Source organism: Gymnoscopelus braueri (genome assembly GCF_963280865.1).
Source record: "Gymnoscopelus braueri genome assembly, chromosome: 7".
Classification (NCBI taxonomy): domain Eukaryota; kingdom Metazoa; phylum Chordata; class Actinopteri; order Myctophiformes; family Myctophidae; genus Gymnoscopelus; species Gymnoscopelus braueri.
In genome coordinates, this window is record NC_137608.1 from 13586455 (window position 1) to 13653434 (window position 66980).

The 66980-nt window shown below is 41.0% G+C and overlaps 3 protein-coding genes across 3 annotated transcripts in view; 2 read left to right on the forward strand and 1 right to left on the reverse strand.

The window, feature by feature from the left end:
• Positions 1 to 6461, forward strand: part of entr1 (endosome associated trafficking regulator 1) — a 7191-nt gene extending 730 nt beyond the window's left edge. Inside the window, exons 2-10 of the mRNA XM_080433412.1 lie at positions 25 to 113; positions 934 to 1005; positions 1775 to 1857; positions 2247 to 2361; positions 2450 to 2523; positions 2863 to 2974; positions 3122 to 3184; positions 3905 to 4044; positions 4458 to 6461. Of these exons, the coding sequence (XP_080289538.1) occupies positions 25 to 113; positions 934 to 1005; positions 1775 to 1857; positions 2247 to 2361; positions 2450 to 2523; positions 2863 to 2974; positions 3122 to 3184; positions 3905 to 4044; positions 4458 to 4545 (836 nt within the window). The 3' untranslated portion in view covers positions 4546 to 6461. The remainder of the gene's footprint in view (positions 1 to 24; positions 114 to 933; positions 1006 to 1774; positions 1858 to 2246; positions 2362 to 2449; positions 2524 to 2862; positions 2975 to 3121; positions 3185 to 3904; positions 4045 to 4457) is intronic.
• A 17244-nt stretch (positions 6462 to 23705) lies between these two features.
• Positions 23706 to 48570, reverse strand: ccdc180 (coiled-coil domain containing 180; the record flags this gene model as incomplete). Its single annotated transcript, XM_080433479.1, has 33 exons — positions 23706 to 23840; positions 24068 to 24275; positions 24460 to 24529; positions 25412 to 25577; positions 26011 to 26148; positions 27389 to 27549; positions 28063 to 28183; positions 28410 to 28476; positions 29115 to 29195; positions 29420 to 29465; positions 30290 to 30363; positions 30481 to 30650; positions 30854 to 30937; positions 31109 to 31186; positions 31447 to 31563; positions 31936 to 32080; positions 32223 to 32369; positions 33097 to 33277; positions 33568 to 33707; positions 34447 to 34628; positions 34856 to 34974; positions 35090 to 35132; positions 35541 to 35667; positions 35854 to 35969; positions 36382 to 36555; positions 36667 to 36786; positions 38394 to 38496; positions 38958 to 39121; positions 43026 to 43136; positions 43516 to 43644; positions 44186 to 44285; positions 46332 to 46456; positions 48511 to 48570. 33 exons carry the CDS (start codon positions 48568 to 48570, stop codon positions 23706 to 23708), a joined length of 4002 nt encoding a protein of 1333 aa, XP_080289605.1.
• Positions 48571 to 51177: 2607 nt separating this feature from the next.
• Positions 51178 to 52713, forward strand: LOC308088897 (T-complex protein 11-like protein 2; the record flags this gene model as incomplete). The annotated part of the gene is made up of 1 exon (XM_080433480.1): positions 51178 to 52713. One exon carries the CDS (start codon positions 51178 to 51180, stop codon positions 52711 to 52713), a length of 1536 nt encoding a protein of 511 aa, XP_080289606.1.
• Between the last annotated feature and the right edge of the window lie 14267 nt (positions 52714 to 66980).

Genomic DNA, 66980 nt, shown 5'->3' on the forward strand with positions numbered 1-66980 from the left:
CATTTTCTGTTTTTTTGCCTGTAGATGAGGAGGCTGAGGGAGATGACCTGAATCCATTTTCCTTCAAGGAGTTCCTGCGATGTAAGACACAGACAGACACACAGGAAGACATGGTACTGAGGACTGGACACAGGACTGACACCACACACACACACACACACACACACACACACACACACACACACACACACACACACACACACACACACACACACACACACACACACACACACACACACACACACACACACACACACACACACGCACGCACACTCTAATAGTGGTGTGCTGGCTGACAGGTTCATGCGTCTTTGTTAGGTATATCTGCGTGACATTCACACACTGAAACACTGATGAGGATAGAAGGCTGAAGTGTTTAGTCTTGACATGGTTTTATATTAAAGAAATACAGTTGATGATTATTTCTAACGTGTGCCTAGATTACGATTAATACACGATTACTTAAATAAATTATAAATTGTGAAAATAGCAGATCTACAAGCTGGTGAGCTTGTAGATTGGTTATTTTGCTGTGTTTGTATGCAAAGTATAACAGAGTTAAGTGGTTAGACTTATTGATTTAGTGGATTATAAAAAATCGATTCAAATTTTTATATTTTTTTATATCATTGATATATAAGAAAAAGAAGGAAAAACAACCTGCTTCCTGGTTAATCAATCAATCTACATGAGCAAGATGTAGATATAAATTATATTCGGTTAATTGCCCTGCCCTACTGTGTAAATTAATGCTCAAGGAAGGACCATGCACCACAAAGAAAGCCAAATGTGGTAGAAGAACACTGTATGAAATCTGATGTTAAGATTATTATACCCACCTGTCTGTCTCGCTGCTTGTCTATCACTCTTGTCTCTTCAGCTACTGTATATACCTGTCTCTCTCTCTCTCTGTCTCTACCCATCTGTTTGCAGAGAGCCAGCAGTCCGAACTTTGACTCTGAGGTCAAAAGCAGTTTCTTTGCTGACCCCTCCCTCCTGCCACAGGTACAGTGATAAAGTGTTGTAAGGTTTAGTTTTGTGTTTAATCATTTGAACACCTCAGGCATCTCATGATGACTAGACTGCCCCAACGCTCCTGATTTCGTGTATAGAGGGGCGGGTGTAAAGAGCCGGCGAGAGACTGCGGCTGATCCCATTGGTTCACCGATCTGTCCGTCAACCCCCGCCCCGTTAACACAACATTACGAGCGACGCCCACTGCACTCTGGTTGGTTGGGAAGTGAAACACTTCCTTATACCGAGTACACCGATGCGCTGGGCCAGGCTTTTATTTTTTAGTAACACTAAACAATAAAAGCCTGGAGATCGAGGCTACATGATGACAGTCGGTCGCTCTGTCAGTTCAAATGGCTTTGGTCCGGTTGGGTGTAAGGAGCAGCCTATTGTGTGTTGTCTTCAATTCATGTTTGCATTATATTATGGGTACAACTTTGGGACAAAGTGATATTGTCCTTTTGTTTTAACATTTGTTTAAAGCAATGTTTAACTTTGGTAGTAGCCTAGTAGTCTTGTATAGGGTTGTATAGCTATCTGGCCATGATATTGTCCAAATATTGTCAATCACCTTTATGTTGCTTGCGTGCATTGTCATCGACAATGCACGCAAGCAACAGATGTTGTTTGTTTTGATTTGTAAAGCAATTTCTGGGTGTCTTGAAAAGCGCTATATAAATGTCATGTATTATTATTGTTATTATTATTATTTATTATTATGATGGATGAATGAGTAATGAGGTCAGCCTACTGTGTTCAGGAGGAGTGGGGGCAGAGCTACCAGCAGGAAGAGGACAGCAGCGCCTCCCTGTGGCTAGAAGATGAAGAGGAGGAGGTGACCAGGTAGGTGAGGTTCCCCCGTGGCTGAGGGAGATAAATTAGGCTTTTGGTCTTCAGTCAGAGGCTCTGAGCCACTCTGACAAACTGACCAGAGAATGTCTTACGTTGTATATATGTTAATAACATCGTTGCTGTGGGGCAGAAACCTCCCAACTCCATATTCTAACTTTTGTTTTTGTAAATGAATGCCCTATTTCACCATACTACAGTGTCACACAAAAGCATCAAAAGTAGCAGATCCGCCGCGTCTTGAGCTTGTAGATCTGCTACTTTTGCTCGTTTTGAATTTGAAAAGTAACACGGGACATATGAGGTTTCCACCCGACAGAGACAATATGAAATAGAAACCAAAAATGTATTTTATACCAACTTTGTTTGATCTGGACAAACAGGTTCTCCTCTGGGATCAGTAAGATCAGTCTGAACGGAGAGCACTATGAGGGAGATGATGAGACATCCATTGAGTCTCCTGACACCTCCTCTATGAGCAACAACCAGCTACAGCAGGTACACACACACACACACACACACACACACACATCTGTAAGGACCACAGTCTTGACACTTGGTGTGTGTGTGTGTGTGTGTGTTCCAGTTGAAGGAGGAGAACGTGTGTTTGAAAATAACTCTCAAAGACCTCCAGAAGAAATACGACAGCGGCCAACACAGGTGAGCCAATCAGACAACAGCATTTACACAGGTACGTAGCTCCTCAGCCGAGAATGGCAGGTGAGTTTTAACCGTGTTTGATATGGAGAGTTCCGTAACCTGATCTAGCTGAGCTCCACAGATGGAGCTTAGTTCAGCCCGCCTTGCCACTTCAGCTCTGCCGATTGGTCAGTTCCTGTATAACCTCTAGGGATAGATATGACTTTTTAGGTTGGGTTAACCATTATACAGCAGTTGGCCAATCAACATACAGCTTATCATCACCCTCTCTGTCTCTGTGAAAATAAGACTGGGCTTGTGAAAATGATTATTTATAACTATTATACGTATGGTTACCAGGATCCATCAGCTGTCTGAGGAGTTACTCCAGAGGACGTTGCAGGAGGAGAAGGAGGCACAAGCTCTGGAGAGCATGGTCCAGTCTGTGGAACAGAACCTCCAACTGATGACGGTATGTCTCCTAAACCTTTAGCCACATTGTGGGTAGAAAGCTAAATTGTAGTTGTAATAGTTCTTAATTTACTGATGATGTAGAACTCAACTGTCTGTGTACCTTACCTAATATGCACCTATATGCACCTAAATGTCCATCTTTTAGAAGCGAGCAGTGAAGGCAGAGAACAGTGTATCCAGACTCAAACAGGACCTACAGCAACTACAGGTACAACCATTTAATTGTTTACATCATTATTATGATTATGATTAGTGATGTGTTTACCGGTGGCAGTGTTAATTCTGTCGACTAAAAGACTTTTTAAAAAAGGTTTTGATATTTAGTCGACTAAGACTAGACTAAACAATTTCAGAAGACTAAAATAGGACTAAAACTAAATGGTGTGTTATTCAAAAGACTAAGACTAAATACAAATTTGCTGTCAAAATGAACACTAATTAAGGTGGTAGTAATGGGTTTACAGTGATAACAAAAACATCTCAATATTATCGTGGGCCCGTGATAGCATCTACGATGGGTATTCAGGCCGAAGATTGTATCGTGGAGTAATGAGAATGAAACGGCCTGGCTCGCGATGCTAGTAGCAACAGAGGGAGCTTTAAAAACATCCCTCCTGTAAGAAATATTAGCAGAAGATCAGTGAAACAAAATGTCTACATAGTAGATGATACCTGTGAACACAGGCTAGACTAGAGACTGAGACGTGCTGTCGTACGGTAAGACGCTAGTCTGTTGACTTAAAAGTATCACATTGTTGACGGTTAATGTGTAATCATATCATAATTTAAATTATGTATGTGTGTGTGTGTGTGTGTGTGTGTGTGTGTGTGTGTGTGTGTGTGTGTGTGTGTGTGTGTGTGTGTGTGTGTGTGTGTGTGTGTGTGTGTGTGTGTGTGTGTGTGTGTGTGTGTGTGTGTGTGTGTGTAGGTCCAGTGTGAGATGTTGAGGTCAGAGAATGCTGCAATGAAGACGGAGGAGTCAGAGACAGTTTCCAACATGAGACACAACGCTCAGCTGGCTTCAGAACAGCTAAACCAGGCTGTTTTCAATGCACACAAATCAATCAAGTAAGTATTTCTATCAATAACTACTAATGAATGACACAAGTTACGGTAAATATTAAAAATAAGTAACTGAAATAATTTATAAATAGGCCTGTTATTGTTATTGACCAGGTTTTCTTTAGTTTTTGAGCACTTCAGGAAGTAGGAGGATCAGCATCGATAAGCCACGACTGCTGTGGGCTCATTTTAAAACTGTGTCCTTTCACAGAATGAAAGTGTGTTTTACAATAGAAGTACGATTATAAATGTTTTAACCGAATACTATTTATTTCCACGTCGACTAGCAGGAACAGCACTATTTAATAGACTAGTTGACCAGCTGCCCTAGTAACTGTGTACCTCTAAACATATTGTTTTACTTTTTTAATCTAGTGCCTTGTTTGTTTGTCTGTCTGTCTTTCTCTCTATGTGTACAGACAGCTGTTGGGTGAATCAGACAGACTGCGTTTGACCTCCCAGATGCTTCAGTCCATCGATAAGATCTCTATCCACACAGATCCCTGACCTCAGCTACTCTGGCCTGAACAGTTTTTTCCCAGAGTTCATTGTTTTTTCAATATACATACACATACATACACACTTTTTCCCCCCTGTTTTTTTGTCTTCTGGGACCGCATGAGAGCCAGACATTATGAGAGGGATCAAGAAAGAATATATATTACTTGAGAAAGATTTTTCTAAAATGAAGGAAAAAAACTAAAAACGTTTGTGTAATATACTGTATAACTCATATACAGTGTGTTTTGGGGGATCTGCTGGAATTAAAACATTCTTTTCAGAATTGAAAGTATATTGTTAGTAGATTTTTTTTATTTGATCTAGTATGGTTCCATGCTAATAGAGAAGGTAACCAGTGAAACAGTTTATCAATCATTTTTCAGTATATTTTATTTATATACAGTACTATTATTTCAGCTACAGTGACATCGTGCATTGCCTATCAATCATCTGCCATCTTGTGTGTGCAAACTGGTGCATAGAATCATGGCAAACGGGTGCTTCTTTCTTGGATATTTTGTGCTTTTCTTGATTTATATTCGTTTTTTATTTCAGCCGACTGCATTTGTATGCTCCAGCCAAGTGCACTCGCGCATTATAAGCAATAATTGACACTTTGTGGACTGAAAGAACAACCATATTGTCTGGACTAATATTCCTCAAGAGGGGCCATCGGATAAGTTCAAGAACTTATGTTTACCTTCAATTTACCCCAGTGGCGATATTTGCACCTATGAGGTAATGGCAGATTTGGCCATAACCCCAAATAACTATGTATGTCTCAAAGAATAATACCAGGGCCAGTGTGCGTTCATGTAAAGTGCCTTGAGTGAATAATAATGTAGCCTGAAGTTATAGTTTTTTACACCGCTGCCATGTTGTTGAAACAGCCTTCCGTTAAACATTGCATTTTTAAATATGACAGGGGGCTTATAGAAGTCAGGTTAGGACCTTTTTATGGAACAAGGTAACACTTATAATGAAATCTGTTCAGCTGTCCTTGTTTTTAATGTGGGACCTGTATATATTATGTTCAATGTCTTAAACTGTGTTATTATTTGTGTTTAGTTTTATGTTGAATGTCTTGTGATTCTTTGTTTTTAATTGTCCTTTAACATCTTTGGGACCATGTTGGAAATAAGTGTTTTCACTTAACATGTTAAACGCCTTTGGATATTTGTGTTTATTTCTGTGCCTGATGGTCCACAAATAAAACCAATCAATCAATCGTTACAAGGTAACCATGTAGTCTATAATAGTCAATATAGGTAATTTAATGACCGAGTCCCCATTCTTGAAACACACGTGCAACTATCACATGGATTAATGTTATCAGTCGCCACAAATTTTGAGCCTGCATGTCTTCTATGAAAGCATGGCACGCACCGAAAATAGATGAAAGAGTATCTGAAAGTCAAACTAGCGATAGAAAACATCCTTTCACGCTGTTTCACAAATCACAGATTGGGACTTGTTTCAGTCATGAGATTCTATGTTGCTTCATCCCATGCTATCACTCCCTCTGTGTGCTGCAAACCCCCAGTGACGTGACACTGTCCTATTTCCTCGTTATTTAATATATTTGGACTAGATAAGTTCATTAAATCAAACTGGTCCACCAAGTAACCGGACACGAAGTTGCCAAGCTTTTATAACAAAACAGACAGGACTAATCCAATGAGCTCATTTGGTGTCATTTTATGTCAGTAAAATATCCCTCAACTCATGATTTATTTACATCACACACTTTAAAAAACGGTTTGGTGATAGCTGATGTGTAAAATAAATAATGACTTATAAGATTAAAAAAGGTAATAACTTAACAAATTTGTTTCAGATGTTGATGCACATTTTAATACTTATGGAGTCTATTTTTAATAAGAACATTATTAAGACCAGCAGATATACTGTAGTGTACAATGATAACCATCAATAAAATGTTGAATGACCCGTTTCATGTGTGGTGTGTGTGTGTGTGTGTGTGTGTACTTCAGTTGTGTCAGCGTATGTATCTGTTGTGTCCAGTGTTTGTCCATCTCTGCAGTTCAGTCTGACGTCCGTCTGTCTCTCTGAGAACACAGCAACTCAGACCTGTACACCTCAAACAACACACACACACACTACAATACTTTGATGTTTAATATATTTTCTCATTGTGAATTTCTCTGATATTGATATGTCTTTTTAATCAGTGATAATGGTTCAACCCTAAGAGGGGTCAGATGTCAATACAAGTCTGACACAAACCAATCCCTGCTTGTGCGTGCGTGCGCGTGCGTATGGGGAGAAATGTGGCACTATTATAGTTTTTTTAACAATTTTGACTTGTGCTAAAGATTGACATTATTTTTAAAAATAAAGGTGGTTAAACATCTCTCTGTGTGTGTGTGTGTGTGTGTGTGTGTGTGTGTGTGTGTGTGTGTGTCTTCTTATGATAACTCCTACTTCTCAGCTGGAATATAAACAACACCTGCTTCCGTATGTGCTTCCATTATCAGACCTGTCTGTCAGAGACACAGAGATGTCTTCATCACTGCTGCTTACCGTCTGGCTTGGCTTGTTCATGGGACAAATCACAACCGGTAGGTGATGTATAGGCTAGATGCCATTCACATAATTGCATTATACCTGTGTTGTATTTAATGTTCGTATCCCGATAATTTTGTGCGTGTTTTTGTCCGTGTAATACAAAATGAGAAAATATAAGTATAAGCCTATACATTGAGCACAGTGTTCCAGTGGGATACTATGGTACAAAAAGCTTTTTAAGATATGATGATGCATGCCTGACCATTTAGGGCTTTATACTGTAGGTGAGAAGAATGATTTAAATCATATTCTGGTTTTACAGGGAGGCAATGCAGAAAAGCTAATATTGAAGACATATTTGGTAGTTCTTTCTTAGTCAGTACACCAGGATTATTAAAGTTAACTCAAACTAAAACTAAAAGGGAAAAACATGTTTTGTTAACAAAAAATTAAAGTAAAAAACTAAGAAACAAAATAAAAGCTAGACTGAACAATGCACAACCAGCAAAAACTAAATAGAATTGCATGTCAAATCATCTCAGTTTTAGTTTTCCCTCTCAGCTTGCATTGTGGTTGCTACACCTGGTGAAATTGACTGGCTTAATAATGACACATTTGTAAATCATATCTTATGTCATGCATTCTATAAATCAAGGCTTTCCTCAGAATACCTGAAAAACTAAAACTACTAAAAACTAATGAATATTTAAAAACTATAATAACTCACTAAACTAAAGTACACAGCAATATTCTGGATCAGTAGGAGAGTCTTCAAATACTTGTTAGAGTAGCTTGATAATAAGTTATTGCAATAATCCAGCCTCGAGGCAGCAAAGTGCATGGACAAGTTTTTCTGCATTTCTTTGAGACAGGATGTGCCTAATGTTCTTGGGGTGCGTAGGTGCGTAGGTTAGGGATTCTTGATTCTAAGCCAATAGAATCAGCTTACAGCTTACAGTTTACAGCCTTTCTCTTCCTGGAAAGTTTGGCATGCTGAATTAGAAGCCATAGAGTACCGAAGTCCTGACATCACTCGGTTATCCCCTGAATCAAGGAAGTAATTTTTGTATTGAAAATACCATAGGGTGAGAGGGCACGGTAGAGCAGTCGGTAGTGCTGTCGCCTCACAGCTAGAAGGTCCTGGGTTAGATTCCTGCCGGGGACGCTGTGGGCGCTGGGGCCGTGTTCTCTCCTCAGCGTCATCAGTGCCCATTCCCTAGGTTGGTGAAAGGGTCTTTCTGTGTTGCATGTTGTCCCCGTGTCCCCTAGGCAGGGGCGGATTAACCCTTCGTGGTGCCCGGTGCTTGGTGCTTGGTGCTTGGGGGGGTGCTTTATATGCTGCGATGCTATTGAGACCCTATGGTATTTTCAATGGAAAAAATACTCTCCAGGGGGATAGCGGCCTCTAGTGGCAGTGATGTCAGACTTTGGTTCTCTATTGTTCTAGCATTAATACAATATTAAATTATGTGTTAAATGACCAAACCTGTCTACTGTGTGAATGGTAGACAGGGTTTCTGAATTGTCCACAGCCCTCCTCTCAGAGACAGAGCCATGTCAATCAGAATATAACTGTATCCCATATAATGTAATTTAGAATAAGGTATAACCAAGGCCCCGTCATTTATTTCTTCAATTGCTCGTGCCTGTCAGATCTCTCCTATAATGAAAATGATAACATCTTATAAAGTAACTGTATTTAATCCTCAGTTTAATTACACCCACATGTCTTTACGACTGTTCAAACACAACCTACTAAAAACTATTTCTACCCCTTGTGCATCACCAGAATCGGTAGTATCTGTACTTCAAATATATCAAACTGCAGCCTTACATGAATTCTTAAACTTAATTCATCAGTAATTAATACAATAGTAACATTAAAACAACTGAACCATTAGTTAAAAGAACTTTACCACTAATCACTTTCAATATTTCACTACTCAGTTCAGCTATACTAATTCAAAATAACTGCAACTGTTTCTACCCATTGTGCAGCTACAACACCTGCACCACCAGCAGAGCCAAAGGTCGCGTTGGAATTTAAAATACAGCAAACCTTCACACCAGCACTTGCAAACACATCCTCACCCGCATTCCAGAGCTTAGCAACCCAAGTAGCTTCAGCGGTAAGTCCATTATGATGATGCAAAAAACATACTCAATATTTAGTGGTATAGTGATTCCCCCTGTCATGCATTTTACTATAATATTGATCTCTGGCAAATGTATACACATTTTGTTTAAAAAGAAACATACCGTATGGAAATATTTTGCTTTCATTGTACAATTACCAAATAACAAAACAACTTAAAATGATTGAAGTTTATAGATTTTAACAAACCTCTTCATCCAGCTATCAACATGAGAAGGAATATTTATTAATTTAATGTAAATCTATTAATCATGAACCATGAAATGAACTTGTTGGATTAATAATGATTCTTTTAATTATTTTCTGATTTCAATTAATGATTTTTTGTTTACAGTTGGACAACCTCTATAAGACAAAGTTTTCTAATTTCAATCGCACTGTTGTAACCGGTTTCAGGTATGCACCAATGGTTTATAGTTATACTGTATTAAATATATTTGTTTTAAATGAATTGATTAATAATTGATTTGTACCTTTAATGTAGTCATAAATAACAAGAATGTTGATGTGTAATAAATACAAATATATAATAATAATGATAATAATAATAATAATAATAATAATAATAATAATAATAATAATAATAATAATAATAATAATTAAAAACAACTTTCGACATCAATTTCACAGCTCAGGCTCAGTAAAGGTGCAGGCTGAATTAATATTCCACCAAGAGGCAAATTCCACAGCACCAAATGTCACTTCTGTGACTGATACTCTCGTGGAGGCTGCATCCAGCTCTAATTTCTCCCTTCCTGTGAACACGTCATCTATTGTTGCCACTGGTAAGAATTGTTGACTCAACCGATTATAGCTCACAATGTGCCTTTTTAATGACATGTTTAATGACATTACATTTTTTCTTGTTATTAATTATTGCCTGCACAAGTATTGATATGAATGTTTTATTTTTACAGTGGTTTTGCCACCAACTCAAACACCAGCACCTTTAACAACAATCACCACGAATACACCAGCAGGTACGATTTCATCAAACAAAATTGCAACGGTTCAGGAAAGGGTTGACAGTCTCGCGATACTCTGGCTGTTCAGAAACATACTTTGTGCTCTTTAGATACCTCTATAAAATTATACAGTGTACACATCGAAAAGCAACACAGCAGAAAACTATGTGTGATATGTCTTCTTTTATTTTCCTGAGCCGAGTATTTTATAAAGGTCTCAATCGTTCAGAAATAGTGTTTGTCCATGAGCTGTCCAGCCGGCTCTCAAAGACTCCAATGTTATTTCACCGACTTCCGGTGTGAGTCTGCCACCCAGTGCGACGAATCCATAGATATATATAAAGGTTAGATGACTCACCCGCGCTGCTGGCCAATGGAGTACGACGTTGCCACATGGCGGCCATCAAACACCAAAGATGTATTTATGATACTGCATACTTAATGTTTTTTTTCTTCTTTTTAAACATGATTATAATTATAAGTATGCAGTATCATAACTACATCTTTGGTGTTTACAAAACACCAAACCGTTTGAAAATCGGATGAAAATTGAGCACGCAATGGTTATTTCAAAGTACATGCACCATAGACATAATGTTATGAATGACTGCTGCAAGATGGCCGCGGTTGAGCTACGCTTGCAACGGCCCCTTGAGCCATCTAGCCTTTATATATATCTATGGACGAATCTGCCAGCTGGAATTGCATGATAGAGGAAATGACGTCGGCTTCCCTTCCTTTCAAAAGCTTCCTTGGGGGCTTGGGGGTGGAAGAGATTGAACATCAGTTCAATCTCTTCATCACAGTTTCAAGTACAACACCTGGATTACCAAGTACGTTTTGTTGAATTCTTTATTCATCTCAAATTTGTTTTTTAAACATCACTCATTGTGATGATGATGATTATTTATATTTTTGTGGTGGAACACACCAACTGTAATAGTTTTGTTGAGCGCAGCATTTAGTAGTGATATTTTTGGTCCAGTTTCACTTGAAACTAAAAAAAAACCAAGGTGGCAGAATATAGATCATCTATTTTTGAAATAGTCTACTACAGTGTGTGTGTATATATATATATATATATATATATATATATATATATATATATATACACATATATATATATATATATCATCATATACACACACACACACACACACACATACACACACACACACACACACACACACACACACACACACACACACACACACACACACACACACACACACACACACACACACACACACACACACACACACACACACACACACACACACACACTCATGTCACCATGACTAAGCCATAACCATATAAGGTGTTCCCAATGCAGCTATGCCCAATGTTGAGCTCATAGGACTAGCTAGTACAATCCCTTAGATTAATCAGCACTTGGTATTGAGGGGGGTCGGGGTAGAGGTCATTATTTCTGAACGATTGCGACCTTTGTCATATAATCGGTTCAGGAATATAAAAGAAGACATATCACAGGTTGTTTTCTTATCACTTGCTTTCGATGTGCACAGTACATCATTTTATTGAGGCATCTAAACAGCAGCAGGTATCGTTTCTGTCTCGGAGGTATCGCGAGATTTGGTTGCCAGACAGGAAATGGTTGACAGTCTCACGATACTTTGGCTGTTCAGAAACATACTTTGTGCTCTTTAGATACCTCTATAAAATTATACAGTGTACACATCGAAAAGCAACACAGCAGAAAACAATGTTTGATATGTCCTCTTTTATTTTCCTGAGCCGAGTATTTTATAAAGGTCTCAATCGTTCAGAAATAGTGTTTGTTCATAAGCTGTCCAGCCGGCTCTCATAGACTCCAATGTTATTTCACCGACTTCCGGTGTGAGTCTGCCACCCAGTGCCGGCTGGAATTGCATGATAGAGAAAATGACGTCGGCTTCCCTTCCTCTCAAAAGCTTTATTGGGGGATGGGGGTGGAACCTTATTCGGTGAAACCGCCCCTATAAGTGAGATTTGGAAAAATGTACAAATATCTTGGGCAGTGAAACCGGCCCTAAAAGTTTGTACAATTATCCTGCGCTGTGATTGGCCAATCACAATCTATTCAGGACTGTGATTGGCCAGTGTCACATGACACATGTGCATAGCCCTATGTGATTGGCCAGTGTCACATGACACATGTGCATAGCCCTATATAAGCAACCATAACTTAAAAAAAACCAAACTATTGTTTTTTTTAAGTTATGGTTTTGTCCATCATAAAGTGTGTTTTACAAAAGATAAATGTATTTATCTTTTGTACATGATTGATCGACTCCATTCAGTATTGTGATTAGCTAGCAAGACACATGCTGACACTAAGTGGCTCTTTCAGATCAAAGCATATATATTGGTTGACTCCATTCAGTATTGTGGTTAGCTAGGAAGACACCGCCCACTTCACACAGGGTGTGATTTTTTAACTATGGGTTTAACTTTCAAACCATGAACATGCACCTCCTATATTCCCAGATATCAGTTGTGTCACTTTGTATAGATAATAACATCAGTTCAATAGAGACACACGGGGACTACAAATTTCACGCCCACTTTTGAGACAGCGCCGCTACTCGAGGTCCGTTAGAACGATGAACTGCAGCTGCCAATGCATTCCCTATGAGAGGATATGAAAGTTAGCCTACTTTTAAAATTATCCTGCATTAACTGAAGACGATATTGATTTAAATAAAAATATGTTTCCAAATGTATGGAGTGTCTTTGTCAACATATCTTCTTGTTTTCTTAATAGTTGATGTGTTTCACATTTAATTTGCCACTTTAACGAGTTACCCATAATGCTAACACAGCAGAGGGTAGACAGCAGACAGGCATTTCAGTGACATCACTGTCTTTACGAGCGCCGAGCGCCGACCGACAGCGTACCCACTGTAGAGGCGGTCGCCTGCCCAACTAAGATCTCGCCTCCCCTAAAAAAAATAATAACCCGAAAATGTGTCATTGCGTGCTTAATGTCCTCAAAGTCACGCATCCAACAAGCTTTGAACTGAGCAGATTGGACCTTCTGTTCCAGAGATAATGACCAAAACCTATTGAAAACGGCCACTTTCGCCAGTTTTCTGGGTATTGAAAACCTCAAGGGATGCGTCCGTGATGCGACCACTTAAAGTCTGGATCTCCGTTGCTAGCGGTTTTGACATACTGATGGAGTATATTATAGTATATTGTGGGTAGTATATCGAGATGAAAGATATGGGACATTAAAAAGGACAAATTAAACAAATGGGACAGATTATTAGAACACAAAAAAAATCGCTACAGCCTCAGTAGTTAACCAGTGAAATGACGGTATTTTACAATGCCTCTCATAGAGATTGCATTGAGAGCTGCAGTTCATCGTTCTAACGGACCCCGAGTGTCAAAAGTGGGCGTGGATTTGTAGGCCTTCCGCTTCCGGCCGTGTGTCTCTATCTTTTCATCACAGCTTCAAGTACAACACCTGGAAGTAAGTTTAGTTGAATTCTTTGTCCATCTCAAATTAGTTTTTTAAACATCACTCATTGTGGTGATGATAATGATGATGATGATGATGATGATTATTATTTATGTATTTTTGTAGTGGAACACACCAATTGTAATAGTTTTTTTGATCGCAGAATTTAGTACTGATATTTTTGGTCCAGTTTCACTTCAAACAAAAAAACAAGCTGGCAGAATATAGACCATCTATTTTTTAAATAGTCTACTATATATATATATATATATATATATATATATGTATATGTATATGTATATGTATATGTATATGTATATGTATATACTTATGTATATATATATATATATATATATATATATATATATATATATATATATATATATATATATATATATATATATATATATATTGTAGCAATCCCAGGAAAAACATTATATATATATATATATATATATATATATATATATATATATATATATATATATATATATATATATATATATATATATAATCATTCAGCATACATGGTGTAAAGTGTCATGTCAAATCTTTATTATGAGGACACTCCTGCATGTAAGCTTTCTTTCAGGCTGATCATTGTCATGTTTTAATGTTTTTCTTCTCATTCAGATTATTCAGTGAGGCTGGTCGGTGGTTTAAACTCCTGTTCAGGCAGAGTGGAGGTGTACTACCATGACAGATGGGGTACGGTGTGTGATGATAATTGGGATCTGGTGGATGCCCAGGTTGTGTGTAGACAGTTAGGCTGTGGAACAGCTCAGGCAGCACCAGGAGGAGCCTACTTCGGACAGGGTGATGGAAACATCTTGTTGCATGATGTCATGTGTTCAGGCAGTGATTCACAGCTTTCACAGTGCAGCCATACCGGGATTGGAATCCACAACTGTGGTCACCATGAAGATGCTGGTGTTGTTTGTTCAGGTAAATATGAATTTTATTGCAATTAATAATGATGTTTGTATGTGTTGTCATCCTATCCTATTTTAAAATTGGCTAAGGGGAGGACGGGCCGGCGGTCTGGTCGGCTAGCCGGTGGGCGGACCTCTGACGGCACGCTCATGTCCCCATGACTCAGTCATAACCAAATAAGGAGTTCCCAATGCAGCTATGCCCAATTTTGAGCTCATAGGACTTGATAGTACAATCCCTTAGATTAATCAGCACTTGGTATCGAGTGGGGTAGGGGTCATTATTTCTGAACGATTGCGATCTTTGTCATATAATCGGTTCAGGAATATAAAATAAGACATATCACAGGTTGTTTGCTTATCACTTGTTTTTCGATGTGCACAGTACATCATTTTATTGAGGCATCTAAACAGCAGCAGGTATCGTTTCTGTCTATGAGGTATCGCGAGATTTCGTTGCCAGACAGGAAATGGTTGAAAGTCTCGCTATACTTTGGTTGTTCAGAAACATACTTTGTGCTCTTTAGATACCTCTATAAAATTATACAGTGTACACAACGAAAAGCAACACAGCAGAAAACAATGTGTGATAGGTCTTCTTTTATTTTCCTGAGCCGAGTATTTTATAAAGGTCTCAATCGTTCAGAAATAGTGTTTGTTCATAAGCTGTCCAGCTGGCTCACATATACTCCAATGTTATTTCACCAACTTCCGGTGTGAGTCTGCCACCCAGTGCGACGAATCTGCCGGCTGGAATTGCATGATAGAGAAAATGTCGTCGGCTTCCCATACTTTCAAAAGCTTTCTTGGGGGCTTGGGGGTGGAACCTTATTTTTTAACTATGGGTTTAACTTTCAAACCATGAACATGCACCTCCTATATTCTCAGACATCAGTTGTGTCACTTTGTATAGATATTAACATCAGTTCAATCTCTTCATCACAGTTTCAAGTACAACACCTGGATTACCAAGTAAGTTTAGTTGAATTCTTTATCCATCTCAAATTAGTTTTTTAAACATCACTCATTGTGATGATGATGATGATGATGATGATGATTTTTTTATGCATTTTTGTGGTGGAACACACCAGCATTTAGTGGTGATATTTTATATATACTGTATATATAGATATATACATACACACACACACACACACACACACACACACACAGGGCCGGATACAGAAATTATTAACTGGGGGGGCATTAATAGATGCTGGGGGGGGGCGGCTTCCTTCGCGCGGCGCCGAAAAACCTTTTGCATTTTTTTCCCAGTTTCTTCGGCTGTTTGTGTATTACTGCTTCCTATTGTTCTTTTGGGCTTGTTTTCCTAGGCTTCTTTCTCTCGCAATATCTGGCAACACTGCCCATGGAAAATCAGGGCAGAGGATTATTTGAATTGTGCAATGATACATGATGGAATATGATTAAGGTAAGCTCACATTTCATATCATGACATGAATGTAACTTTTAATTTTTTTAAAGATTTTTTTTGGGGGGGCAGTCAGGGCATTTCGGGGGGCATTGCCTAGATCCGGCCCTGCACACACACACACACACACACACACACACACACACACACACACACACACACGTCATTCAGCATACATGGTGTACAAAGTGTCATGTCAAATCTTTATTATGAGGACACTCCTGCATGTAAGCTTTCTTTCAGGCTGATCATTGTCATGTTTTAATGTCTTTCTTCTCATTCAGATTATTCAGTGAGGCTGGTCGGTGGTTCAAACTCCTGTTCAGGCAGAGTGGAGGTGTACTACCATGACAGATGGGGGACGGTGTGTGATGATAATTGGGATCTGGTGGATGCCCAGGTTGTGTGTAGACAGTTAGGCTGTGGAACAGCTCAGGCAGCACCAGGGGGAGCCTACTTCGGACAGGGTGATGGAAACATCTTGATGCATGATGTCATGTGTTCAGGCAGTGATTCACATTTTTCACAGTGCAACCATACCGGGATTGGAATCCACAACTGTATTCACGGTGAAGATGCTGGTGTTGTTTGTTCTGGTAAATATGAATGTTATTGCAATTAATAATGATGTTTGTATGTGTGTTGTCATCCTAGCCTATATCAAAATTGGCTAAAGGGAGGACGGGCCGGCGGCCTGGCTGGCCAGCCGATGGGCGGACCTCTGACGTCACGCTCATGCCATAACCATATAAGGAGTTCCCAATGCAGCTATGCCCAATGTTGAGCTCATAGGACTAGATAGTACAATACCTTAGATCAATCAGCACTTGGTATTAAGTGGGGTAGGGGTAAACGCTTCACTGGGGTCTTCAGGTGGGCACCCTCCTTCATTGGTGTTTCGCCCATGACACCTCCGCAGGGCTCAATGGCGACACCTGGCGTCCCAGGTTTTTATCATCATCAGCCAATATTTAAGTTCTACTGGCTGCTGGAATCAGAGAGTCAATTTGTCTTTTTGTTTGGCTTCAGTTCAAATGTGGTCACTGCCTCTCTCTCTGGCATAATTCGATGAATGCATATTGTTCAGTCCATTGCCAATTTTCAGTGTCCACCTTTCTTTTACTGACGAACTTTGAACATGCTATTTTCATTCACATTGGGAATCCAGGCTTCTACCGTTGCTAAAACTGCTGCAAAAAAACAGAAAAGTAGGCTACTGGTTCTAACCACTAGCACACTGGTCAAAAGCGAAAGTAAAAGTGGACACTCTGAAGTCTCAATGACCCCAAACAACAACCTGCCGACTCCTCAACGAGCTGTTGTCACAGAGGATGACAACCCATTGAGCCATAATACAAGTGTAGGACTACACAGAGAAGCAGTCTCATGTAAACAGAGATGAGTCTTTTCAACTCTTTTGAGTTTGCGCCGGAAGGGGAGATATGTGTGTGTGTGTGTGGCTACTGTAGCGCACCTCTGTAGACCCGCCCCCTTTGCACGCTGCGCTGCACATTCACGTTGAGAGGGAAGGGAGGGGCACGGCACGGGAGATCTGCGGGCATTGTTAAAGGGTCTACACCATGCATTAAAAAAATATATATATTTAATATTGTTTATGTCCCTCAAACGTTTTTCAAAAGGTTTGAGACTAAATCAAGCCTCAGATATACTCGTTCCAACCAACTTCTCTCTGGCTTATAAAGCACTTTCACCTGCAATACCACATTGTCCTTATTTGGCACGTGGCGCTATTGAGCCAGTTTGTATGCATGTTATCTCCTGGTTCTGTGTGGAAAAAGTAAAAAAAAAAATTGAAGGGAAAGGGAAAGTAGGTATCACATGTGACGTCACAAACGGGCGAAAATCAGTTGGCCTGTTTTGAGACCAATTTACACAAAACCCCAGATATGCTGTGAAAGCCTGAGTGCTCAAACTGGGGTATTTTTGGGGATGGAAGAGAGGTAGGGGAGACCAAAAACACACAAAAAAGAAGGAAAGTTAAAATTCATGGTGTAGTCCCTTTAATATATTAGAAGCTTTTAATCCAGAATTGATCGATGTCACCATGGGCCATATACTGTAGGCGACACTGTAAAAAACAAAACAAAATTAACAAACACTGTAAAAAAAAGAACTTTCAAAAGGGCACTTGCTTGTCCAGAGGGCAAGACGGCAGGTGCTCTAGCACCACCTAGAGTGTATCTGTGCAGGTCCTTAGGTACTATACAAAAAACTCTTTAAGATATGATGATGCATGCCTGACCGTTTAGGGCTTTATACTTTAGGTGAGGAGAATGATTTAAAGGGACACTTCACCCAAAAAATCTTTGTTTCAATGGATTAGTCACCCCATGGAGACTTGAATTCATGGATATTTTTTTAGTTTTTTGTCTCATTCCTAAGACAATAATTTGATGACCGGCAGCAGTTCCGGTAGGAGACACTACGACTCGTTGTGTCTCCTACCGGAACCGCTGCCTACCGGTCCGCTGGTCATCAAATTATTGTCTTAGGAATGAGACAAAAACTAAAAAATATCCATGAATTCAAGTCTCCATTGAAGAATCCATTGAAACAAAGTTTTTTTTGGGTGAAGTGTCCCTTTAAATTATATTCTGGTTTTACAGGGAGGCAATGCAGAGAAGCTAATATTGAAGAAATATTTGGTAGTTCTTTCCTAGTCAGTACAGTAGCCTACTTAATTAACCAGTCATTAATACAAGTAGTAACATGATAGATAGATAGATAGATAGATAGATAGATAGATAGATAGATAGATAGATAGATAGATAGATAGATAGATAGATAGATAGATAGATAGATTCAGTAAAACAACTGAACCATTAGTTAAAAGAACTTTACCACTAATCACTTTCAATATACAGTCAGTTCAGCTAAACTCATTCAATATAACTGCAACTGTTTCTACCCATTGTGCATCACGTGCAGCTACAACACCTGCACAACCAGCAGAGCCAAAGGTCGTGTTGGAATTTAAAATACAGCAAACCTTCACACCAGCACTTGCAAACACATCCTCAACCGCATTCAAGACCTTAGCAACCCAAGTAGCTTCAGCGGTAAGTCCATTATGATGATGCACAGCCTGTCAAAACATAGCCAATATTTTCAGTGATTCCTCCTGTCACACAATTTACTATAATATTGATCTCTGGCAAATGTATAATAATTTTGTTTAAAAAGAAACATACTGTATGGAAACGTTTTGCTTTCATTGTACAATTACCAAATAACAAAACAACTTAAATGATTGTTTTACAGATTTCCTCCAGCTTTCAACATGAGAGAAACATTCTTATTAATTAATTAATATTAATCATGAACCATGAAATGAACTTGGTGGAATAATAATGATTCTTTTACGTTTCCTCCTCCTTTAAGACAAAGTATTCTAATTTCAATCGCACTGTTGTAACCGGCTTCAGGTATGCACCAATGGTTTTTAGTATTAAATATATCTATTTTTTATTAATCGATTAACATATAATTGATGTGTACCTTTAATGTAGTCATAAATAACAAGAATGTTGATGCAGTAAAATGTATAATAATAATAATAATGAAAAGCAACTTCAAATCAATTTCACAGCTCAGGATCAGTAAAGGTGCAGGCTGAATTAATATAGCCTCGTGGAGGCTGTATCCAACCCAAATTTCTCCTTTCCTTTGGACACATCATCTATTGTTGCCTATGGTAAGAATTGTTGACTCAACCGATTATAGCTCACAATGTGCCTTTTTAATGACATGTTTAATGACATTAAAATGTTCTTGTTATTAATTATTGCCTGGACAAGTATTGATATGAATGTTTTATTTTTACAGTGGTTTTGCCGCCAACTCAAGCACCCACCACAGCAGCACCTTTAACAACAATCACCACGAATACACCAGCAGGTACGATTTCATCAAACATAATTGAAACTGTACTTCAAATGTATAAAACTGCAGTCTTACATGAATTCTTAAACTTAACTAATCAGTTTATACATAGATAGATTACAGGTAAAATTCCTCTCACAAATATGGCACCAGTCATTGTAACCACAGCATAAGTAAATACAACTACACTACATCCCCACCCCAGTCAATGCAGCTACACCCATGAATGCGACCAATTCAACTACAGCAACAGTCATTGTAACCGATGCAACAGTGAACAGAACAGCACCACCAGTCAATTCAGCCTTTATTAATTATAATAACTCCAGAAATATAAGAAACACAAGTAGCCATAACTTTACAATGTAATGTAACCTTTCCATCAGGTAATGCAACTTCGCCACCAGTCATTGCAACTTCCCCACCAGTCATTCCAACTTCCCCACCAGTCATTGCAACTTCACCAGTCATTGCAACTTCGCCACCAGTCATTGCAACTTCGCCACCAGTCATTCCAACTTCCCCACCAGTCATTCCAACTTCACCATCAGTCAATGCAACTTCCCCACCAGTCATTCCAACTTCCCCACCAGTCATTGCAACTTCGCCACCAGTCATTGCAACTTCGCCACCAGTCATTGCAACTTCGCCACCAGTATATGATATTAATCCTACAGAGTTTGTCCAAACATCATGCAAATCAGTACACATTATCTCTATATCTATAGTCATGTAATCAAGACGTATCTGTCCGTTTTTTCTTTTCCATCCTGATTGACCAAGATTGCCATCTAAAGTTTGCAGGAGTGGCTCGTTCTGAACAAAATGCCTCGAATCATGAATGTAGTCTGATTGCCATAAACCTTTGTACATTCCCATTAGGCAGAGGAAGAAATGCCACACTCACCCAAAATGTTATTGTCAAATTTAGGTCCAGTGGTGGAAAGTCACTAGGTTCATTTACTCAAGTACTGTACTTAAGTTATTTTTTACTTTACTGGAGTACTTCCATTTCTCAATAATAATACTTCTACTCCACTACATCTCAAAGCCAAATATTGTACTTTTTACTCCACAATAATTATTTGAAAACTATAGTTACAAGTTACTTTTGATTTAGTGACTTTAGATTATTATTACAAAACCACTTCAGACCTAAATATATACTTTGTCAATTTGAAAATAGCCGATCTATAAGCTCACAACACGTCTCAAAGCGCCACGTTGTGAGCTTGTAGATCTGCTATTTTCAAAGGATTTTTATACATTTGAAAACTTGTGAAATGGGACCTTCTGCATAATGAGTACTTTTACTTTTGGTACTTTAAGTACATTTTGATGCCACTACTTTTGTACACTTACTAAAGTACATTTTGAATACCGAATTTGTGCTTGTAACAGACTATTTCTACAATAGGGTATAGATACTTTTACTTGAGTAAAAAAGAACTGCAACGATCGGCCTAGTTTGAGAGATTCACTGCAGACACACAGGGGTGAAAACAAGATCTCCTGCTGGAGATAAACATACTATTTGGTAAAAAAAAAAACTAAAGAAAAGAAATAGAACATCTGGTCCTAGACAGATTCTATACTGTCACTGATGGAGAAATGTTGACTTTTAAGGTTTTGTTGAAACCCAACCTCCACCAATTGTGACAACTTCACCAGGTCTGACTATTTGTATGCTTGCATGTGTGTGGTTTGTCAGTGTGTGACTATCAAGCCACGATATTGATCGTCTTGTTTAAATCATCCTCAGAGCTGACAACCTCTGCTCATGCACAAGTCAAGATCTCCAGCTATGGAGAGTTGACTGAAGATGAAATCGCATCTCATATTGAGGAGGTTTGCCCATTATCATCATTAAAGTATTAAAGTACATTCAGTTGATTGAATGCTGTGCCATATTGATCGTTCTATCACTTTATTCATAAGTTGATATCTGGTTTTGCTGTTCCCTTCTTTTTCAGTTTTTTAAACAGATCAGTGGGAATGGACCAATCAAGGTGACTGTGAAGCGTGTCATCAAGCAGAAGAAAACAGGAAGTTAATCACCAAACTTCAGCTTCACCTAAATGTAAATGTTTGGTTTTGTTCCATGATATAAAAGGGAAAGTTATGTTTTTGACTAATAGGTAAACCTATTACTACTGCTACTAATGACCTGTCTTGGGACTACCGAATGTGCCAAAACAGTTCTTTATGCGAATGATTCGACATCATATTACGCTGCACCATCATGCAATGTACTTAATGAAGTCTTGAGCAGAGAACTAAAAGTTGTGCATGACTGGGTGGTTAGTATGTAATAGACTTGTCCTTAAAGGGATATTTCACTTTCAAAAAAACTTTTGGTCATTTTATCATCTACTCAGGCCTTTGTGAACCCCCAGACAGTTTTTAAGTTGCTTGATTCATTATTTAGATATTTGATATTCATTTTATCAGACACGCCCCCTTCCTATACAAACCCATTGTAACTTCAAACTTCATTTTAACCATGTTAGATTCATCAAAAACACCCGTCCTTGGTTCTGCTGACTCACCCTGCCCTCCTAATGCGGTCATCTGCTGCCAGTGGTGACCTCAGGAAGCTCCAGGCTGTCCAGAACAGGGTTGCTCACTAAGGTCTAATGTGAGCCGTATGAATGCCTGCCTCTCCTGGCTTACGGTTGAGAATAGGTTGTCTTTTAATACACTTGTGCTGCTCAAGTCAATCATGAGCAGTAAAACTCCTGTTTTTCTTTCGATTATTTCTTTCGACATTTCTTTCGATTATTAAATAAATATTATTGTGAAATAATTCATTTCCATTCTGCATAATGAGTACTTTTACATTTGGCACAGTACATTTTGCTATCGGTCTCTACTGACAGTACCATGCCACTTATCACTCCCTTCTGCTTTGCTTCTATACTGCTCTGAGTGGATCTCTTTTTAGGACTATAGTTACTTACAGCACATCGGGCACATTATACAGGCGGGTGGGGTTTGATAAACAGGTTCAGGTATCACAGCACTATCAACATCACATATTTCAAAGCTGTCCATATCAGATTAAAAATGACAATGGTAACATCTCATCATATGAACGGATAGAAGTTGACCTCGCGGAACTAGAAAATGTGAGGGTAATGGAACAAGCCTTTATGAGTGTTGCACGTTCTATTTATGCTCCTAAAAAACACTGTTTAGTTTTGCTTAAATGTGGAGTCCCCCCCCCCCCCCCCCCGACGTCATCAATATGATGTCATCGACATGATGTCAGAAATCAATAGTAAAAGTAGTTAGATTAGTAGTTAGTTAAATAGTTAAAATAGTCAAATATAATAGTCAATATCGGTAATTTATTTACATTCTTGAAACACACGAGCAACTATCACATGGATTAAAGTTCTCAGTCGCCACAAATGATTTCAGTCATTTGGATTTGAGGACACCCAGTGATGTGACAGTGTCCTATTTCCTCGTTCTGCTTTCCCGACAAAATCAACATGTGAACGTGTGCATCTCCATTAGCGATGTGCAGGAAATATATTTTACTGGATAAGTTCTTTAAATAATAACCAACACGAAGTTGCCAAACTTTTATAACAAATAAAAACAGACAGGACTCTACAGAATGAAAATATTTATTTAATTAGTCCCTTTTCCCTCAACTCATGATTTATTTACATCACACACTTTATAAAACAGTTTGGTGATAGCTGAGGTGTAAAATAAATATTGACTTCTTAAAAAGATTAAAAAAACAGAAGAAATGTGTGTGTGTGTGTGTGTGTTACTCTGCGTTCAGTTGTGTCAGCGTATGTATCTGTTGTGTCCAGTGTTTAGTCCATCTCTGCAGTTCAGTCAAACGTCCGTCTCTGTCTCTCTGAGAACACAGCAACTCAGACCTGTACACCTCCTCAAACAACTAACACACACGCGTGCACGCACAAACACAAACACCCTCAATAAAGAGCCATGTCTACAGGAAGAGTGGTGGCATTTTAAATGGTGATACATTACTTTGATGTTTAATATATTTTATCTCATTGTGAATTTCTCTGATATGTCTTTGATCTCTTTGATCTGAACCTAGGTCAATACAAGTCTGACACTAACCAATCCCTGCTCCAGTGTGTGTGTGTGTGTGTGTACCTGTAGTTGTGCGTCTCTGTGTTCTATAACAGCCAGGTGTCCTAAGCTGCTCTTTGCTGTGGTGATGGAGGCTGTCGCCGTGGTTACCGGTGATGTTGTGATCGGCATGGTAACGGGGGATGCTGTTGTTGATGTATTTACAGGGGAAGGAGTGTGTCTTTCAGGGCTGTCAGCAGGGGGCGACAGGTAAGAGACACCTGGCCATGTCCTGATATACACGCGCGTGCGCGCACACGCAAGCACACGCACACGCACACACACACACACACACACACACACACACACACACACACACATCAATAAATGTGAACGAGAAACAAAGTTTTCCGAAACATAATTTCTAGTGCTTTGAACAGCTCAACCATAGTTCAGGATTCAAGGTCAAAGGTTACCTGCTGCCTCGCTGCTGTTCTTCTCTCCGAGGGACCTGATTGGTCACACTCTCTCTCCTGGGTTCTGTCTCTATGGCAACAAGAGATACAGTTAGGCCTTAATAACAGCGACAGTTAGATAGTTACAACTGAAGCATACTGTATGTGGAGTTAATATGGTGAATATTATTTATGATATATGTGAACCTTTATATCCACACATGCACGCTGTTGTTTAAAACATAGGCTGTGAGTGACAGGGCTACATTTGTGTTGCAAACTGGCAATTCAAGTAAAAAGTAAGTTATAGCTGAAATCTCAATAGAATTTTGACCTTCAGGCAGTACCACTTGTCACCCACAAGGGGTCATACATCTACCACAGGATATACATTTCTCAATACAAGAGCAGAGACACCAACTACAACCACCATGGTTGTGTTAGTTATATTGTACTAACCCATTAAGACCTGAAGCCGATTGTCAGTCTCCTAAATCCCAACAGTATTCTGAAAAACTTATGTTTCTATATCAGTGGTGCGCAAACCTTTTCATGTCAAGGACCCCCAAAATCATATGTATTTGGCCGCCGACCCCATCTTAAAACATTTCGTTGCAGGGACCCCCAGAAGCAAAGATTGGAGTTAAAAATGTTCGCTTTAAAACAATATATATTCAAAGATTTGCACACATTTTCACGATTTTTCAAAAATAGCAGATCTACAAGCTCAGTGCCACGCTATGAGCTTGTAGATGTGCTATTTTTGAATAGCCAAAGTGTAAAATAATGCTTTTTTAGCACAAATCAAAAAATGACACGTGCGTTCCAGGTCTCAATGGATTAATACTACCATACAGATTAGTCAAAGTCCAACAACTACTTACAGAGATAAACACATTTATTGAATGGGGATCAGTGGACTAATACTGTACATATCAAACCGGGGGTCCTTGCTATAATTTTTTTTTTTTACCTCCAGTGTTGAGCTGATCTCCAGTCAGTGAATTGTCCATCGGATCACCAGTCGGTAGGCTGTCCATCTGATCCACAGTCAGTAGGTTGTCCATCTGAAACAGCAGCTTCTCGGCCAGAGATGCCAGAGTCTTCACAAACTCCTCCCCACTGACACGCACACACACCTGAGAAAGACAAAATGTGCTCCTGGTGATTCTGGTGATTGTGCATTTTTTGACATATTTAAGGAATCCATGCTAAGTGCATAATGACATTCAAACATATGTAACGCCCGGGATTCGAACCCGCGTGGAAAGCCAACATCTTAACCACTAAGCCAAAGGGATATCTCTATTGCTCGGGGGAGATATTAGAGTTTCAGGCCATCAGGCTGAGGTAGTGAATCACTCTGTTACACATATACACATAACTCAACCATTCAGTAAGTGTGGTAACATTTTAATATGTGTACACATGGACATAATATACACAAATAGAAACAATTGGAAATGGTCTGTTTCTGTACGACCTGGGGGGGACCTCGGTCAACTACGTATAAAGGCTTTAAAGTGGTTATGACTAGTAAGCTTAACATGGCTGGACCATGGAGTGTCCTACCTGCAGTTCCTGGTACGTCCTGTTGATGGCGCCAGCCAGCTGTGTCTGTCTGTCGTCCTCTCGCCTCCTCAGAGCTGACAGCTCCTCCTCACAGGCTGGGTGACTGAGACGCACGCTCAGCTGACTGACATGGAGTCTCTACACAAACACAACAATGAGACACACGCTCAGCTGACTGACATGGAGTCTCTACACAAACACAACAATGAGACACACGCTCAGCTGACTGACATGGAGTCTCTACACAAACACAACAATGAGACACACGCTCAGCTGACTGACATGGAGTCTCTACACAAACACAACAATGAGACGCACGCTCAGCTGACTGACATGGAGTCTCTACACAAACACAATAATGTTTCATCACACTTATAGTCACATACAGACTACAAGTCCCTCACTCTAATAGGCTCTGTGCATAACTGTAATACTGCGTTTCCAGAAGGTGGCAAACCCGATTCAGTTTCCCAGAAACACATAGCGTTGCTGTCGGGCAGAAACCAACTATCTCCGTTTTTCACCTTTTTTATTTTCTTTAATAAATCAGTGCTATTGAACACCCTTTACATCTGTGAGTGGGTTTTACAAATATTGGAAGCAATGGAAATTATTAAAAAGCGCTTCTGACTAAACCTCCTAACTCCATTGGATCCTCAAACTGTCGGTCAAACTCCAACTCTGTTTTTTTCCCATCTGACTTTGTCATTCTAATCAATGATGGACAAAACAACTATATCCACATTAATGTTCAAAAATCTCCTAACTATACGAACACAATTGGCCTGTGTTTGGGGGAGGGAAGCCGGGCGGGGAGGGTGGTATTGGTCATTGCACATATTCCTACGGGCTGGGGGCAGCACCTGTCAGCGGGGAGTGTTGGACGGGAGGAGTAGGACGAGGGCTTTACGTCCTCCTTCTGGGGGCTCCTCACTGGCAGGTGAGTCAGTAGGATACGACAGCAGTGACAACACAGAAATGTGTGTGGGGAGGAATCAATTGGCATAATAAAAAACAAAAAAAAAACTCCTAACTCCACTTGATGATAATATAACGACACATTCAAGTATCTGACAATGTATAAAGTCACCATACCAACTTTGATGAGGCAGTATTGTGTTGTTTTAAAAACAAACGTTTTTTTTCCCCCTGAAAAGTTTATATTTTGGACATAGTTGGTTTCTGCCTGACAGCAGAGATACAGTATGACACCTTCATATGTGTTTCTGGTTCAAATCTGCTGCAGAGCCAATCAAACGAAGCTATGGGGATACTGAACAGGGTACGCCACTTTCTGGAAACCCGGGCTTACAGTTACGCACAGAGCCTAGTGAGGTACCTGGGTCTCCAGTCCATACTGGTTTTGATAAGACGGTACCTGGGTCTCTAAACTGGTTCTGATGGTGTGGTCCAGTTTCTGTCTGATAGCTTCTGTCTGCTCCAGCAACGCCGTCACATACTGTTGCGTGTGGTTGAGGAACAGAACCCTCGGCAACCCACACACACCCTCCTCCAGCACACACAGCTGCTCTCTGAACTCTGACAGACAGACAGGTAGGTAGATAGAGAGGCAGACAGACAGGTAGATAGAGAGGAAGTTTGGTAGCAGGTATCATTTCCCTGTCTCTACCCTGGCCAAAGCTCCAAGACTCTTCTCCCTCCTGGCACCAGAAATAGCTGATCTATAAGTCCCCAATGCATGGCATTGCGACACATTGAGAGCTTGTAGATTAGCTATTTTCGTCGGTGTGAGACCGGCACACAACTAAGTATATATCAGACTTTACTCACATCCTCAGACTGTATCTCACCCTCCTCAGTTCCTTGTGTTTGACGTGTATTTTTTGATAGATGTTTGTTATACTATGCAGATGTACGTTGGTTACTTCCACTTCATGCCACTTACTCCAATGTTACACATTGCAGGTTGCTCTGGATAAGAGCATCTGACAAATTGCCTAAATTGTACAGTATGTACCTAGTAGGGTGTTGTAGCACAGGTCAACTTGTTGTGTAGCGTGTATTGTCTAGTGTGCACCGTGTGTGTTGTACCTTGTAAGCTGATGTTGTAGTACAGGTTAACTTGCTGCTTGTATCCCAGCAGCCTGTTGTTGATTTGATCAGCGCACGCTTCAAAGCTGTCAGTCTGGTGAGTAGCCTGCTTATAGAAGTCCTGACACACACGCACGCACACACACACACACACACACACACACACACACACACACACACACACACACACACACACGTATTGTAATTTATATATATGTGTGTGTTCTTCTTTTTTTAATTAAACAAACGTTATATATTTGTACGAAACAAACCTGTACATACGTGTGTGTGTGTGTGTGTGTGTGTGTGTGTGTGTGTGTGTGTGTGTGTGTGTGTGTCACTGTTACCTCGGCAACCAGCAGGAGGACGTCATTTGCCTTCCACAGCAGATTGTTGACTATGGACTTAAAGCACCTGCAACCCACAAACACTAGTTATTACTGTCATATCATCTTAAAACACCTGCAACACACAAACACTAGTTATTACTGTCATATCATCTTAAAACACCTGCAACCCACAAACACTAGTTATTACTGTCATATCATCTTGAAACACCGGCAACACACAAACACTAGTTATTACTGTCATATCATCTTAAAACACCTGCAACACACAAACACTAGTTATTACTGTCATATCATCTTGAAACACCGGCAACACACAAACACTAGTTATTACTGTCATATCATCTTAAACACCTGCAACCAACAAACACTAGTTATTACTGTCATATCATCTTAAAACACCTGCAACACACAGTCATATCATCTTAAAACACCTGCAACACACAAACACTAGTTATTATAATGTCATATCATCTTAAAACACCTGCAACACATAGTCATATCTTAAAACACCTGCAACACACAGTGATATCATCTTAAAACACCTGCAACACACAAACACTTGTTATTATACTGTATCATCTTAAAACATCTGCAACACACAAATATTAGTCATTACTCTCATATGATATCATCTTGTCTCTCGACCTTTCCAACATGCCCACACAGAATAGAACATAGAATAGAATGCCGAGCAGAACTCACTGTGCAGTTTGTTCTGAAGGTTTGTTCCCGAACACAAGAAACCTCGGGTCCTTCCTGTTGGGCTTAGACAACCTCTTCATGCTAACAACACACAACACACACTGGTCTGTGAGTGAGTGTGTGTGTGTGTGTGTGTGTGTGTGTGTGTGTGTGTGTGTGTGTGTGTGTGTGTGTGTGTGTGTGTGTGTGTGTGTGTGTGTGTGTGTGCGTGTGTGCGTGTGTTTGTGGTGCAACAAATTCAGAAGCGATATGTATCGACACATTTTTCAACCAAAATACAGTATGTACTGTATGTTTGTGTGTACCTCTGTCCGCTGGCAGATTTCCGTCGGGAGGAGCTACTCTTCTGACCTACACACACACACACACACACACACACACACACACACACACACACACACACACACACACACACACACACACACACACACACACACACACACACACACACACACACACACACACACACACACACACACACACACACAATGTATGTTTGTACACACAACAGTTATTAGCGTCAGTATAGTACAGCTCACTTGGTTGAGACAAGTGAGATCGTCAATCAGTCAAAAGAAAAGCTATTGTATAGTTATAAAGTTATTCAGTGAGCTATTTGGTGAGTTCATGCAGTGGTTCTCAACCTTTTCAGACTGTGACCTCCCAAAATAATCCTATTTGAACTGGGGACCCCCAGCCTGATAAGAACTTCACTTTTGGTTGACTCTATTCCAGAGATAAATATTGTGAAAGTAGCAGATCTACAAGCTCAGAACGCTTCGCGGCTATTTTAAATTTTTTGCATCTTTCTTATTTTATTTGACAATTTGGCCAATGTTTGACCAGTTTTTATAATATAGTTGATTACTTTTGATGCAGTAATGTTTTTTTTTCTTTTTGAGGTATTAAAAAGGCATTAAAAGTCCTTAAATTGTCACTTCACTGTCATCTGGGGGCCCCGACAAAATCAAGTGGGGACCCCCCTGGGGATCCCGACCCACAGACTGAGAGAGCCACTGAGTTACACAAGAAATAAACGTTAATTTATGACCTGTGTGCGACCAGGCTCACGAGCCCCTCTGCAATCCCTCCAGAAGGGTGTACACGATATCATTATCCCCTCCAGGAGGTTGCAGATGACATCATCAAGAGACTGAGGTATTTAGTTTGTTCACCTGGAGATGTTGTTGCTGTTCTTCTAAGGTCATTCTCTGCAGGTTCTGATGGAATATCCTGGATTCTACACATCCTGACACACACACACACACACACACACACACGATGAACATATCGAACTGAGGGCTTAACTAGTGTAACTGAAGATAAAAGTAAATTAAAGTCATATCAGTATTAATGTGTTGTTCACCTGTTGAGGTGTTTGACCACGCCCAATGCAGCATCATCACTACAGGCCACGCCCCTCCTACAGGGCTCCAGTACAGTGTAGGCAGGCAGGGCACTAGATTTAGGTCGAGCTGCTAACGCGAATGATCCTTGTAGGGTGCGCTGAGGTAAGACGGCTGACAGACTGGGGTCCTACACACACACACACACACACACACACACACACACACACACACACACACACACACACACACACACACACACACACACACACACACACACACACATTAGTTCATTTTTCAAACGGAGAGCGACCTTTTCTGTAACAAAATAATTAATCACATGTTAAAATGAAATGAGTATAAAGTATTGGTTTCAGACAGGAAGTGACATACCAGGAAGCAGTCAAGGTATCGGCAGCGAGCTCTTATCTCCTCACTGACAGAAGACAGAAAGGAACACACCTCCTCAGAAGACAGCTAGACAGACGGAGAAAAAAAAAAGTGAGTACTTTTTCCACCACTGGTAGTTTTGGACAAGCCGAACCGAACAAATGTCGGTTGATCTGGTGTAGTATGCAATGGGCTTTACTGTGCCTCAAACCACCTGCTACCAATAATAGTAGGAGTACTATGTGATAATAACCATACCTCTGCTCTGTCCGTCATTGTCTTCAGTTCCTGTAGTCTGCTACTGATGCGAGTCTTCTGACTGTTGTTATTGGCAACCTTGACAAAACCCAGCGCACGCGTGCACACACACACACACACACACACACACACACACACACACACACACACACACACACACACACACACACACACACACACACACACACACACACACACACACACACACACACACACACACACACACACACACACACACACACACGGCATGTAGTAAGAAAACAGGTAGAGAGGGACAGACATGCACTGTCTGTGGGTCAGACAGACAGATAGGTGCAGAGATACAGATGAACAGGTACCTCCGTTTTGATGATGACCTGGGTGTTGGTCAGAACATTCTGGATTTTCTCCTGGAATTTGAGCTCTACCGTCAGGAAATCAAACTTCTCCTCAAAACGACTCACCGCCTCCTTCGCCTGGAGAGGAGAGGAGATGAGAGAGGAGCAGTGTGACAACAGTAAAATACAATAAGAATAGCAAAATAGTCATAATAAAAGCAAAATAGAAAAAGAAAACAGTGCAGAGAAGAGAGGAGGATATGTCATCCTCCTGGTAGGATAGAAAACCACCAGTACTAGAGGTCCTGGTAACATAGAAAACCAGCATCACTAGAGGTCATGGAAGATTAGAAAACCAGCAGTATAAAGGTCCTGGGATAGAAAACCATCAGTACTAGAGGTCCTGGTAACATAGAAAACCAGCAGTTGAATGATTTCTTGAGGAAACAACAGTCACACAATACACAATCATGTTGAGGTCAGGGGTTAGATGTTGGGGTCAAGGGTCACCTGTCCTATGCTCTTAGACTCTGTGACCTCCATGTCTGTCTTCAGGGTCTCCTCTGTGGTGTCGATACGTTTAGTCGTCTTCTCCAAACGCCTGAGGAGTGACTGCACCTCCTTTGGACTAAAAGCCCCTCCTTCACTGAATAACCTATGAAGAGAAGAGAAGATTGTGAATTTGTGCAGTAGTACTATAGTAATAGACGTAGTACTGTAATAGTTCTGTAGTAAGTGCTGTAGTTGCACTGTAGTGGTACTACTCTAGTCCTACTGTCAATGTACTGTAGAAGTACCTGAAGGACTTGAGTAGAGCAGAGCTGCTGTTTCTCAGTTGGTTCAGTCTGCTGAGGACCGACTGTCTGAAAACCTTCTGGGAACTCTGGGTGACTTCAAGATGTTTATCCAGCCTATCCTGGAGGGACGAGAACAAGGACACCAGACTACAAGAGCAGAGAGGTGCCAGAGTAGAGGGCAGAGGAGGAGAGATTTTTTTTTATATTATTTGCATAGAACTATATGGGGCACACAGCACAACCACTAGGGGCAGTCAGGCCCTTCTTTTATCTCCCAGGAGTTATGAATTACTTCATGAATGTCCCTGGCCCCTGGTAGTGATGTGTATACAGCCTGATTGATACTTAGTTGTGTGTGGGTGTCGCACTCTGAAAATAGCCGATCTACAAGCTCACAACGCGTAGCGCCACAATGCACTGCAACGCGTTGTGAGCTTGTAGATTGTCTATCATTATCTTGAGTGCAATACTAGTAGCAGTAGTAGTTTTATTATTGCAGTTACATTTTTTACTTATGTTTTGTTTGCATTATTGTTATAAGGAGCCTATAATAAGTCTTAACGGTGGTCTGTTTGTCTAGTGCTTGTTGGAAAAGGGCAAAGATGATATCATGTCCCACCACAAGGTGGCTCACTCCTTACTTGCACAATGCCAACAACAGCTGCTCCATGCATGGTGCATATCAAACAGTTGTTACATTAATTAATATTAGGAATAGAGAAAACACAGTATTATTAACTATTATATAATTTCAATCTAAATCTTAAAGACTTTTTTTTGCTTCATCATCAGTCAGTCAGTTAATCACTCCATTGATCAGTCAGTCAGTTAATCACTCCATTGATCAGTCAGTCAGACAGACAGACAGTGGTACCTGTCAGATGTTCTAGCGTGCATAAACTGCTCCTCCATGTTGTAGATTAGAGTTCTGAAGTCTTCAGTTGTTTTATCGATGCTCGTCTGCAGGAACAGGAAGTCGTTCCTACAGGAAGTCAGTTCCTGCAGCACGAGCTGACAGTGACTCTCCACGCGGTCTCTGTGGAGCATCAACTCGGCTACACACACACACACACACACACACACACACACACACACACACACACACACACACACACACACACACACACACACACACACACACACACACACACACACACACACACACACACACACACACACACACACACACACACACACACACACACACACACACACACAAATAGAGAACTAGGTGTAAAAACATGAATGTCCTTTAAATGTGAATCTTAAGTGACTTAGACTTTAGTTAATACACCATTCATCTCCACATGCATGAAACACACGCACAGAGCAGGAGGAGTGTTACCAGTGCGTGTGTCGTGTATGTCCATCTGTATGTGTTGCTTCCTCTGTTCCTGCAGTTTGAGCAGAGAGTCGTGTTCTGAACGCAGCGCTTCCCTCCTGCCCGCTACCGCGGTAACCACTGAACTCAACACCTGGTGAAACCTCTGTTCAACATGATCTACACACAGGGCACGAAACCTGCATGCGCACACACACACACACACACACACACACACACACACACACACACACACACACACACACACACACACACACACACACACACACACACACACACACACACACACACACACACACACACACACACACACACACACACACACACACACACACACACACACGTGTAACATGGTCAGTGGACACAGTATCTAACTGTGTTGTTGCTACTTTATAGACTGTTTATGTCATTTCCGTTTTATCTGCAGTCCACTTTCTACTGTTAATGTTCTTTTTGTGACCATATACTGCCACTATATTATATCAAATAGTACAGATTAAATATCGTTGCTGTCGGGAAGAAACCTCGTATCTCCAGATTTCATAAATGAATGCCCTACTTCATCTTACAAGTGTGTCGCACAAAAGCAGTGAAAATAGCTGATCTACAAGCTCACAACGTCTTGTATTGCGAGGCGCTGTGAGCTTGTAGATCGGCTATTTTCACTATTTTCTTTTTTTTTACAATAATAGAAAGGAACGTTTTGGACATACAAGCTTTCCACCCGACAGCGACAATATACTGTACATAGGCCTATAGTACCTACATACTGGGACCGCCATTGGCCATTTAGTTTATCAGTAGTTAGTAAGTTAATTTTTGTTGTTAGTGTTGTAACTCTGTTACTGTATTGTTGTTACTGTGTTGTTCCTGTGATGTTACCGTGTCAGTGAGCGTGACAGCTGTTCGACAGGAAACGGTGCGAACTCCCCTTCCTGTTCCAGGTCTGCTGTGGGTTTGTGGGCGGGGCATTTGAAGGCGGGGCCACTGTAAGCCCCACCCCCACTTGAGGTAAAGGTGACTATGTGGATGGAGTCATAGAGTTCAGCTAGAGAGGACCGAGCCTAGACACACACACACACACACACACACACACACACACACACACACACACACACACACACACACACACACACACACACACACACACACACACACACACACACACACACACACACACACACACACACACACACACACACACACACACACACAAATAGTGTATTGTACAGTAAGTGATGCATAAAGGTCATTGTGTCAATCTGCCATTTGATATGTAATGTTTGTTTACCTCAGGGAGGAGCCAATCAGGGGGGAACTTGGCAGGGTTTGGGGCAGGGTTTGGCGAGCCAATTGGATGTTTCTCTGTCATCGGTTGTTGCGTCTTGATCCCAGACTGACCAATCATGTCTGAGGATACAGAAAAGACTGAATGCACTGAACTTAACCACAGACAGACAGACAGACAGACAGACAGACAGACAGACAGACAGACAGACAGACAGACAGACGTAGTCAAACTAACCGATGTTGATAGAAGGATACAGGGCGTGCAGCTCATCTGAACTCTGAGGAGGTTGAAGAGCGAGACAGGTGTAAATTAGATACTGTATACTGTAGGTTTTTGAGTGAGACAGGTGTTCAGATAGTCAGGTGCTATTAATGTTGTAGGTGGTACATAGATGATAATGTTGTAGGTGGTATGTTGTATGGTTCTAACAAAGGTCAATATATAGGAGCCTCAATAGGAGCCTATTCATCTCCGAGGTCAAAGGTCAGGTCTCTGCATTGCTATTAGTACCTCTGTGTGTGTGTGTGTGTGTGTGTGTGTGTGTGTGTGTGTGTGTGTGTGTGTGTGTGTGTGTGTGTGTGTGTGTGTGTGTGTGTGTGTGTGTGTGTGTGTGTGTGTGTGTGTGTGTGTGTGTGTGTGTGTGTGTGTGTGTGTGTGTGTGTGTGTGTGTGGCTGCTATAGCTACCAGTGTGTGTGTGTTGTTGAGGTTGTAGTATTGGCTGAAGGCAGTGCTGTAGGTGTAAAGTTGCTCCAGAACCTTAACAGGGTAACAGTCGACCACCTCACCGAGTTCACTGAACCACCGACTGTAACTACACACACACACACACACACACACACACACACACACACACACACACACACACACACACACACACACACACACACACACACACACACACACACACACACACACACACACACACACACACACACTAGACATGAGCGTAATGTGCGTTGACATCCTCAGTATGTTTCTTAGATTACTCTTCACGTACCTTTGTTTAATCTCATCCAGGCTGTTTAGAGATTTATCCAGGGTGTTTCTCAATGCTTCCTCTGTGCTCTCCTGACGCAGTCGGTCCAACCACACGTCTAGCTGGGACTCCTTCTTCTGAAAAATGATCAACACCAAGCACTGTGGGTAACGAAGTAACGACATCTATCTAGTGATAACAAGTATCAAATGGAGACAGTTTTAACACAGTAACAGTTATGACCGTTTGTTGGACAGCTAAGAGAAAACACACTGGCAATCAAACTCAATCTGAAATCGTTCTTGAAGAACTAGTTTTAATTTGTTTCAATTCATGAGGAGAGAGGTGATTTGAACACAGGGACTTTAAATGTTCTGTTAAGGAATATAATAAAGTGATAAAAACCGTTCCAATTCATGTTAGAGGAATGATTAAGGAAGGCCTGTTAGTACTGTACATCATAAAACTGTTTGAGTTTGAGCAGAAATGGCGGAGGAGAAACTTCAGAACTGTACGTTATAATTTCATCTGTACTTCGTATCAGCTGACCTGCACTTCCTGTTGCTGTGTTTGTCGCAGTGTGTCCAGGAGTTGCTGTAGCTCTTGATCTGTGGTCTCCGTTCCCTGGCAATGTGTCTCCCATAGCCACGCCACACCGCGAATCACAGCACACACACTCCTACCGAGAGAGCGGGCGTGCTCCGCCAGGGTCTCGAACTCACGCTGTACAACAGACATACAGACAGAGACAGACAGACAGAATTTAGCAATCAGGCATGTTTAGAAAGCATAAGTGAAGACAGACAGATCAGCAGACAGAGAGGTTTGACTGACATCTAAGGTGGCCAATTGCTGCTCAGCCTGGCTCTGGTGCTGTCCAATGAGAGACAGGAGGTGAGAGGAAACAATGTCTTGGACCTCTTCCTCTGACAGACCCAGTGCATTCAGCGCCACCTGCAGGACAACACCGTACAGCACATCAACACACCCCAATGGCAATATTATGAATGTGTCATGTTGTGTAGAAGTGTGTAGTAGTGTTCTGTACCTTGCTATGTTCCATTTCAGTCAAATAGCTCTGCCACATCTCCTCATAGTAAAAAGTCAGCTGTTGTAAATACTTCACATTAACACCGTCTACGCACACACACGCGCGCACATACACACACACACACACACACACACACACACACACACACACACACACACACACACACACACACACACACACACGGTAAGATTTACAAAACAATTCAGGGAGAAAAGAGATGAAGAGAATGTGACAGATAACGAGTTTTACCAATCTTCTGATTGACAGCTGTCAGCTGTTGGAACCAATCAGCTACCAGGGATGTGGAGCAGGTAGGTGGGGCCAGGGAGCTACAGGTGACATCAATCAATCAATCAATACTTTTCACTGTACACTGTCAAGTGTCTACATAGCCTGTCAATCTGGTTGCACCGTAATGATGTAATGACATTGCTTTATCATATCCCATCCTCCCATTGCCCTGTGCCTTGTCATACATGCACACAGCACCAAAACATTCTCTTCACATGCCCCAGACAGACAGAATGAGATATGAGGTACAGTACGTATGTGTGCTATATACCGTATGTAATGTAAGCGGTTTGGTTGAATCTCTTGCATTCTGCTTGGATTCATTCGGGAGCAATAAATGATACTTAACAGTTGGACGCAAGTGCTTCTAACTGAAAGTCATTACGTGACAATTATATTAGTAACAGTGCAATATTAGTTACATTACATTACAGTCATTTAGCAGACGCTTTTATCCAAAGCAACTTACAATAAGTGCATTCAACATAGGTAGGCAAGAAAACTACTAATCACCAGAAGTCTTAAGTGCATTCTCTTCTAAAACAAGCAACTAAGAGTATACCTCGCGCTAAGGTAAAAGTGCAATATATCTACAATATCTGCAATATATCTACCTACTTTCTAGTTGGTAACAACGAAATATTTGTTGTCTTTTTGGAACTCAGGATACTTCTACAGGTGCACCATAAAGAGTATCCTGACTGTCTGCATCACTTCCTGGTACGGAAGATGCTCAAAACATTGACCACAAGGCTCTAGGTCCTGCATGGCTGGCTGTCATTTATGCAGATGTGCTGTGCTGTTTTATCCGCCCTCTAGAGCAGGGGTCTCAAACTCAATTTGGGTCATGGGCCTGGTTGGGCAAAATTCTACTTCATTCGAGCCAAGCCAGTTGTGCTCAGTCTATAGACTCTACACCCAAAGGAGTAGGGTGAAGGCCCAGAGAATCATCAAGGACCCCAGTGTAGTATGAGCTAGTTACAGTGTTGTATTAGTTATTATGAGTTAGTGGCAGTGTACTGTAGTATTAGTTAGCAACACTGTACTATGAGTTAGTGGCAGCATAGTGTAAGTAACAGTCTAGACAGTTGCTGACAACGTACTTTAGTATTATTTAGTAACAGCGTAGCACTAGTAACAGAGTAATATGAGATAGTGACAGACAGTGTAGTATAAGTTAGGAACAGTGTAGTATGAGTCACCAGAGGTCTTGTATGACGTGAGAGCGTTGTTCCAGCAGGTTGTGTTGAGCTGTTCTCATCTCCTCAACCGTGTGTTGTTTCACACTGGGTTTCTGTATCGCATCACTACTGGTCTGATCCCTATAAATATACACATTACAAAACACACAAATACTACTAATAAGTACTACTAATACGACCATTACTAATATCACCAGACTGTGTTTATTTAATAACAACTTTAAAACTACTACTATTATTATAACAACCATAGAGCAGTGGTTCTCAAACCTTTTCATGTCAAGGACCCCTAATATGTATTTGGCCGCGGACCCCCATCTCAAAATATTTTGTTTCAGGGACCCCCCTAGAAGCAAAGATTTAAGTTACAAATGTTTTAAAAATATATGCATTCAATGATTTTTCAAGATTTTTCAAAAACAGCCAAAGTATAAAATATGGATAAAGGGGTTAAAATGATTGTGACGCTTCATTAACTAATTTAGCTGGGGACCCCCTGGTACCCCCCTCAAGGACCCCTGGGGGTCCCCGGACCCCACTTTGAGAACCAATGCCCTAGAGGAGGTAGAGGAGGTTTGCACCTGAAGCTGGTGATGATGTCATTTACTTGGCTCCTCCTCCAGGAGACGAGATGCTCCTCCCAGCGGAAACGCAGCGCTGACTCCTGCTGTAGCTCCGCCTCCAGGAGGTGCAGCAGGAGGCGAGACACGCTACGGTGGTTGGCCAACAACGCCTGGTTTATCATCTGGTACACAGTTAGGCAGGTAGATTATTATGACCAACCTTTATTTATCCCGGGAACGACACTCAGGTGTCATAGCAGCAACTAAGGCTGTCACGATTATGTTAAAGAGTTGCACAGGGCAGATATGACAAAAAAAAATTATACACAAAGAAATTACTGACAATGGTCAATACCAATAATCAAAACGAATGATGTATTATGGCCAAAATACTGCATATTTAATATTTATACAAAATATTTTTAATAAATTAGTGGAAATAGACGAAAATAGAAATGAGTGGAAATAGACGATCTACAAGCTCACAACGCGTCGCATCGTGGCGCGTTGTAAGCTTGTAGATCGTCTATTTCCACTATTTCTGAAAATGTTTCAAAATGTATGAACCTTTCTCAACATGGAAACGATTATGACGATTATGCAAAGATAATTGCGATTATAATATCTCAAATAATTGTGATTGGACGATTACGTAATAATTGTGACAGGCCTAGCAGCAGTGAGAATCAAACACTGTAGAGGTACAGGTAAGAGTAAGACTCAAGAAATAAAGATAAATAAGAGTCAAATAAAATAATATAATGAGTTTAAATTCTGGCACTAGATCTGCACTGGGTCTCTGAATGAATGGATATTGATTGATTGATTGAATATTTTATTAGGCCAAAAATTTAAAACAGCACAGTTACATTTAAAATACTTTGTCTAACAGGTCCGTTCATGAAAGTCCTTGCGGTCTTGTTTCCAATGAGGGCCTTGCCTTGGTATACATACAGTTTAGCAACAGTGAATATGAATGGATATATCGTAGGTACAGTCAACAACAGTGAATTATGTCTGCCAACAGACCTTCAACAGTGGATGAATGTAGAGTCACTACAGTTATCCTGAAAGGTAAAACCTGGGACTTATTTGACCGAAAATAATTATATTTCAACTCATCCGTATGGTAGAGTATGTTAACTCATTCAGTGCCACTGGCCAAAATTCATTGTAAAAAAAGTGCCATTCAGTGCCACAGCCAAAATTCATTGTAAAAAAAAAGTGCTTAGGAGCCGAGATACAGCCTTTTTCAGTAAGAAGTTAAACAAGAAGTGAATGGAGCAGAACATTTTCAAATCATCATATCTTGGGTTCTGAAAAAAATTCCCCCCCCCCCCCAAAAAAAGAAGATTTTTTTTTTTTTACGGTTTTAACGTCCTGTGGCACAGGGCTTATTACATAGGAAGTATTTTACGTCCAGTGGCACTAAATGAGTTAATACAATATAACTAATGGGGGTCTCCCTATACTCTTCCATTGAGACACCTAGACCCTGGTGTCGGCTTGACAATGTTAATAAAGACTTGAAGAAGGTGGTGCACCGGATTGGAGATTAGATGCACCGCCATCTTTATTGTAGTACTTTTGACATCATTGAATGGCCCTCTTAAGGGCCATTCACAGTGAGCACTATAACTATAACTATAGACCCCTTAACAGCCGACGTCACACACTGATAAGAACCAGTATGCATGCACCTGTGCGTCCAGTCTCAATGTTAGTAAACAAATAATTGGTCTATAAAAATATAGTTTTAAAAATCAGACAAGATTTCATTATCGAAAGAGTGGGCAAAACCAAACCTATATTAAATTGTTCATAGGGTCAATACGAGTAAATAAATATATGATAACCTATCCACAGGAGCAGCTTTTTCATGGTTATCACACATTTTGTTATTTTCCCCATACGTACATGACAGGTGAAAAAAAAAAAAAAAATTAAAAGAGTTATCATAATGAAACTTCCTGAGTTGATTACTTACATGAAGACAATGATTTATCGTATTACAAGTTTTCAGAAATTGTATATTTAAATATGCAAATTAGGCATTTAGTCCATGAGCCAGAGCCCCAAAATTGAGCCAGATATTGAATATTCCCTCGTTAAAACCTTTGACTCCAACATCTTAACAAAATGAAATAAGTATGTTGACTCTGGTTTTGTCCAATGTTCCAATGTTGATTCTGGAAAGTTATGCAAATTTGGGCATATTTTCCTAATGCCTAATTTGCATATTTAAATATACAATTTCAGAAAACTTGTAATACGATAAATCATTGTCTTCATGTAAGTAATCAACTCAGGAAGTTTCATTATGATAACTCTTTTTTTAATTTTTTCACATGTCATGTACGTATGGGGAAAATAACAAAATGTGTGATAACCATGAAAAAGCTGCTCCTGTGGAAAGGTTATCATATATTTATTTACTCGTATTGACCCTATGAACAATTTAATATAGGTTTGGCTTTGCCCACTCTTTCGATAATCATTGCTCAATTTTGGGGCTCTGGCTCATGGACTATTAGTACCACTAGACATTCAAAGGATGGCAAGGCACTCAGTTGGACAGGTTTTAAACAGGGTTTATTTTCCCCAAGTGTCAATATCAGAGAAGTGGCAAAACAAAGGAGACCAGTCGTCTCCTTAGACTCGAAGTTGCACACCTCTCCCAGCAGACAGCAGACAACAGCCTGACAGAGAGTGAGCAGCTCACCTCTATATAGCCCCATGGCCCCTCCCACCAGAACGAACCAAATAATTAGGGGGATATCTGATACTGTCACCAGTGTTCCTCTTCAACACCTCTGTTACAAAACCTTGTCCTCAGACAAGATGGTTTGGCCCAAATTGGCATGATCAGTGATTACAGGTGCGTCTCCTGACAACCCTATAAATTGGCCTAAACCCCACCCTGACTCTTTTTAGGATCCAGTGAAGAGCCATGGTGAGAGAGAGAATTATTTGTTAGCATTTGAATAAATAACCTTAAACTCTGCTTTTGGTGGTCTCTGTTTGTCCATACAACCTACCAATTGTGCGCCATTGATAGGCCATGTGTCATAACAGTGACAGTGTGTGGTCACACAGGCATGTGTTTAAAAAAAAGACAAGAGATGTCAGTGTTAGGGGTCATGACCCATTACCATAGCTTCCGTGTCCAGTAGTCTGTGGAGGTCGGGGGGCAACAGGAAGCTGATCTTCTCCAGCAGTCTGCTGTACTTCCTCAGCACAATACTTATCTACAGCGCACACACACACACACACACACACACACACACACACACACACACACACACACACACACACACACACACACACACACACACACACACACACACACACACACACACACACACACACACACACACACACACACACACACTTTTTACAGTAATATAGCTCAGGAATTAGTGGTTGTCTGGTCAGAAAGGAGTTTCACTGAGAGGACGTAGAGCGTACAAAGGAACAAACTATTCCTCACAGTTCAACACCCCTGCTGACAGCCAGGTGCCCTAACCAACCTGTAGGAGTCGCTACAGTGACAAAGATCACCCTCACCGTGCTGCTTCCCTCCCACAGACAAAGAATTTGTTAATCGGAACACCAGCCAAGCTATAGATGCATCAAGAAAGCATCAAACCTGTCCTCTGCATTTGATCCATCTTAACTATAGGAGCAGTGAGCAGCCACAGTGCAGTGACCGGGACAGATGTAATACCAGTACCTTGGTCAAGGGCAATAGCAGTGGTATGCACCTAGAATGTGTGTATAATGTATTTTGGTGTGGGAGGAAACCAGAATACCTGAAGGGAACCCACACAAACACAGGGAGAAGTAACCCTAACCCCCTCCGAGAGACTAGACCTAGAACGTTCTCTGAGGCAACAGAGCTAACCATTACACCACCGTGCCATAATGTTCATCTATTTATTAACTTAAGTTAACATTTGTATATTTACTAGCAGCAGTAACATATTTAGTAGAAGTAGTAGTAATATATTTAGTAGTGGTAGAAGTAATATATTTAGCTGCAGCAGTAGTAATACTTTATTTAGTAGTAGAAGTAGTAGTACTTACAGCATTAGCCCTGTCTGATTCGTATCCAGTCAGTTGTCGGTCCAGATCTCTGATTCTCCTCTTCTTTAAGGTAGTTTCCTCACTCACCATATCCCATAGAGAATATAGTTCCTAAAAACACACGCAGTCAACAACACACCATCTTGTATGAATAAAAAGCAATAAATTGATCAATCTGATCGGACAGGCAGAGCATGAACCAGGATATCATGTTCACTCATGACGAAACTCAAGGTAGATTTCACGCCAGCAAATCAAATCAAACATATACAAACATATTATTATTAATTAGATCTCTCGTATCAGTAGGCCCGGTGTTGCCCAAAAGACGTGTATGAAGTATGAATATTAAAAGGGTCCCTAAACGCAGACACACAAATTCACAATGGTAAAAAGTCCAGAACCAAATCAGTCAATCATTAGCATTAGCTGACCCATCCCAACCCTCTACAACCAGCTGTTATTATATATGAGGTCCAGTAGAAGGTACCTGCAGTGTAAAGTGTTGTAGGTGTTCAGTGTTGACCATTCTGTCCATCAGGTTGTCCAATCTCTGGTGCTGTTCAGAAAGATAAGACAATAACTCTCCACAGGCCTGCCTGTACCTGACCTCGTAGTCCTGGAACACACACACACACGGACACAAAATGTAGAGAAAATGCAGGTCATTGATTGTCAATGGTTTGGAACTAAGGTAGTCAGCCAGCCTATACCATAGAGGTAGAGGATATTATGGTCTCCTGAAAAGTGTAACAAAGTTTTGTAATTTGCCGTTTCTTGTGTTAGGGGAATTTGCCAGAACCTCATATTAGCATTAAGCTTACTGAATATCTCAGCTGCAGCCACATGCCAAGAGTCTGCTCAACCAAAAGGAGTGCATACTACTCGTTTAATTTAGTTACATCTTTTTTCCTTCCTAAATGTATTTTTACCCCTTGTTCTCCCCAATTTAGTCGTTATGCTAACAGACGGCAATTCTCTCTGTGAGTTTCTCTTTGACGTTGCAGAGGAATCCGCCTTGGGAGTCTTTGAGGAGAATGGCAATGCATCGGGTTTGAGCTTAATGACATATAGGGCTGTTGGATGACCCATTAACCAGCTTTGTGTAGTCTTTCTTTATACCTATAGTATAGGGTGCACTGGTGCAGGGTATATCCTACCTGACTAAGAACAGACAGGTCTTTGTATAGCAGTTCCACAGCCTGTCTGTGATCACTCTCTCTCTTCTCTCTCAGACGCTCGATGATGTCAGAGGATGGCCTGTTAGTCACTGAAACAGGGGGAAGAGATAAGGAAGCTGTGTGTCATCATTACATTAGCCAAATAAGGGATTCTGGATTCAACCCCATTTCAGCGTTGTGTTTAAAAGTTGACTAGCACTAATAATGTTTTGCTTTTGATGAATCCACTGTTATGGCATTTCTTTATCTGTAAGTCAGTAAGTCATTATCATCATGTGTTATGCCATCTCAACTCATATCTATTATTCTTATTTTAAGGTCAATTGCATTCTAAAGACTCATTGATTGTCACCATACATGAACATAACCCTAAATAATATTCTTCTATTGTGAAGAGGACATGTGAAAACCTGACATAACACTGTCAGCTCATGCTGGAAAATCACCACCAGCCTACAACTATGTAAAACTCATCGTATCATTTTAGGTTGGCTGCGATATTCAATACGAGCTCTCGACACAGCCTGCATTGACAAGTGCTCAATACTGTACAATGACTGCTGTTTATATCCTATTCAATTTATCTTTTTCATACTTGAGATTTGTCTATCCTGTAACTTAATTATTTTGACCCTTTGGAGATACTCTGTTTATTTACTTCAGTATTTACTGTATTACTTGTGAGTATGCAAAAAAAAACAAAAACTAATAAACAAAATGTTTAAAAAATATATATACTGTACAATGACTTAATTGTGCATGATTTTCTCCTGGCGGCCTTACTGTCTGATATTGAAACGCTTTTTAGAACATTACATGTGCATGACTCGCCAAGTTGCTTTAATTCACGGTGTTGAATACAATAAGAAGTAAGGGTAGGCTACTCAGGTCAACAGGACTGATGAACCGGCTCTTCGTACTGGAGAGTAAAGACCAATTCAAGCACTGGTAACAGTAATACTGACAGTAGTAGTGTTACTGTACTCACCAATCTCATCAGGCAGACCTCTAACGTCAACATGACACTGTTGTTCTGTGATGGAGTTACACTGTACTGCTGATAACAACTGGTCCCTGGCAGAAAGACAGACAGACAGACAGACAGACAGACAGACAGACAGACAGACAGACAGACAGACAGACAGACAGACAGACAGACAGACAGACAAGATTCAGCTTTATACAAAGATGTATTTTGTATTGTAAATGTTTTGAGCCAGCCAGGTGTGCTAGCTTATGTCTCACTGGTACTTCTCCCACAAAGACAGCAACAGTTAGGGATTCATGGGAAGTGTAGTCATAATATATATATATATTTTTTTTAATTACATTTTTTATCCCACAATTTTTGTAGTCCTTTTTTCACCCGGTGCCAATTTCTAAGTGCTCCTGGGCGCTACACTCCCCCCACAGCCTAGGGAGGCCATGCAGGGCCGAGCTCATGCCTCCATCAATGCATGAGAGCCAACTGGCCTTCGGTAGGACGTAGCGTGTGAAAGGAACACGTTATTCCAACCGGTTCCCTTCCCCTCCATCAGGCGCCCCGGCTGTCATGGGGGAGGCAGTATAGTGACCATGATTACTACATGTTTTTTGTGAGGGTATTAACTACCCTAGGGGGCACGGGGAGAACATGCAAACTCCACACAGAGTAGACCCTTTCGTCAACCCCACCTAGGGTATGGGCGCTGATGACGCGGAGGAGAAGACACGCCTCCAGCGCCCACAGCGTCCCCGGCGGGAATCGAACCCAGGACCTTCTAGCTGTGAGGCAATGTGTATTCATAATATGAGGAACTGCACCTCAGGTCACTTAAAAGAAAAAAAAAACAGAGAAGAGGACATGACCTTGGTGTCTTAGCTATGGGCATGTTTGTGTCTCTTCAGCAGTAGTTCTCAAAGTAGTTTTTCCAGGGGGTCCCCAGCTAAATTACTGAAAGTTAGAAACCAAATGGTCCCTTAAAGTTCTGTAACTCAGATAGTGTGTAAATGAAAATCAAATGGATCCATTTGGTTCCATTTACACACTCTCTGAGTTATGGGGGTCCATGCCATGGACTCCATGGCATACCTTGCCCGGGGGTCCTTGAAATAAAAAGGTTTGAGAACCACTGCTCTACAGTACCTGCCAGTGGTGTGTGTGGGAGAGGAGGTGTCAGCGCTGGCTTCAGAGGGGAGGCCCCCAGAGTCGGGTCCCTCTGGGGCCAAACGGCCCCTGCGACTGGCCTGCAGGGTCCTGGACAGCTGGACCTGATCCGACACACAGTGACAGTCAGCTTTACACAGAATAACATGCTGTTTATAGAGGGTTTCATATGTACCTTTGACCAGAGACACTTTGCTGGTTTAACTTTTTACAGAAACACACATGGAGGCCCAGACAGCTGGCCTAGCGGTCCGGGCACCTGGGCTCCAATGTAGCCTGACTGACAGCACATCGCGGGTTCGAGTCCCGTTCCCGACGATCTTTGCTATATGTCTCTCCCCATCTCTCTCTCTCTCCCTGTCCGTCTCTACTGTAAACTATAAATAAAGGCCAAAAAGCCCCAAAAAATATATTTAAAGGAGTAGTTAAAGTTTATTTTCTATCAATTACACACCCCATGAAGCCTTGAATTCATGGATTTGTTTTTGTTTTTGTCACATTCCTAAGCCAATAATTTGATGACCGGGTGTATTTCCGGTAGGAGACACAAAGAGTCTACTTTGTGTCTCCTACCGGATACATTAGCCTGTAGGAGACAGTAATCAAATTACTGGCTTAGGAATGAGACAAAAACAAAAACAAAATCCCTGAATTCAAGGCTTCATGGGGTGAGCAATTGATAGAAAATAAGCCATTTTTTGGGTGAACTACTCCTTTAAAAAAATAAACATGTGGAGTAGATGCTACTGTCATGGTCACAATGAACTTTAAATGCAGAGATTTCTTACTCTATAATGGCCGAGCGTGATTTTGAGGAAACAATAACATATATTTGCCAGACCCAGGGGGTCGGCCTACATGAGGCTTTATCGGTCTGTCCCTCTTTTCCTACCTGTCCCTCTTTTCCTACCTGTCCCTCTTTTCCTACCTGTCCCTCTTTTCCTACCTGTCCCCTTGATTGGCCAAGCTTCGCGTGACGTATCTTCAGATTTCAACCACTAGGGGTCTGGCAGTGCTCCGAGGAGCACTTTTTCTAGTTATTAGAACACTAGGGCGATGCCCGTTGGGAGTAGAAAGAGAGAGAGAGAGAGAGAGAGAGAGAGAGAGAGAGAGAGAGAGAGAGAGAGAGAGAGAGATTTATATATTTACTTCGGATCACCGCAGATCACCTGTTGTTCAAAAAAGGGGGGTGAAAAAGGGGTGCCATGATTGGACCATGATGTGGGAGGGACAAAGGTATTAGAGGTGGGTGTGTCCAGGTGGTCATGTGATGGAGTAAAGGAAAATCAAGTTTATTATGAAAGTTTGAAAAACTCAATGCAACATTTTAGTAAAACAATAAAATACCTGCATTTTATTTAGCCATGGCAATAATGATAAGCAAGAAACAACAATCAATCAGCACCATGGACAGCAGCTGTGGCTGCTATTATAAGTTTTCCTGTTATGTGTCATCCCCTTCCCAAAACAAAAGCTTGTATTACTGTGTTGTTTGTCTAAGCAAATGCATTGTATTTGTATATAATTAATGTGTCAACACCAACAATCTTTATTGGAAAGAAAGAAAGTTCGCGCTTTGGAAAATAACAGATATAGCTCTCAACTCCTACTCTCAAGGTAGTGTCTTAGTTTGTGATGGTTATGATGTGTTTGGCTCTGCTCATTACTGTGCCTGAGCCGCAACTATAGCCTACATCATTGGTTCTCAAAGTGGGGTCCCAGGGACCCCCAGGGGTACTTGAGGGGGTTCCAGGGGGTCCCCAGCTAAATGATGGACAGGAACCAAATGTACCCTTATGGGTCTGTAACTCTCAGAGTTAAATTAACATTGATTTTACAATATGAATTGGGGTCCCAGAGGTATAAATGCCATTAAATGGGGGTCCGTAACCTAATGCATGTTAAACTGGGGGTCCTTGAAATTAAAATGGTTGAGAATCACTGCTAGAGAGCCGTAAAAACCTTCTCTTATTGGGGGGTCCCTGGCTTATCTTTTCAAATGGGGGTCCGTAGGGTAATAAGTGTCAATTTGGGGGTCCTTGACATGAAACAGTTTGAGAACCACTGGCCTACATGACACACAGACAAGTATTTTATACTGAGACCTGCAACCGCTGTGTGCCTGTAGTGTAGCTATATAACACTTTAATCTACATACCTGGGCATCAAACATCTGTCTGTAGACTTTACCACTGGGGACAACTCGAGTCTCCGCCATTTGTTTTAACAACGTTGTCAACAACTGACTTTAAAACAAACTCCTCGGTCCCTCCAAGACAGACACTTTACTCATAACTGTCCCTCTAGGCCACAACAGTCACAATCTGACTGTTGTGGATTGTGTTCCCTGTGACTTACTGACTTTATAGGCTAGACTGGAGCTTCTGTCTTTTTACTCTGTTCCGTTTGGGCTGCAGCGTCTATCAGTTATCATGACAACCAGCGTTGCCAGATTGTGTGAGAGAAATAGGCAGCCGGGTCTAGGAAAACAAGCCCAAAAGAAGCGACAATATATTGGTCACATGAGCACTTTATAAACCGATACGCATTGGCTATTTGAAAGCTCACAAGTTAGATGTAGATCTGTATTTTTTATTTATTTTTTTAAATATGTTTTTTAAACATTTTAACACAAATCCGGTATGGGCGTCCCTGGCACAAAATATTTTTTTATGTTGGGGTCTGTGGACAAATACATGTTAATTAAACTTGAAAATTAAACCAGAACCACTGGTTTAAACAACATTAGGAAACAAGCCCAAATAAGCAACTACACTTTAGAAGCAAGCCCAAAACAAACGCAAACCGCAAGTACCAATATTTACAAGCAATTGGAAAAACAAACCCAAAGTCGCTTATAATAAGCGGACATGGCAACCCTGATGACAACAGACACCACAGGAGGACTTAAAGGGGTAGCATCTCAAGGAGAGTCTAGTAGTAGAAAGACAAAATAGACTTAATATAGCTGATATACTAAATAATATACTATAGTAGCACTAAATATAGTAAAATACTGAATATAGTAATATACACTAAATGTAGTAAAATACTGAATACCGATTGTTGTGTTCATAATTATGTTGTTCTCGCTATAACAGGGGGAAATGAATTGCCACAAATGAAGCTTAAAATTGTATTAGAAAAAATTATATCAAATACTATTCAATAACTATTCAAATATAATCCCATATTGCACATGTCTTATTAGGTTATTGGTCTTAATAGTCATCACATCACAAAAATACAAACAGTACAAGCAGTTCTCTCCCATGGTTCTGGTTAGAAGCATGCTTTTTAAGGTTTGGTAGGAGGTGGAAGGACTTCAAGGCAAGCAGGCTGAACCAAATTTCATGTAGAATCATCACAGTATCTCCCTGACCGCTCAATGTAGGCTATAATGCTCCAAAATAAAATGGCCATTGACCGGCTCTTAGTTAAAGATGCAATGATGATCATCAGATCTTCCTTTGTTTCAACTGTATTTATTGTCTTAGCACAAATACAAAATCTTATAGTAGGTCTACAAGGGCGTTGTTGGGCTCTTGGAACATTGCTCAGCCAACGTGGGCTCTCAGCCCAGCCCATAGATCTTTAGGTTTTAATTCGATAAATTGCACCATTTTCAAGTTACTTCAGAATATAATGAATATAAGATGTGAACTAAAAGGTCTGGTCAAATAAAATCAACAATTTGAGTGTGTGACAGGCTCAATGTTTCAAGATCACAAAACACACTTTATTTCCATGTGGCTACTCGCTGCTTGCCATACCTTTGGTGTGTACTGTCGTACATAGCCACAACAAGGAAACTAGACCCGTCGCAATTCTGGGAAATTGCAAAGTGTGGTTGCGCCGACGCCGGTCGCGGGTCGCGGCCGCCAGGACTTGAGGAATACGCCTGGAGGAATACCGTCGGAGGCCGCGCGACGTGCGATTCGAATTCGGTGCCGATCGGATCCCGCGTTCGTGACACGTGCCGCTTTGATTTGAGGAAATAGGTCCCTCCCACTAAAGAAACAGGCCCCTCCCACAAATGTAACGGCACAATTGTATAGTCACGTCACTCCTGAGATCACTTGTGTTTCATTTTGAGAGGATTGATCCCCCCAAAAATCATGTTTTTGCATCAAACGGCTACGTTTTGCGCATTTGTGGCGCCCCCTATGGATCAAAGTAGAAATACTTTTGGGGATTCGTTGAGTGAACCACCTTTGACATGTGATTAAAATTTGGGATTGACCAGACGTTTCGTTCTATCAAAACGCCGTTCGCATATGTTTATCGCATGTCTCCAGAGTGATTTTTGTGAAATTTGGATAAAATATGTGGGAGGAGGAGCTAAAAGTGTGTTTTGAAGAAAATTCAATATATGGGGAGTTGCGTCATGACCCAAGGAATCCAGGGGTAAAGATTTTTTGATTCTACGACCTACGGTTCAAAAGTTATAAGCCAAAAGGTAAAGTGGGCTGTTATAGTGCCACCATGTGGCCGACTGGTGTAATATTTTTTTGTAATAATTTGGCAATAAACTATGAACCTTCCCTCAAAGTCTTGTAACTCTAGTCCTTACGGTTTCTGAAACAAAAATACTTGAATGGGAGTTTTTTCATTTCTTGGCTCACACATGTGGATCTCAGACATTATATTGATGATGACATCAGTCTTGCCCGTGTATGGTAACAGTTTGTGTTGTGTGTGATGTCAGATCAGAGCTCTGGTCAGCCTTATACAAGACGCTGAGCTCGAAGTATTAAAGGTGATACAGAGTGGTAGCGATATAGACCGACGGAGACCTTGGTGCTTCTCAGAGATCTAGCAAATCATGCCTCTAAATGATGAGCGTTCCACGTCAATCTCCAGTGATATGGACTCATACGTGGACAGTGTACCGTCCACCAGTGACCTGAACCCTCCCTGTGACAGCCTCCCCAGCACGGCCTCCTCCAGCACCCCTAACATAACCATGGATGAAGTCGTGGCTTCTGCCAAGGACCTGTCTAATCTCACCCTGGCCCACGAGATTATTGTCAACCCCAGCTTTGCCCTGGAGCCCCTGGACCTACCTCAGAACAGTTTTGGTAAACTAGCCAAAGACATCGTTCACAGCGCCTTCTGGGATATCCTGGAGTCTCAGTTGAATGATGACCCGCCGCAGTATACGTTTGCCATCCATCTACTGAAGGAGATCGGGGAGATCCTACTGTCCATGTCGAGACCCATTTGGCTGCGGACCCAGATCACGGAGGCTTTGGACATTGACCTGATTCGCCAGCAGGCTGACAACGACGCCGTGGATTTCCAAGGGCTGGCTTCATACATTATCACTACCATGAGCAAACTGTGCGCACCAGCCAGAGACGAGGAGGTCAAGAAACTCCAGAAGATCACAGACAATGTTGTGACACTGTTCAAGGAGATCTTCCGCGTGCTGGACTTGATGAAATTAGACATGCTCAACTTCACCATCAAGAACCTGAGACCTGTGCTACAGAAGCAGGCTGTGGAATATGAGAGAGCCACGTTCCAGAACATCGTGGACACCATGCCCAACGCCTTGGATCACACGACCACCTGGTTCAAATCATCACTGGAGGAACTGGTGCTGCTCCTGAACCCTGCAGACCAGACCGATGGCCAGAAGGTGAAAGGTCAGAAGGCAATGCCCACACCCTCCCTGGTCATTGATAACGCCTTTCTCCACGTCCTTACCTGGAACAGCAGCAACCCACTGCCGGAGACCTTGATGACGGATGAGACGCGTCTGTGCGAGATTCAGTGGGAGCTTCAGCAGCTTCAGGCAGTAAATGCGGTATTGCTTATTGTCAACAGTGCCGTCGGGGGGGCGATCCAAGGAGTATCTTCTCTGGCCGACCGCCTCAAGAGGATGACCAGCGTTCTCTTGGATGGCTTGCACAGTGCCAACTTTAACCTGGAGGAGGCACTAAAGGGTGTCAGCACCCAGATCTGCTGTGAGCTAAATAAGTCACTGACTGAGAGGAAGTATCCCTCGCTGACCCAGACCCTGCAGGCCTCCCTCACTGGCCAGATCTGTAGCCTCACCCAGAAGGACAACCTTATCCGCACTCTCGTTGAGGAGCGTGTACAGCAGTACTTTGTGGGTCTTATCACTGCGCCCACGCCCAACGCTAAACAGGTACCTGCCGGTCTGACTGCCATCCAGCCTGAGCTGGCATCCCTAGGGGGGAGGTTCATTGGCCTGGTCAACTACAACAAGCGAGTCTATGAACCGTTTTACTCTGGCATTCTCAGGAAACTAATATTCGGTGGCATGTCACACCATGTCACACATGTCACACCAAATGCTTCTCAGGATCCCACTTGCAGTCATGTCGTTTAACAACACTTGGACCATAGCGTCCCTATTCATATCATAACAGGCGAACAGCCAGCAACAATAGGCGAACATTTGTTGAAAATGGTCGATCTACAAGCTCACAGTGAGCTTGTAGATGAGCTGTTTTCGATGAAGAGATTTGGTGTTGAGGGAAAAAGGAGTGGGCCAAGGATAGTGCCCACGGGGGACCCGGTCAAAAGTTAAAACCCAACATCAGGTCTATGTGTTTGGACAAAGCTGAAAATAGAATAGAATAGAATAGCAGTAAAACTGCCCTGATATGCGGCCTGATTTTTTAAAAAGTGTGGGAAAAGTTTGTGACAAAGTATAATATATATTATAACCTTTATTGTGATGTCTGCCAAATTCATGCGTGGCCTCTGTGTGGATCTCTGACATCATGTTGATGACAGTAAATCAGAATGGAACTATCTGGGCAAGACTAATGATATTATTCAGCCCGATCTGAGCCCCATTGACTTCCATTATACGTAAAGTTAAATATTAAACAAATAAATAAAACCATTAAAAAAAATATGCATGGACGTACTAAGCTGAAGTGTGCACAAAAGATGTGGCGGTGAGCGGTCCACAGGTTTCTGAGATTATCCCTGGACAAAGACCAGGGATAAAGGGTTTATTTGTCACTCATACAGGTACAAGCAGCGGAATGTTGGTGTGGCATGTTCCGCAAGACTGTACTACCAGCAATACAATATGCAATACAACAAGATACAATACAACAAAATAAGGATAATACTAGACTAATGATAAATAGGTACATAAATAAGGTTAAATAGGTTAAAAGTAGATTTTAAAAAGTACAAGACAAGCTGACAACAAGTCAAGCAGCAATGGGGAATATATAGAATTTGGGGGGTAGAAGGCACACAAGGTATCATCAAGTACTCTTATCTATGTACATTTCTGCAAGTTAAAACAAAATACCGATATACATCAAGTACACTTATATTTGTAAATTTTTTAAAGTTAAAACAAAATACTTAAACATCAAGTACACTTATGTACATTTGTTCAAGTTAAAACATAATACTGATATACATCTAGTACTGTACACACTTATCTTTCTACATTTGTGAAAGTAAAAAAATAAATACACTTACATCAAGTACACTTATCTATGTACATTTGTGCAAGTTAAAACAATATACTGATATACATCAAGTGCACAATGGTTATTTACAGATAAATATATATTTTTCTGTCCTTTTTTTTTCTTTTGTCCTTTTTTTTGTTTAGTTTATCTATGTTTAAGGCTCTGACAGCTGCAGGGAAAAAGCTCTAAGCCTTGAGACACCTCAAGTGCTTGCCAGTCCGCATCGTCACAAACAGTTCATTACTGGGGTGGTGTTTGTCCTTCATAATCCTCTTTAGCCCTACACCAGCACCTACTGTTGTATGTTTGTATGTATCCTGCAGGGACAGGAGTGTGCTGAGCAGACTGCACCACCTTCCGCAGAACTCGCAGATCCTAGCTATTTCCATACCATACAGTGATGGCCCACATCAGGATGCCCTGGGTGGTAGTGTACTAGGAGGAATTCAGGACCTTCTTGACACCTTGAACTTCCTCAGTTACCACGTGGTGCATGGAATGTACCGTCTTGCGTTATTTGCCATGGTCTCTGCGTGCATTCTCATTCAAGGCAAATTCTATATCCTAAAATATATATTTTAACCACTTTCAACCTGATGAAGCTATTTTGGGCATGCGATTATTGGCGAAAATTAAAAGATTTTTCTTTTCTCTCACAAACGTGAAAATTGGGAAAATAGTCACCATGGGACACATTGTGAGCTTGTAGATCTCCTGTTTTCGCTATGAACGTTTGTGATCACTCTCTTCTCTCTAGGACGCTTGATGTCAGCAATCGGCCAGTCAACTACTGAAAAAGGGAGAAGAGTTCAAATCAGCCGTGTGTTATAATTTCTTTAAAGGGCAAGGTTGTGTAGTTACCTTGCCATGATGTAACAACAAAGGTGGGCAGAAAATCAAAAAAAAATTCTCCATTGACTAGAAATTGATATGTCAACTTCCTATTGATTTTGCTATTTTTATTAGGAAGAAAACCTGGACTGGATCCGTGGATCTGGATCCGGATCTTCAAACCTCTCCCAAAGTGGTCTTGCCCTTTAACCAAATAAGGCAACAAGCTGAGCTCTAGTGCTGACTAGAGCTCAGCTTGAGCTCTAGTCAGCACCTTCACCTGGACAATGGATGGGCAGGTTATCAAATGCAGACACCCCAGGCACAGGATACATTTCCCTCAGCAATGTCATTCCCATAATCAAATCAACACCATCTATAGGTAAACAGGAGTGAACCGCTACCGGGAAGTAACCACCACTACACAGGTTATTCTCCATGTGAACAAGATGGAGGGGCGCGGTGACAGAACCCATTTCTATACCACTCACTATAGTGCTCATGCCACAAGAGGAGTCACTCAGCACTCAAGGGCAGTACATTGGAGGATGCAGTTATGTATGTCTCCCAAATATTTGTGTGACCGTTCATTCGCCAGTCCGTCCGCAGCTAATCTCGCATACCTCCACAGCTATTACATGCACCGATCATCAGTGCCAAATATCTTGTGTACTCTGCCAGTAGTCCAAGGAAGTAAATCCCTGAATATCTTTCACATTTTGTGCATATATAATCTCAGCTCCACCCCTCCTATTTGGGCAATACTAGCTTCAATAGGATGTCATCAATATGCATCATATATTCACAGGGAAGTCTTGTTTTCAATTATGTAGACACCAGTGTCTCTTTCTTGTCATGTAGACACCAGTGTCTCTCTTTCTCGTCATGTAGACACCAGTGTCTTGTTGAGATTCTGAATTCTTAACAACTCCCCTGAGTCCCCATCTTTAAACCAATCCAGTAACATTGATTGGTGCAGAGCTGAGCATGGATCAGATTGTAAATACTATAGTTTATTTATTCCACTGCAGATAGTCTACATATTAAATCATACTTAACCCTTACATTTATTTAATTCTTTAAATGGACTAAAATCTTGTTTTAATTGATTGGCTTCCTGCCCTGGCATTTGGCCTTTGTGCCCTCAGAAAATGGACAACACCAAAGACCAAGTGGCCTTGACCCTAAAATGACGAAATTCCAGGCCTGATAGCAAGACATTGTAAATGTACTGTAATGTTTCATGACCAGTGCTTTTATCCATGTGGCGCAATAACTTACATCAAATAACCTATTGTGATATGAAACTGTACAGTGGTTAATATTTAATACACAATCTTATTTTGAAGAGGATAAAGTACAGTTTTGATTGTAAATCAATCAGTGCAACACAATGTTATAAACATAATTTATTTAAAAGACTGTTCTCACAGTTTTTTTTTTTACTGTACATTGCTTTTCATTTTGACAGGCCGAAGGCCGGGTATGGAGATTATGTTTTTGTCTGTCTGTCTTTCTATGCTTGAGTCTGGACCTAACGCTGGACCAATCAGCGCCAAATATCTGTGCACACTACCAGTAGGCCAAGGAAGTCACTCCACCTATTTATTCCAAAAGGTATAGCACTGCATGATGAGGCCTACTTCATGTTATGGCGTTTGCCCTACAGTATAACACTTCAACCGTAGGTTGGACATTCACCCAGCCTGGCAAAGATGTGCCCTTATAGTTTTTTGTGATATATTTAGTGCTTCTAACCACAGTAGCGTGTTTAGCTTTATACCAAAACTATGAACTAAACAGATGGATGTTCCAGAAAGAGAATATGCAGTTTACACAGAGAGAGATGAGACACATTTCCTTTTTGTCTATTTTTGCATTTATTTAGAAAAATGTTACAAAAACATTATTCGATCAGGTTTCTATGTTTCTTCATATCAAACTGTCTGTTAGTACAACTGTCTGATAGTACAACAGCGGTCCCTTAACAACAGGAGTTAATGAGTAATGAAACATAACTGTTAATGATTATCTAGTTGGACTAGTCTCTCATCATTCTACTTTGGTTGTTCTTGTGTCCTTCAAATGTCGCAGTAATACACTGGTAAGTACAAATAACACAAAATAAAACTAATGAACTGAACAAATTTATTTTGAATTGGAGAACAATAACAGAAAAAATCAAGAGATGAACAACGATATTTATTCCTCTATTTGTCTCTCATTGACAATCTTAATTACAATACATCCATATTACAGAGCATGCATTGTTTTTGCTTTGATGTATAGAATCAAGAGACCAGGTTGGAACTGTGACCCCCCCACGGCTATGCATTGATCTGCAGTAGTTCAGTTCAGGTGAGGAAGATGTTTTTGGATTTCTCTTAACTACTTTTTGTTTGAATGTGTGGCAATTGTTCAGGATTATTATGTTTAAAACAGCAAATACAGTGGCCCCAGTTTGTGTTATGGAGCAAATGTTGAAAGTTACAGTAAGCTTGTTCTACTTATCTAACTTTAAGTTTTGAACTTTGTGTCTGCATTCACAAGGAGTTTGGATACAGCTTGTGTGAGTGAGGTTATGGCAGAATCAACCACTACACCTGGTCCAGGTGAGTCCAGTTATACAGCACCTCATAGAGAATGTATACAATTTCATTCAGCCACATCATAAACCTTTTGAAAAAAAATCTCATTAGATTTTTGTTTCAATATTCATTATTTGTACTGTTACATGTTATATAGGCCTACAGGTACAAATGCATAGAGAACAATTACTAGTTTTGGTTCCTCAACTTTGTAGAAGCAATAATAAACAATAAGCAGTATTATTATTAATATATACAAACAATAACTAGGAATACAATTATCATGAATATTATTATATGTCAGTATGTTACTATTACTATGATTATTAATATTTTAAGATCATCAAAACATGCTACATATAACAAATAAATACACAAAACAACAAGTGTTGGTTTGTGTAGCTTGTCTGTAAAGTGCCAGACAACTAATAAGCTTGTACATTTTGGAAAATTGCACATTAGTTTCCTGGAGTAGGGCAATTTGTCTTAACCCTTTTGAGCCTGCTAATTATTTTCATTGGTCCATTTATACCGATTATATTCTACAAATATATTATTAATATTATCTTAAGATCATCAAAACATGCTACATGTGACAAATAAAAATACACACAAAATAAGAGAGGTTCTGTCCTGAAAGATGAAGCCTCGTAACAGGTTGACTTTTAATTTAGCTTGAATGTGTAAAGATAAAGCTATAAGTAAATTATAACATTTATCACTTATTTTATAGTCTGACAGCCAGTTAAGTATCTGAGTACATTTATTCAAGCACTGTACTTAAGTACAATTTTGAGGTACTTTTACTTTACTGGAGTATTTCCAATGTTCAATACTTTTAGTTCTACATCTCAGAGGCAAATATTGTACTTTTACTCCACTATAATTATTTGAAAACTTTAGTTACTACAACTAGTTACTTTGCAGATACATTTTAGTACTTTTAATTTTGGTACTTTAAACGGTTAGTTCAGATTTTTTTAGTATTTTCTGTAGGAAATATTTACCATTAATGTAGTGGTTGCAAAGGTATTAATTGATTGCCCCAGTCCCGTGGTCAGAGTTATGGTCCGGTTCTGATAAATATGAAGTAGTTCCGGTAGATTAGTATTTTTGGTGGGGGCCGCTCATTAAAAATAAATTAATTTAAAAAACTTTACGTCATTTGTATTGTTGACCTATTTCTACCATATAGAGCAGGTTTCATTCAATTTCAACCCCTCTGTCACACGGTACTATTTTTTGTGTCGTATATTTTGTGCGTGAGTAGGCTGCCGCGGCACAGTGATTCTGGACACAAACATTAGTACCATGTGACAGAGGGGTCAAAATTGAACGAAACCTGCTCTATGGTAGAAATAGGTCAACAATACAAATGACGCTAGTTTTTTAAATTAATTTATTTTTAATGAGCGGCCCCCACCAAATCTACTAATCTACCGGAACTACTTCATATTTATCAGAACCGGACCATAACTCTGACCACGGGACTCGGGCAATCAATAATACCTTTGCAACCACTACATTAATGGTAAGTATTTCCTACAGAAAATACTAAAAAAATGTGAACTAACCCTTTAAGTATATTTTGATGCCAATACTTTTGTACTTTTACTCAGTAACATTTTGAACACGGGCCTTTTACAGTATTGATACTTTTACTTAAGTAGAAAATGTGAGTACTTTTTCCATCGCTGCTGACAGCAAGAGCAGGAACATAACCTGATTACTCATTTATCAAATTTAATACATAAAAAAGTACATTCACATACAGTACATAAACCGAAAACAAGTACAAATATTTTTTCTAGTACTTCATCAATAAATTAGACATAATTATGTATTGATCTAAGAAAAAACACAACATAATGTTTACATAATGAATACATTCATATCATTCAAATTTGTCTCCACCAAGTGTTTGTACTTTATCCATATTATATGACAGCTGTAGGTAGGTATTTGTCATTGGAAAGGGCATCTACCATACAGATTAACAAAAAATGACAACCTATATTGATACAATTGTATTTTTTATGCATGTATTCTATATGCAATATCATTACAGAGGGCAAGGGTAAGATGCTTCGGAAACGGAGCAGACGCGATGAGTCACTGTTGCTAACTCCTGACAGTAAGTAAAGCTGAACTGAATCACAACTGTATAGACATTAAATGACCTGGATCTTGCAGTGTCACAGTTTGAGTTTAACACTGTGCAGAACTAATCAATGTTGGACAGGGTGCCATGCCAGTTGCAAACCCTAATAGTTCAAAGAACGTCCCATTGTACCAAAGCCCATAAGCCCAATGGCCCGTTATCTTGAAAAGCTAAACCCATTGCTCCGAAGGACCATTGTTCCAAAAATACACATACCCAGTTTAAGCTATATCAGCTGTTTTTATCTGGATCAAATAGTCAGAACATAAAAATACACATTCTGCACATGGTAATAGCAGAGGTTGTGAAATGTTAACATTTCTTGTAACCAAATAATAATCATCCAGTGGATGCATATTGCTTTGACACTGCAGGCATAAAGCTCCTGAACCTTCATGACAAAGTATGAAATGGACATGAAAATAGTAGGCTTATACTATTATAGGCTACACATTCTGGTTTAGTCCTAGACCTGAAATCAGTACGCTGCTAAGTGCTAAGAATGTCATTTTGGGCAGTAGTGCATTTCAGTGTTAGGAGTCAAAATACACTAAGATATTCAGGGAAATACCTAACCATAAACTATGGCAGTGCATCCGTCAAAGTATTAGTCATTGGAAAATATATCTACCATAAGAAAAGACAGCATATCATTATATTTTCTATTTTGTTACAGAAAATCAGGGTGAGATACCTCTGAAACGGCGTAAAAGCGATGAGATACTACCTCCTGACAGTGAGTAAAGCCGAACTGAATCACAACTGTTACGCTGTTTCATTTGTAAAGATTTGAAATTGTTATAATCCCTAACAACATTTACAAGAATTGTTGCTGTAATTTTACAAATTCATATGAAATTGCCTAGGATCTTGGAATGTCACAGTTGATTTAAACAGATACAACTAAACACACAGCAGAGTGAGAGATTTGGGAAAAAGCCACATTTTTTTTTACATTATTTATTATCTGGTTTGTTAATCTCTGTGTTGCCATCTGAGTTTAAGGGATTGTCCTGTATTGGAAAATGAATTGCTGCATCCTGTATAAAAAAAGAAAAGAAAAAGGGTAGCAATTTGTGCCTTATTTACATGTTATTTTACTGTATATAATACACTCATTCAAAGTGCTGAGAATAACATATTATCGTCAAATCATTATCATTGTTATACAAGGTAAGGCAATTCAAGGCAAGTTTTGCGCATTCGAACAACAAGGCAATTCAAAGTGCTTTACACAAAACATTAAGGGCATTAAGAAAAAAGTGCAAAAGAAACATTGACACAAACAAAGGACATTTGAATACAATAACAATTATTAGTTATTAAAGAGTTAAGGAAATAGAAAATAGAAAATAAGCTAAAATAAAACAGATAATCAAAAAAATAAATAATCAAAAACTTCAATAAATGACAGTAGCTAGCCGAGTGGATACGTTTAATTTCTACAGTGGTGATCTACCAACAAGGTACATCAGCAGGAGGAACTGAAAAGACAAGAGAGAACATTACTACAAAATAATACAGGAAACAAAACAGGCAATGATTATATGCATCTATAAAAAATAAATAAAAACATGCATGTCTTGCAAAATCTAGGTGTATTCTCCCCCATCTCCAGGTGTATACAGGAGCTGGAGCAGGCAATGTTATGCTGTTGCTTACTAGTGTCATGAAGTTTCACCTCGCCTTTTGTATCTTCAACAAGAGTAGACAAACAAATAAGGTTCTAGTCAGAGCATTCACGATAACAATACCAGTGGTGGTCATTGGTAATCGATCGTCTTTAATTACATATTTTGAAGAGTCTGAAGGGCAGCCAGTCAAACAAATATCAGGTGTTGGATGAAAATATTGAATGCGTTTTTATTTCTTTGTTATATTGTGATTTAATTTGTATCTTCATATATTAATGTTTACTTGTTTTTTTTTTGCCAAAGTATGTAATGAAATGCTAACTGTGTACATACATCTACTGATGCCTCTGGACACATCTTCAGTGATGTCACTGATAATAATCATTTAAAAAAGAAAACTACAACCTCCTTCCTTTTCTTAGACCACATTTTGCTATATCAAAGAGTTTATACTTGTGGAGTTGGCATCCATATAACAGCAATCTTTTGAATGCCTCTAATCCATATCTAAATGAGCAGAATGCAATATATTCAAAGAGCAAATAAGTGTTTGTGAAAAAAAAATATTTTCTTTGTTTAGCTTCTGGTCTAAGGATTGTGCTTCTTGGGGAAAATGAAGACAATAAGAGAACACTTGGTAGCTTAATCACAGGGAAATGCTTCCAAAACAAGCACAGTGTGATGGTTAATGGGGAGTGGCAGGGAAACTCTGTCAGAGTAGTGAAAACACCAGACCTCTTCAGTCAATCTATTGGATCAGTGGGACAGGAAATAGAGAAGTGTGCAGCTCTTTGTTCACCTGGACCGTGTTCCTGCTGTTAGTGAATCCTTCTGATTTCACAGAGGAAGACAGACACACACTGAAGTTCATCATGCGTTTGTTTCATCAAGAGGCCTTTAACCACTTAATGGTCATCACAAGACATGAAGCAAACATTTCTGTAAAACACACCATTGAAGACTGTGGAGGAATACTTTACAGAATGATTGAAGATGACAGCCAGTCAATGATGGAGAAGATTGAGAACATTGTGAGTGAAAACAGAGGAAGATACCTCACATCTGTTGAAGGTAGACACACCATGACACCAAAGTCCAAACCTCCTCGGAACCTGGTGCTCTGTGGCAGAAGAGGAGCTGAGAAGATTTCTGCTGCCAACGCCATTCTTGGTAAGACCCAGCACAGCCCGGGGTCTAGTTCCTCTACAGAGTGTGTGAAGAGACAGGCGGAGGTGTGTGGACGCTGGGTGACCCTGGTGGATCTACCTGCCTTGTATGAAACATCTAAGGAAGCCGTGGTTCAAAATGCACTGAGATGTGTCTCTCTCTGTGATCCTGAAGGCATCCATGCATTCCTGTTGGCCGTTCCCATGGATACACTCACAAACGAAGATAAAGGAGAGTTACAGAGCATCCAGGATGTATTCAGCTCTCAAGTCAAAGACTTCCCCATGGTTCTGTTGACTGTAGAGTCAGATCCAGCCATTACAGATGATGCCTTTGTAGGTAAAGACACAGGCATCAAGGAGCTGTGTCAGAGCTGTGGAGGCCAATACTTTGTCATTAAGTACAGCAAACAAGTTCCTGAGATGTTGGATGCCGTAGAAAGGATGAGATCTCTGGAGGGTAAACCACTCGGCATCACAAGAGACATGTTTTCCAAGATCCAGATGGAAAAGGTCATAAAACTGAAAGAACACTGTGGCGATCTGCGCCTTTAACGCTGCTCCCTACGTCACCCGTTCCCACGCCTCTCCAGGAAACTATGAATGAATCAAAGGGAAGAGCGCGAGCACTATGAGCCGGCTCCTGTCAAACACGGGTGGTGTCGTTCCCTGAGATCCTCTCGCACTAGTAGCCTACCTCTGGCCCGCGAAACATACAGTCCGTTTGTTTGTAGCCCACGCTGCGCTGTCATCGACGTGATCGGGGACGTGTCTGCCTGTCGAAGCGCTGCTGCTGTGGTGTCCTCTGTTCCAGTCCTCGTTACGGGAGGTAACGCCGGTTTATGACGGCCGCCGTCAACGCTACAGTGAATTCTCCGCGAGATGTTAAGTGATGAGGGAACCGACCTACATCACCACTCTGTAAGGAGATTCACAGCGTCCTCCTGACCGTGAGTGACTGACAGTGACGTGACGTTTGACTGACTTGTTGCTTGTTTCTTTTATTGCGGAGGTGGACATTTCAGGAACATTCGTTTTGATCTGTGCTACAGGGTTGCGTCATTGAACGTTCGTTTGATCCGTTTCTGTGGCGTCTGTATCTGAACATTACCTTGTGCCTTGTGGATCTGTGATATTTGTGTTGAACACTGACTGGGGGTTTGTGGGGAAATAAGTGAATACACTGTTGGCAAACCAAGTACTCTGTGTGTGTGTATTTTCTTTATGATTTTCTATGGTATTGTGTGTTTATTGTTCGTTTCAGGGGTTGATAAATATATGGTAAGACAAAATCATATTTTGTCAATCCCTTGTACGGTTGTTGGTGGTATTATTATTGAACCCTTTTTGTCAGACTGGGACTCTGACTGGCACCCCGGCAGTTACCCCAGCAAACCGCTACATAAAAAGTGGCACCCCAGGCTTAAAGCACGGGAAAAGGAAACAAACAAAACAAACGTGTGCACACAATAAACCAAGGAATCCTCACCCTGGCTTGGTCTTAAAGGAAAACACACACTGGAGGAAAACTCAAGGTTACGAAGGTAACCCCGGTTTGTTTAAATTCGGAGTAACATACTGCGTTTATTCAACAGAACAATCAAACAATCAAACAACCAAACAAACAAACAAACAAACAAACAAACAAACAAACAAACAAAGGAAAGCTTTGGGATACACAGGGAAAACCCCACTAATTTCAACCAAAAAACGGGACACAATTTCACTCAAAATGATGAAGGGAATGGTGGAAAGATTGCTCAATTCTCTGGATCTCAGTGAACAGGCTGAGGAACACAGGGTGGAGTCAGATCATGGAGAGCTGGTTCCCCCTGGTGGCGTTGAGGAGGAAGTGGTGAATAATTCAACTCCAGCAGAGCAGTCTCCACAGGCTGAGAGCACAAACTGGTCTGATGTAGCGATGGATCTAATTGAGGCGGAACCTCTCGCTGCCCCATTACAACCACTAAATCAGTATGATCAGTTCAAACACAGGTTCAATAATCTGGAAAAGGGGCAAGACAAAATCATGGACACACTTCAGGATGTGAAAAAGGAGCAACAAGCAGCGAGGCAGAAAATGAAGGAAAACCTGTCAGATCTAAAAGAGGATTTGATTGGGAGACAGGAAGGAGAGCAACAAATGCAGAGGCAAATTAAAGATAATGTGGAATATCTGAGGACACAGTTCGTGGACACCATCAAGTGGAGGCTTCACCAGCATCATACAGAGATGCTCAAGGACATCAGCAAGGTCATGACTCCGATGGCTAACATTGTCACTCACCTGCAGCAAGACATAACAACATGTCATGTTTTATTGCACAGTATGGTTGAGGAAGTTACCACCATTAAGGAACACACCCTCCAAGCTCCACAACCCTCTATACCACCACCAGCAGGGCAAAGTACCGCTATTCAATCTATACCCCCTCCCACCTCCCTACCTTCAGCAGGGCCAAAGGATGATGCCCGGCTGCGACTGCACTCCACCATGCACGCTGCTCATGGTTCCGAGCCATTTACATCTCACATGGGCTCTCCTATCCAGGGGGCCTTGGGGGGAAGAGTGAAAAAAAGCCCAATCAAGTTACAATTTCCATCTTTTGGGAAGATGGGAGACGAGACAGATCCTCTCACCTACCTGGGACAGTGTCGAGATTATCTGGCCTTGAATCCGCTTTCAGATGAGGAGCTGCTGGCCACCCTGCGGAACGTCCTGTTTGGCACAGCCCGAGACTGGTGGGACGTGGTCAGGCTGGAGACGTCGACATGGAAGGAGTTTGAACACAGCTTCCTGTCAGCATTCCTCTCTGAGGACTACATGGACGAGCTGGAGGAACGCATCCGGACAAGAGTGCAGGGAGAGGGTGAAGGCATCCGAGACTTCACTTATATGTATAGAGCACTCTGCCGTCGGTGGAAACCAGAGATTACGGAGGCAAAGGTCATCCAGCTGATATTTAAAAACATACACCCATCTCTGGCAAGTCAGTTGAGAAGCAGCGGAGCCAAGACAGTGGATGCTCTGGTGAGGTTGGGTCAGCAACTGGAGAAGGACCGGGAGAAGCAGGGGCACCAAGAGGCAGCCAGGAAACACAACCCTGCCAACAACAGGCCTCAAACTACAGGGACAACTAACCCCACCCCGCAAACATCTGGCACCCCGGCAGCGGAAAGATCGGCTCCACTATACTGCTGGCGATGTAAAGGTTCTCATTCCCCCCATAGTTGTCCACACTTTGGGGCCAATAAAGGAATAAATCTAAAATCCAACTATCAATCCCCATCTCCATCTGAGCCATCCACCAGCAGCAATCCGATAATGACCGCGGTGTCAAATCAACAGCCAGGGAAGAAACATTTCCCGTTCAACTCCAGACCTCTCCCTCGCCAACTTTCAGTCGCCATAACCCTGGGCGCGGTGAGAGTCAGGGCTATAGTGGATTCTGGTTCATCCTATACGCTTGTGAATGAAGAGTGGTGGTGGGCCATTAAAGAGAAGGACAAGGAATTACATCCCTGGGATGGAAAGCCCCTTTATTTGACTGATGGAGGAGAAAGATGGCCTTTGGGATGGCAGCATGTGGTAGTGGATTTACATAATCATACCTGCGCTCTTCCAGTGGTAGTGCTTCCATCGCAAAGCCTGGCATTCCCTGCAGTTCTTGGTTTGGACTTTCTGAGCATCAGTGGCCTGCAAATGGATGTAGGACAGGGCTCATACTGGTTCAGGAACAAAGCAGAGGAAAAGTACAGCTTTGAAGAGGAGACGGCGGCTACAGAGGAGAATCTCAGACTGCCGGGTGAAAAAAACAAGAAGAAGAGCGTGCTGTCCTGGTACTCGGCTATTGATCCCCGCACTACCACTCGGGTCACTCCTCCCTCTCGGGACGCAGAGCTGTGGGAGAACGCCATGGAGAAAGCTCAGCTGGATGGTAACGGGAGGAAGCGGTTATTGGAAGTGTTACAGAGCAATGCGGATGTGTGCACCTCTACACTGGGCCAAACAAATGTGCTCAAACACAAAATCTTCCTTACCCAGGACATGCCCATCAAACAGAAGTCTTACCGGGTCTCCCCTGCGAAAATGAAGGTGATGAAGGAGCTAGTCGATGAAATGCTAGCAGCCGACGTCATTGAACCCTCCTCTTCACTAACATCTAACATCAAGGGCGTTCAGCGGTTCCTTGGAATGTCGGGCTGGTATCATCGTTATGTCCCGAACTTCTCCCAACTGGCAGAACCCCTGAATGCTTTAAAGCGCAAAGGAGTGAAGTTCAAGTGGACACCGGATTGCCAAGCTGCTTTTGACCTCCTGCGGAAGTGTCTGGTCTCCCCACCCATCCTAGGGCATCCTAACTTTGACTTCCCTTTTGTCGTGTATACCGATGCCAGTGACGTCGGCCTTGGAGCGGTGCTAGCTCAGAAAACTGGGCTTGGCACAGAAGAGGTCCTGGCATACGGCAGCAGGAGCCTTAACAGCGCAGAGCGCAACTATTCAGCTACTGAAAAGGAGTGCTTGGCTGTGGTGTGGGCTCTGGAAAGGTGGCGGTATTACCTCGATGGAAGGTTCTTCACGGTGGTCACAGACCATGCAGCGTTGCTGTGGGTGATGAAGAGCCAGAAGTCCAATGCACGTCTTACCCGGTGGGCCCTCCGGTTGCAGGAGTTCACTTTCACGGTGGAGTACCGGAAAGGCAAGTACAACAGCTGTTGCAGATGATCCATGAGGACCCGCTGTCGGGACACCTTGGCAGGTACAAAACCTAC